This window comes from Nicotiana tomentosiformis, chromosome 11 (assembly GCF_000390325.3).
Source record: "Nicotiana tomentosiformis chromosome 11, ASM39032v3, whole genome shotgun sequence".
NCBI lineage: Eukaryota > Viridiplantae > Streptophyta > Magnoliopsida > Solanales > Solanaceae > Nicotiana > Nicotiana tomentosiformis.
The window spans coordinates 25,505,441-25,577,529 of NC_090822.1; the positions used below are offsets into that span (position 1 = coordinate 25,505,441).

The 72,089-nt window shown below is 34.3% G+C and overlaps 4 protein-coding genes across 5 annotated transcripts; 1 reads left to right on the forward strand and 3 right to left on the reverse strand.

Moving 5' to 3' along the window:
• Positions 1 to 12,010: 12,010 nt before the first annotated feature.
• Positions 12,011 to 15,615, reverse strand: LOC104104505 (receptor-like protein EIX2). Its single transcript, XM_009612611.4, has one exon. It carries the CDS (start codon positions 15,520 to 15,522, stop codon positions 12,424 to 12,426), a length of 3,099 nt encoding a protein of 1,032 aa, XP_009610906.1. The 5' UTR covers positions 15,523 to 15,615; the 3' UTR covers positions 12,011 to 12,423.
• Positions 15,616 to 16,800: 1,185 nt separating this feature from the next.
• Positions 16,801 to 21,883, reverse strand: LOC104104504 (receptor-like protein EIX1). Its single transcript, XM_070188513.1, has one exon. The coding sequence runs from the start codon at positions 19,953 to 19,955 to the stop codon at positions 16,914 to 16,916; it is 3,042 nt and encodes a 1,013-aa protein (XP_070044614.1). The 5' UTR covers positions 19,956 to 21,883; the 3' UTR covers positions 16,801 to 16,913.
• A 4,476-nt stretch (positions 21,884 to 26,359) lies between these two features.
• On the forward strand, positions 26,360 to 40,683 carry LOC104100498 (tRNA-specific adenosine deaminase TAD2-like). Its single transcript, XM_070188284.1, has 8 exons — positions 26,360 to 26,453; positions 26,857 to 26,910; positions 28,018 to 28,055; positions 35,111 to 35,177; positions 36,144 to 36,303; positions 36,384 to 36,480; positions 39,090 to 39,193; positions 40,401 to 40,683. Exons 2-8 carry the CDS (start codon positions 26,857 to 26,859, stop codon positions 40,436 to 40,438), a joined length of 558 nt encoding a protein of 185 aa, XP_070044385.1. The 5' UTR covers positions 26,360 to 26,453; the 3' UTR covers positions 40,439 to 40,683.
• A 12,437-nt stretch (positions 40,684 to 53,120) lies between these two features.
• Positions 53,121 to 58,320, reverse strand: LOC104100492 (protein LONGIFOLIA 1). 2 transcript variants are annotated; one of them, XM_009607730.4, is made up of 5 exons: positions 58,049 to 58,320; positions 56,238 to 56,410; positions 54,625 to 56,145; positions 54,336 to 54,525; positions 53,121 to 53,972 (listed from the first exon to the last, which is right to left on the reverse strand). In XM_009607730.4, the coding sequence occupies exons 2-5, from the start codon at positions 56,355 to 56,357 to the stop codon at positions 53,392 to 53,394; spliced, it is 2,412 nt and encodes an 803-aa protein (XP_009606025.1). In that variant the 5' UTR covers positions 56,358 to 56,410; positions 58,049 to 58,320; the 3' UTR covers positions 53,121 to 53,391. The 2 variants fall into 2 exon arrangements, with proteins under 2 accessions (XP_009606025.1, XP_009606024.1); XM_009607729.4 differs by having other exon boundaries at positions 53,121 to 53,981; positions 58,049 to 58,319.
• Positions 58,321 to 72,089: the final 13,769 nt, after the last annotated feature.

A 72,089-nucleotide genomic window follows, 5' to 3' on the forward strand; every position in this document is an offset into this window, starting at 1 on the left:
CGTACATGTAATGTAAGTGACCCGCCTTAGCCTCGTCACTACTTCGTCGAGGTTAGGCTCAGCACTTACCAGTACATGGGGTCGGTTGTACTGATACTACACTCTGCACTTCTTGTGCAGATTTTGGAGTTGGTCCCAGCGGCGTACCATAGACTTGCTCGGATTTCAGCTATCAGAGGAGACTTGAGGTATAACTGCATGGCGTTCGCAGTTCTGAAGTCCCCGTCTACTTTACTTTAGCTGTGTGTTTGTTTTCAGACAACTTTATTTTATTCAGACCTTTATTTATATTTATTCTAGAAGCTCGTGCACTTGTGACACCAATTCTAGGATGGTATTTAGTCAGCATTGTTTTGATGGATTATTTCACTATATTTCAAACTTTGCTTCCGTATTTGTTTCCTTGTTATTAATAAATTTAAAATTATTTTTAAAATAGTTAATATTATTCTAACGTTGGCTTGCCTAACAAGTGAAATGTTAGGCGCCATCACGGTCCGAAGGTGGAAATTTCGGGTCGTGACAGGTTCACCGTTAACGGGCCACACCAGTGTACCCCTTTCATCTTATAAGTTTATTTTGTTAAATCTAAATTGGAATATGTTAGGTAAAAAAATTTACAGATTTAAGTAGAATTAAAGAAAACATTCAAGACAAATGTTTCCACTTGATATTACACAAAATGATTGCTCACTGAAATTTTAAAATTATACAATTTTATTTGAAAGAAAAATCGTATTTAAATTGTTTAACTTTAGAATTAATCAAATTGAGTTTCGGTAGAGATAGATCGTAGATTCACGTCAAATATATTTATAGCATAAATATTCTTATTCTATGATACAGTTTAAATGGTTATAATATATTATATACGCAGCTTATTCTAGAAGTTCTCTACTCATGCTAATAAAATAAGTATTTCGTTTCTACTCAAATAAAAAGGGAACATCTTTTTTCCCGTTAGTGTGTACATCAAGAATATTAATTTTTTTTTTTAATATGAACGCAATATTTACATTAATATAGATATGATTACTTAAACTATATTATTTTTCGCATATAAATTCGAAAGAAATATTTTATTATTTAGATATTTTTGCTATCGTAAAGATAAATCACATTTTTAGCTTATATTAACCGAGTGAAAAACTCATTAGTTTTTATCCTTATAGTACCTAAATTTCAACTTATGAACAAGAAGCTGGACGAAAAAGTCAGGGACAACTTATGTATCTAACTTTGTTAAAATACTCACAATTAAATGTAATAACAATCATATATAAAAATTAAATTATTTGATGATTGATTTCTTCAAATTGTATTATATGATAATTGATATTTTCGCTTGGAATTTACTGTATTAAAACTTATACTAGATGTTAACTTACATTACAATCAGGTGAGATATTATTTTTTCAAGCAACCAAATTATTTTAGAGAAAAAGAAATATTGTATCATTTAGTAAACCTTTTACTATGATTAGTTTGAAAAGTTCATCTCTAGAAACTCTTTATATAATAGCTATGTCAAATGTATAGTAAAGCATTTGAAAAAATACTTTGTGAATAGTTTGGTTCGCTCCTTTCTTCAAATGTTAGAAGTTTTACTTAGATAATGTGGCTTGCACATGTTTGTATATTTAATCTAGCTAAAGTGGGATGACAAATAGTATGATCTGCATTATACAATGACAAACAATATATGCTGCATTATTTCCCCCACTCCAAAATAAATATATGTCAGCTTTTCATATTTGATCCAAAATAATGTCATTTTAATAAATTAAAAACATATTTTTTTTTATAATCTTGCTCTAATAAATGATACTATATACAATATTTATAAGATTTTTCCATGTTTATTTGCATTTATAAGACAAATAATGGATAATTTCAGTCAAAAGATATTTTTATAATTACTAAGGGACGTTTGGTTACCGAAATAATGATACAAAATTCCGGTGTAAAGATTATATTTTTCTCATATTTAGTTGTTAGTATTAACTAATAGCGGAATAAAATTTTATACCAAAATCTTGGTATTAGCATAACTTGGATTTAACACAAATTGAAATTTGGATTATAAATAGTATAATACAAATTATTGGGCTCGCGCTAGCGCGGGGCCAATGGCATCTAGTGTGTATATATATATATAATTATAAAAGCATAAATAAAATATTGGATTATAAAAATAACCCTTTAATATTAAGCATAATAACTCACAATAAAAGGACATAATCGAAATTCTAGACATTAGCCTTGTAATCCTATTAGTTTTAGGACATAATACTACACGTTAGGAATCCTACATGATTACCTTTAGGAATCCTATTAGTATAATTATTTTCGGGTATAGATAGTAGCATTTGTAATTTTATTACTTTTAGGATATACTTCTTAAAAAATTTCTATTACCAATTTAATTTGAAAACGTGTTATATTATCCAAATCTATTTAGAAAGAGGAGAGCATATATTATTATAAAAGTACGAATATAATATTGATAGACTAAAATATTAAACAGAAGAACTCATAGGGAAAGGACATAGCTGTAATAACTTATTTTTTTGGATTACAATAACTTTTATGTTAATTTTTTTAATATTTAAGATTTTAAAATTAATACAATCTTGTCTATTGAATTCTTGTTAAAAATATGTAGGAAAGTTTATTATTCTTATTAATCCTCCATATTGGTAATACATTACCACTTTATAATATTCAATACCAAAAAAAAATTAATGCTAAACGGACTGCATAAAGCGTTGAAATTGAGAAACAATCCCCACGATAATATATTATTATATTATATGTGAACTGCTTTCCTACTCAAATAAATTTTTTTATTATTAATTTTTCATGTAATATAGAAAAATATATCAAGTTATTAAAGAACAACTAAGAAATGTTTTAAGAATATAAATGTGTGAGAAAAGAAAGAAAGATGTTGGTAAGAGCCAACACACTAATGATTTTGCAAACATAAAGATCTAAAAGTGAAATGTCATCGATCTTTTTACTCTTTGAAAATAAAATTTATGGTGGATAAAATTATAATCATGGTTAAATATTCAAACATTAGATGAACTAATATTAAGAATCTAAATCAATAGAAAATAAATTATATTTTATGTTAAAACCAAATAATTAAATCTTTTAATTAAATATTTAGCAAGAGAATCCAATTAAATTATTTTTTAAATTCATCATATGAGTAAAATTATTTTTCAAATTGAAAAAAAAAAAAAATATTATGAAGACATACAAGTGTTTGAGGAAGCACAATCAAAGCTAAATCCTAAACAAGAATAAGTTTTCAAGACTATATTATAAAAAAATCGATCCTGGTATAGCGGGATTATCCTTTGTAGATGCCTCCGGCGGAATCGAAATAATATTCCTATGTAATGCATTACTTGCAAATGTCATATCAAGAGGCATGATATTGTTAGCAATAAGAACAAGTGGTGTACCAGCAACGATTTTATTATGAGGTCGTACAACTCACTTTAAATTTGATATACCTCTTCAAATAACTGAAATAACCATCACAAATATATCAAATCAGATCAATAGTACTAAATTTATAAGGAAAACAAAAGTGATAATATGGGATGAAACGCTTTTGGCTAAGCATCAGACGATTGAAACAATCGCATAGAGTTTAAGAGATATATTGGATATCGATGAACCGTTTGGTAGAAAAGTAATAGTTTGGGAGGTGATTTCTGTCAAGTACGATCAGTAGTTCCAAAAATGACCAAAGCAGGAACTGTAAAAGCTAGCTTGCTAAAATTATACTTATGACCTCAAATGAAAAATATTCAAATGACAAGAAATGTAAAAGTAAGAAAAGATCCAACATTCAGTGATTTTTTGCTTCGTGTCGGAAACGAAGAAAAGTATCCAATAAAAGATGATTTGGTTCTTCTAGAACACTTGGTTATCAACCCCAATGGTAATAATAGTACATTTAATAAGGAAAATATTCTCATCATTAGATTAAAATATAATTTGTGCAAATTACATGATAGAAATTAAAGAGCTATTTTAGCTAGCAGAAATGAATATGTTGATCAACTAAATAAAAGGTTGATTGCTAAGTTTTATGGTAAAAATAAAATATTTTTCAGTTTTGACTCAACAGAAGATGATACCAACAATAACCACCAAGAAGAATACTTAAGTACTTTAATACCAATTGGCCTTATGCCGTACATGTTTGTTGTCAAGTTCATTATTTCGTACGTATGTTAGTGTCACCATATATATAATAAACTAAGTTAAAATTGATCTTCCATTGCATATAAGTTTATGCTCATCATGCTACTGAAAATTTAGATTCGTTGAATAGCTTATGTAATAGTACACATATGGTATATAGAAGTTTTGACAATAACGTCATACATGCAGAACTTATGATACTGGTCAATTTGCTTCAAAGTATGTGTTTATCCCAGAATTCAACTTTCGTCTTCCGAAACTAAAGAATATCCTTTTAAATTTGTGTGAAAATAATTTCAGTATGTTTATGTTTTGTAGTTATAATAAATAAAGTGTAATGACCCAACCGGTCGTTTTAACTTTTAAAACCCCGTTATCCTAAATAAAACTTCCCGTATGTGCTTTAAATGATTTATGACTTGTGGGATGGTTGGTTTGGGATTTGGAAGTGTTTGGGTTGAAATCGGAACAATTGGTTCCTTAAGTTGGCTTTAAAAGGCCAAGTTTGACTTTGGTCAATATTATGAGCATGTTTTGACAGTTTTGGTAGGTCCGTATCGTGATTTGGGACTTGGGCGTATGCCCAGAATCAAATTCTGAGGTCCCTAGTCCGAGATATGGAATTTTCGATGAAAAATTAAAATGTTTAAATTCAAATAGTGACCGGATGTCTAATTATGTGGAAACGACCCCGAAATATAATTTTTATGATTCCAACAGCTCCGTATGGTGATTTTGGACTTAGGAGCATGTTCGGAATTTTATTTGGAAGTTCCTAATTAAATTAGGCTTGAAATGGCTAAAAATAAGAATTTAAGTTTGGAAGTTTGACCGAGGAGTTGACTTTTTGATACCGGAATCGGAATCCAGTTCCAAAAATTTTCATAGCTCCGTTACGTCATTTATGACTTGTGTGTAAAATTTGAGGTCAATCAGAGTTGATTTGATAGGTTTCGACATCGAATGTAGAAGTTGAAAACTCTTAGTTTCATTAAGCTTGAATTGGGGTATGATTCATGGTTTTAGTGTTGTTTGATGTGATTTAGAGGTTTGACTAAGTTCGTATGATATTTTAGGACTTGTTGGTATATTTGGTTGAGGTCCCGAGGGCCTCGGGTTAGTTTCGGATGGTTAACGGATCAAAATAAATTAGACTTAAAAGCTGCTGCAGTGTTTCCTCTTCTGTTGGATATTCTGAGCTGATATCGAGCCCGGGTATCGAGCCCAGGGTTGACGAGACTCAGACTCAAGCTTGAGATCGAAGCCACGATCGAAGGTCCAGCTCGAGGACATGAATCGAAGGTAAGGCTCGAGGGCAGGATCGAGACCCATGCTCGATGCCCTGATCGAAGGCACATGCTCGATTCCCTGATCGAAGGCCCAACCTCGATGCCCTGATCGAAGGCCCATGCCCGATGCCTTGATCGAAGGCCCATGCTCGATGCCCTGATCGAAGGCACATGCTCGATGCCTTGATCGAAGGCCCAACCTCGATGCCCTGATCGAAGGCCCATGCTCGATGCCCTGATCGAAGGCACATGCTCGATGCCCTGATCGAAGGCACATGTTCGATGCCCTGATCGAGGTCCAGGCTCGAGCCTGTGATCAAAGCCGCGATCAAGGCCCAGTTCGAGGACCAGTTTCGAAGGCTGCTGGGCAGTTTTATAAAAAGAGGGCATTCGTCCCATTTGTCATTTTTGACGAACTTGAGCTTGAGCAGAGGCAACTTTTGGCAGATTTTCAAGGGAAAAACATTGGGGTAAGTGATTCTAACTCGGATTTGGTCTACATATACAAAGTATATCATTGTTTTCACCATACATTAGTGTTTTGAGATTTAAATGTGGAAAATTTTTAGAAATCTCATAGAAACGAATTTTTGAGATTTCGGTATCGATTCGGAGTCGGATTTGAGTGAAACTGGTATCGTTGGACTCGTAATTGAATGGGTTATCGGATTTCATAACTTTCGCCGGATTTCTAGATGTGGGCCCCACGGACGAAGTTTTAATAAATTTCGGAATTTTTATTAAAAATGTAGTATTTTCTTATAGAATTGATTCCTATAATTTTTAGTGATTGTATCGAATTATTTTGGCTAGATTCGAGCCTGACAGAGTTGGATAATCGTGAAAAGGCCTTATAGTGGATTAAATTGGAGCAAGACGAGGTAAGTCTCTTGTCTAATCTTATGAGGGAAAAATTACCCCATAGGGATTAAATTGAATAATTATTGATAATTGCGGGGGCTACGTACGCACGAGGTGACGAGAGTCCGTGCGTAGCTACTATTAATGCTAAAGTCCGGGTAGTTTAGGACTCAAAGCATGAACTACTTGTGTAAATTCCTTATTTAATTAATATTATTTGATATATATATATATATATATATATATATATATATATATATATATATATATATATATATTGTGAATTGTTAGATCACAATATTAAAGGATGGAAAAAGTTATATGTTTGATTTTCTGTTTAAAATTAATTAATTATTAAAAGAAACTATTCTTCCTTCCGAATTTATCTCATAATAAATATATTCTCCTTCCGGAGGTACATAAGAAAATGTCCTCCTTTCTTGTGGAGCGGGCCGAAAGCCTCGGCAGGATAGACGCATCTATGGATCGCGCATGTCCCTCGGCAGTATACACGACACTCTGGATCGGCTCGTACGTCATCGGCAGAAATCATGCTTAATAATAATAATAATTACATGATACTTGGACAGTTTATTAAGCTTGTAAAGCTATTTGATAAATTGAAAATTTATTGAAATTGAATTGCAGTTTGTAAAGCTATTTGATAAGTTGGATTTATTATTTGAATTGAAGGAATTTAATTAATATATTGAGAATTATTGAAATTGAAGGAATTTAGTTACTTCTGCTGGTTCAATCAAATTATTGTTAACTCTGTGAATCACGTTGATATAAATATTTTTATTTTCATGATTATTTAATATTATTGACCCATAGTGAGTGTCATAGTCGGCCATCTCGTCTCTACCTCTTCGAGATTAGGCTTGATACTTACTGGGTACACGTTGTTTTCGTACTTATACTGCACTTGCTGCACATTTTATTGTGCAGGTATATATATGTATAGCGGCCTTATGGGCGCAGAGGTGTGGTTAATAATTGTGGGGATATAGGTGAGTTGCATTCTATATTACGATCCGCAGCTGGCAGAGTCTCCTTCAGAGTTATTATATTTTTCTGTCTATTTTGTATTCTAGACAGATGCTGTATTTTATTTTAATTCCCTAGTAAATGCCCATGCACTTGTGACACCGGGTTTTGGGATGATTATGGGTTGCACTATATTGAAAATTTTTAAAAATATTAGTACGTATTTTGTAAATGTCATCTTCTGCTATTTAATTGAGGGGAACAACTATGACTTCAAAAATCTTAAAATGATAATTTATTTAGTATTTATTGTTGGCTTGTTTGACAGCGATGTCCGGCGCCATCACGACCTATAAGTGAAATTGGGTCGTGAGATAAAGCATAAGGACAAACATCCTAAATATTGAACTATATTTACCACAATAGTAATCAAAGCATTAGAAGGAAACATATATAAAAAATATTGTCTATAAAGAAGTGTTCGGTAAGATACCATCACATTAGATACCTTTAAACTACAATACTTAATTATCTACTTAATATGACTAAAATTGATCATTTATTTAATTAAATTTTATTATTTCTTCATATAAATAAATATTTAAACCATCATGTGTCATTTATTAACGTGCAATGCACGTTTATATATATATATATATATATATATATATATATATATATATATATATATATATATATATATATATTCTTGCATGCATGCATCTATTTCCTACACAAGTTTCAAGAATGTGCTAGGAATTGTATGCATGTGTCTTGCTAGGAAATTTAATGCTCGACTATCCAAGGAGTAAGTTGTTTTTAAACCCAATTAAAAGATTAAAAAAAAGACTCTTCAGGAATAAATTATACTACTACAGATTTTATTAAATATCTGACATAAGAAACAAGTGGCCCCACCTTGAGAAGGAAAAAAATTAAAAGAGAAGTGATTTATTACATCTGATTTTCTCCCACTTTGACTAGTAAGCATAAGCAAGTTGTACCGGAGATTGAGTCAAAGAAGACGGGCTAGTTGATTTTTAGAGGTTTTGACTAATATTGTCATTTATCTTTGATGGTAGGTCTATTTTGGTCCCTCAAATATAACATTGAGCATATTTAGTCCCTTAAGTATGCTAAAGTGGAGCACCTTTAGTCTCACAGACACAATATATTCAAAAACTAACGGTGTTACCCAACTCTGATTCATAAAGCAAATCTTCTGCTCTAAAGCAAAATGTTTCCTCTCATTTTATTGGATAACGCAAATTATCACTTTAATTCCTCATTTTTAGATAATGCCTTCTAAAATTTTGATCTTGAATATATCTCATTCTCTACCAGTTTTCAATGAGAAAATGACACTGTATAACGGCTGTTAAAATAATAGCCGAAAAATGTATAAAATTTGTAAATTGTTTTGTGTATATATATACATTTAAAATTTTCGGTTGATTTTTCCAAAAAAAAAAGTTAAAATTTGAAAACAATAGAGCTGCCAGGATCACTTCTAGGCATATTATTGAAGCAAACGAATAACCAGGTTGTATTATCATTTTTAGCCCGTGTCAAAAATTATTTACATCTAGTAGCGGAATAAGTATATAAAGTTGGTATATTTTTTGTATATTAACATACAAATATATATATATATATATATATATATATATTTTTTTTATATATTTTTTCGGCTATTATTTTAACAGCGGTTATACAGTGTTATTTTCTCATTGAAAACTGGCAGAGAATGGGATATATTCAAGATCAAAATTTTAGAAGATATTATCTAAAAATGAGGAATTAAATTGATAATTTGCATTATCCAATAAAATTAGAGGAAACATTTTGCTTTAGAGTAGAAGATTTGCTTTATGAATCAGAGTTGGGTAACACCGTTAGTTTTTGAATATATTATGTCAGTGAGACTAAATGTGCTCCACTTTAGCATACTTAAGGGACTAAATATGCTCAGAGTTATATTTGAGGGATCAAAATAGACCTACTCTCAAAGATAAGGGACAATATTGGTCAAAACCTTTGTCAGTGAGACTAAAGATGCTCCATTTTAGCATACTTAAGGGACTAAATATGCTCAGGGTTATATTTGAGGGACCAAAATAGACTTGCCCTCGAAGATAAGGGACAATATTGGTCAAAACCTCTTGATTTTTATACCAAAAATACTAAATAAATCTATATCTATCTATATTATTATAAAAGTACAAATATTTTATGCTAAATATTGAACGACTAAAATATCCCTAAATTGTTGATCGACTTTTATGCTATTAAATATTTATGTAATTTAGGGATATAATTATAAATAACTCAAGAGTAGAATTCTTTTCGATTTGAATTACACACACGTCGATCCTAAGAAGTTGTTATTTGGTAGGACTCTTGGATTTAATTTTTTGAACTGCTACTGCTTACTTTTTGGACAGACTTTTATGCTTTCTTTATATTATTCTTATTCTTAATATAAATTTGCAAGCTATTTTAGAAGAAATGAATATAACAAGAGTTCTACTGAAATACTACTTCTGATGAAATAGATTTCTTATTGGAAATTAGTTTGGCTGTGATTTGGATCTTTTGTTGTAAGTTTTCTTTAGTTTATCTTAGGTTTTCTTGTATTTATTATATTTTTACTGTTTTACAAAACAGATAATGATCTGATAAATAAATTAACAAATAATCAAAAAATATATACTAAAGTAAAATAAGATATTAATCCTATCAAGTCAAATTTAACCGACTAATTTTATATCATTCGAGAGCTGAATTATTTTATATAAATAGTTTGATGTTAGATAAAATTGTAATATTTAAAGCATCAAGTCAACTTCCAGCACCAAGCTCATGTGGAAAGGCAACTTCTAGAATCTCACACATTTTTTAAAATTAAATAAAAATTTACTTATTTATATTCTTCCCTTATTTGAATTGCATAGACTCTTAAATGATAGAACTTTCAATTTTTATTATCGAATATTATGAGTCCCAAATTATTTGAGGTTAAGAATTGTGTCTCCAGCTTCAGTGCGTTGAGGCAATGTTAGAGAATGACTTTTAAATATGTTTATGGTTTCCTAATAAAGAACATGAATTAGAGTATTTATCATAAATGCAATAACTTTTATATTAATTTTTTAAATGTTTAGGACTTTACACTCCGCTAAATTATTTATTAAATTCTTTCTATTTTGGGAAATTTTAATATTTAATATTTTAAAATAAACTAAAAGTGTAATTACTTTATATGAATTACTTTCTTAATTGAAAATAAACATAATTGTAATTCTTTCCATGCTACTGCTAATATTCAAACATGGGATACCTAAACATTAAATTTGAGTCAACGAAAAATAAATAGTCCCTTAAAATGTTGAGGTCAAATAATTAAGTATTTAAATTAAATTATTAATGAAAGAATCCAATTCAATCATTTTCAAAATTGATCATATAAGTAAAATTATCTATACTATATTAAAAGCACGAAGACTCTTAGCGAAAGATCATTCGCCTTTTTTACCCTTCAAAAATAAATTTTACATTGGATAAAATTTTAATTTAATAATTTTTCTAATATTTAGGACTTAGAAATAAACTACAATTATGGTTATGAATTCATTCTTTATTTGAAATATGTAAAATATTCTACCATTTAAGACTCTAAAATCAAATTAAATTTTAACTCTTATAAACAATTCCTTATTTAAACTAGGTTTGTTATTTTTGTCTTTTCCCCTAGATTTTTTCCCCACGAAAGTCCTAGCTAATTTATACTTTTTGACGGATTCTTGATCAAGAGCATCTCCAAAGGAAGCAAAATAGGTGTTGATAAGTTAGGAAAATAATGTTACTGCGAGTTTGCTAAAGCCTTTAATTTGCTCATGCAAAGCATATTCTAAGACTGATAACAGTATTATATTGATTTAAAATTGAAGTCCTTATAAAAAATTTAAGGTACGTCCAGCTATTTTTATTTCAAAATTAAACTCTTTTATTTTCTATATATCTTGCATATTATGAAAACAAAAGATTTTTGTTTAGTTTGACGACATGTTTATAGTTAGTAGCGTGTTTTTTTAGTGCCATTTGTTATTCAATTTAGCTGATTTATTTCAATAAATATTTATTCGGAATGGATTGTATCTTTGTGAAATTTAGTGTGACATGTACCAAATTAGTAAATTCGTTTAATGAGTGAAGGTATTACTAAATTTAGTTTGAGTATTGCATGCAGCTAATCATATTTCATATTACAATTGGAGTGAAATTTGTCGAACCAAAGCGGGTTGCACAGAGCATATTGTTAAGGAGATTTTTAACAAGTTAATTGTCACGACCCAATTTAGGATCATGACCGGCACTTAGGAGCAAGTGCCCCCAAGTAAGTCTCATCGGTATTTTACAGAAAATCGGACAGAATTTCCCCTGTTTTTGGACTATTCCAAAAATTTCCCTGTCTCAAATCAACAACCAACATCCTAATATCAATTCAAACAACAATAACTTTATCAATTAACCAAAACAAATAAGGATTCTAGTAAATGGAGCAGCAACAACAAAACACTGAGAAGACATGTACAACTCATTCATCGTAGAAAAAGGCTGTATATACAAATTAGAGACAAGAATCAAGAAATACACTACTAGCATGTTTTATTGATAAAATAATCTTCTTTACATTTGTCTTGTGATGATTGCAGTTTGTCGTGAATGGGAAGCTCGTCAAACCAATATGATTGGTGGAATATGGTAGTGTAGTTGGTCACAATTTTGCCAAAATGCCTATGATTAGAGTGAAAGTGAAAATGCTATCTATGCTATTCTAAACATGTTCCTCATATGTCTACCACTTCTACAGTTCAGCACTACTCAATTTCTAATACTTCAGCATTCTTTCTTCAGAAATGGAACTTCTGTATTGTTCGCTTATTGCTTGTATAGAGATTTACACATAGGCACCACAACAAGAGAATAAGAACTCTTAATGGAGGAAATCAAGTTACCTCTTGAAAGTAACAAGTACATAGAAACTTTACAGTTATCAGGCCCTTAGCTTTCCCTTCAGTCTTGAACAACAGACTCTTGATGTCATATCGAGCCAACTCTTCGTGTCCATTAAGAATGTGAAGTAGGCATTCCTCCAAGAACGGTTGACAATTAAAGAGCCCAAGATTCCCCAAAATGCAACAAAGAAACCCAACACCATGGATATATAAAACTCTAGAGATGGAAAATCCTCGCCATCATCATCATGTTCTTGGGGATTCATGTTACTGCTATGATCGATACGTGGACTAGGAGGTGCATATCCGGGACATTCTTGGAGAGGAGGGCCGCAGAGTTGAGCATTACCACTATATGATGAACTCTCAAAACTTTGCAGTTGAGTGCTTGATGGAATTCTTCCTGATAAGTGGTTGTTTGACAAGTCCAACACACTAAGAAAAGTCAAATTAGCAAGGCCCTTAGGGATCATACCAGAAAGCTGGTTTCTTGAAATGTCAAGTGACTCCAACATCTTCATTTGGCCTATTCCTTCAGTGATACTTCCATTCAGATCATTTCTTGAAAGGTTCAAAGATTTCAATCCTCTCATTTCAGCTATCTCTTTAGGAATACCTCCGACCAATTTATTACTTGAAAGATCAATAGTCTTCAGATATAATAAAGGATTCTTGTACTCAGCCTCCTGGTTTTTCCATTGAACCAATAAATTTCCTATGTACAAGTATGAACGAGGAATATAGTCATACTGGACTGAAAAATTCATTGACTCACCAGAACCATTTTCTTGATGCAATAAAGTAAAATTGTTGAAGCATTGTGGAATTTTCCCAGATAATCCATTTGCTGAAAGGTCCAGTATCTGAAGAAATTGAAGCTGACAGATAATTGATGGTATGCCGCCATAGAATTTGTTGAACCGTAGGCTTAGAATGCGCAAGTTGAGTAGATCAGTACCTATCCATGCTGGGATTCTTCCTGTCAACTTATTCCCTCCAAGATCCAAGATTTGCAATAATTGACATTGTGAGAAAGAAGGCAACATCCCGCTAAAACTGTTCTGGCGTATGTATAATGCCTTCAAACTTTCCAAGGAACTTAATGACTGTGGAAGTTTTCCAGAGAAATTATTATAGGCTAGATTAAGAACAACTAGATTACTCATATTCATCCAACAATCAGGAAGTTCTCCTGAAAATTGGTTGTGTGATAAGTCAAGGGAAGTGGCAGCTCCTGTTGTACTTTTACAAATGGAAGAAGTGGATCCGGAAAACTTATTTTTATGTAGGTAAAATATTCGCACATTGGTAGGAACTTGTGGCAAAGGTCCTGAAAAGTTGTTAGAACTTAAATCTATAACCATGTAGTCTTGTTTATTCACTATCAACTCAGAAACTCTGCCACTGATATGGTTGTTAGAGAGATTCAGAATCTTTAAATTGAGAGGAAGATCAGAGAACCAACTTGGTAGCGCATCTGATAGATTTGCAAGAGAGATATCAAGAACAGTATAGTTGTTTTGACTTTGAAGCCACTTGGGGAAAGAAGGTCCCAAATTGCAAGATGGAAGGTTTATAACTTGAAGCTGAAAAGGAGGAAGCCAATCGAAGCTCGTCTTCAAAGCCAACGAGTTGAACGATAAGTCCAAATCCACTAAACTGGAGAGGTTTGAAAGGTGAGACTCAGTGATTGTACCCTTCAGGACATTGTAAGAGGCATCAAAACTTTCCAAGTTTGATAGTTGTCCCATACTTTCTGGTAATCCTTCCAGTCTATTGGACGAGACGTCCAAAATTCTAAGCTGTGATAGTTTTCCAATACCTTGTGGTATCCTCCCTTGAAATTGATTAGATCCAAGATGCAACTCTCTCAATGATGGAAACAATGCTAAATCTGGTAATGGCCCTCTCATTTGGTTATCAGACAAGTCTAGATACTCAAGACTCGAAACTTGTCCAAATCTTTCCATGAAAAAACCATTCAGCACATTGTTCTGCAGGTATAATCTCTTTAAGGCTGAAAATCTTGTGACATTAACCAATGAACCAAACATTGAGTTGTCGTTCAACCCCAAAACCTCAAGTGTTTTCCTACTGCCTGATAACCTAAGAAACAACTCAGGAAGCCATTGGTATGTCCGAGTGTTAGACATGTCCAGATAACGTAAACGTGTCAAATTCCCAAAAGAACTGGGAACCCCAACACCTTTAAGATTAAATTGATCAGCAAGATTGAGATGCTCAAGATACATCAAGCTCCCAAAGCGATCATCAATTGGACTGTCCAGCTGATTATTGGAGAGGTCTATGCTAGCTAAGCTTGTGCTAAAATTGAATAACCAGCTATATTCAGCTGAAGAAGAAAACTCATTACAACATAAATGAAGAACAGAAAGAGAGATCAAAGAAGAATTGGCTAAATCAGCTGGAGATGGAACGAATTTAGATAGACCACAAACACTCAAGTCGAGTTCTTTCAGTGAAGGTACCTTTGTTATCTCTTGAAACCAATTGCTTGCTTGGAAGTCGTTACCACCTAGACGCAAGAACTCTAGGGAGGAGAGATGAGAAAGCCACCCAAGGTCCTTTACTATTAGCTGATTATTGTTCCCAAGATCAAGAATCCTCAAAGAAGTTAGATTCTTTAACTGTGTAGGAACTACACCAGAAAAATCTGAAGATGAGAGGTTCAGATACTCTAGTCTCTTAAGAGAGGATATAAATCTTGGTATTTCACTTCTGTCAAATCCATTTACACTGAGGTCCAAGTAATTCAGATGCTGCAACTCAAGTAGAGAAGGACTAAGTTTACCTGTCAATATTGGAGCAAAACAAGCATGGCCTGGACATGAAACCTCACTGTGAAGATCAAGAACAGTTACATGACCACTTCTTTTGTCACATTCAATACCCTTCCATTTGCAGCATTCTTTTTTATCTTCTTCATCACCCCATGTTGATAATCGATCAAAATCATCAACAAGGCCTCTTTTGAACTCAAGAAGAGCATCTCTCTCCTTTTCTATACACATGGTTTTGTTAACTTCTCTTGAAGTTAATCCAAAAGCTGTCTGTAAGAGCAGTAAAGACCAAGTAACAAGGAAATGATCTAATCTTGGATATTTCCTTATATCCATTGTTTTTTACTTGAAGCTATGAGCATGAAACAACAAAGTTCTTTATATTTCTGAAAGTCTTAGCCTATTCAACTAACATTAATGGTTCTTGTATGCATCTATTTTCCTAGTCAATGACAACTTTCAAAGTCATTTGTCTACACTTGTATTTGACTAATTAGGAAACACAATGCTTGACTATCCAAGATTTTAGGTTCTTTTCAGACCCAACTTAAAGATATAAGATAAAGACGTGCTAGCAATAAATTTTACAGATTTTAATAATACAACCAACTTAAGTTTGACATCAAAGACAAGTGACCCCACTTTGGGAAGAAAAAGATTTAACAAAAATTATTCTTTACATCCAATTTTCTTGCACTTTGACTAGTAGCACAAACAAGTTCATGGAGTCAAAGAAGACGGAGTATTTGACTTTTTTACCAAAATACTAAGTAAAGCAAAATGGCAGAACGGCTCAACTTTGGTTCTCTGAAAAGTTGAAAGGTTATCAAAATTTTCACCTTTTGAAACTTACACTTACACACTAAGTTGTTCGGGCACGGATGCGGGCGTCCGATACGGATATGGAGATGTAAATTCTAAAATACGGGGATATGGATTCTAGTACGGATACAGGTGCGCAGAGATCCGGCTCAAATAATTCAAAAAATTAAAATATAAAAATATCTCTAAATTATGAGAAATTTTGTGGAACACCTACTAATAGCTTGTAAAGTGTGAATTTGTTTTTTATTCTCAAGTTGTAAATAAGTAAAAGATCAATTTCCAAGATAAGGTATGTTATTTTCTTCGAATCAAATTGTATATCGTCTCGAATATTTTTGTCCGTGGTGGTCAAAGTACCCAAAAACGTTTGACAAGATCCGGTACAGATCCTATACTCACACCAATACTAGTATTGTGTCGACACGGGTGCGGCACCTAAACTGCCATGTCGGAGCAACATAGCTTATACATTAAGACGAGTAATCTAGTAGTATTACTAGAATTTTTTAACACAAAATGTGTGCATTCAACTGTCTCATTCTCTCATTCCTAAATTCTATTAACTTTATTCTTGCTGCTTTGGAGGAAGTACTAAGTTCTTGGTTTTTCATGTGTTTGCTGCAGTGGTAAATTCTTCTTGTTACTGGAGATGACTCCAATTATTTACTTATGCTTGAAAGCTTAAGCTAGCTTAGAAAATATGCCTTTGGGATCTATATATCATAGAGTGGTTTTACTAGAAAGAAGCTGCTCTTAATTGCAAGCCATCCATAGAATATTCAAATATAGCAATAACATTAAAAGCAAAGCAACTTTCAAGAAAAAAGATGAAAGGTTGTCTCTTGACTATGAGTAGAATACAAACTCAGTCATCAGGCCCTTAGCTAAAGATGGAGCAACTTCTAATGTACATTTAACCACTTGAAATATGCTGTCCTCCAAGAATTGTTGAAGAACAAAGAGCCTAAAACTCCCCAAAATGCAATAATAAAACCCAACGCCATCGATATATAAAACTCTTTAGATAATAACTCATCGTCATTTTCTTGAGAAGTACTAGCATTGCTGTCATAACCAACTTGAGGATTAGGAGGGGCAAATGTAGGACACTCTGGAAGAGGACGGCCACATAGCTGAATATTCCCACCATAAGTTGAGGAATCAAAACCTTGCAATTGAGTGCTCAACGGTATTCTCCCTGACAAGTTGTTATTTGACAAGTCCAACACACTAAGAAACGTCAAATTAGCAAGGCCTATAGGGATTTTCCCTGAAAGCTGGTTTCTTGACAAGTCAAGTACCTCTAACATCTTCATTGTACCAATTCCTTCAATGATATTTCCTGTCAAATTGTTTCTTGATAGGTTCAACGATAGCAATGCATTCATTCGGCTAAAATCTTTAGGGATCTCACCAACTAGTTCATTGCTAGAAATATCGATGGTTTTTAGTAGCCACAAGGTACTCTGGTACTCTGACTCTTTGTTTTTCCACTGGACTAATGCATTGCCATGGTACAATACACCAACTCGAGGAACATAAGGATCAAAGTCATAGCTCACACTTGAACCATCTTGCAAAAGTTGCAGTGAGGTGAAATTGCTGAAACATTGTGGAATTGTTCCAGATAAATGGTTGCCAGAAAGGTCCAGTATTTGAATAGATTGAAGCTGACATATACTTGGAGGAATGCTCCCAGAGAATTTGTTGAATCGAAGGCTCAGAATGCCCAAATAAGGTAACTTAGTCCCTATCCATTCTGGGATTTTTCCGCTCAATGTATTTCTTCCCAAATCCAAGACTTTCAAACCTTGGCAATTCTTCAAAGAGGCAGGGAACTCTCCACTTAAATTATTCTTACGCACATATAGAGAGCTCAAGGCCGTTGAAGAACACAAAGAGTATGGAATGCTTCCAGATATACGGTTATTGGCTACATTAAGGATCATTGGAACAGACATGAGGCTCCAACAATCAGGAATCTCTCCGGACAAGAGATTTTCTGACAAGTCAAGGATTGTGGCTGAACGAAGTTTACATATGGAGTTAAGTGATCCAGAAAACTGATTGTTGTTAATATGCAAATCATAAGCAAATTTAGGAAATATTGGTAAGGGCCCTGAAAAATTGTTATAACTGAAATCTAAGACAAAGGAACCAAGATTATTGGCTGACAAGTCTTGTATCTTTCCACTGATTTGGTTGTAAGAGAGATTCAAATATGATAACATGGGAGGCAACTTTGAAAACCAACTAGGCGTGGTGTCCGAGATACTATTAAGAGAGATATCCAGAATTGAGTAGCTATTTTGAGTTTCAAGCCATTTTGGAAAAAGAGGCCCAAGATTACAAGATGAAAGGCCGATAACTTGTAGTTGAAAACATGGAACCCAATCAAGGCTAACATTCCAAGTCAAGGGGTTGAAAGTCAAATTTAAACTTTTCAGGTTGCAAAGGTTGGAAAGATGGGATTCAGAGATTGTACCTTCTAACAAATTATAAGGAGCATCAAAACTTTCAAGGTTGAAAAGCTTCCCTAAACTTTCCGGTAAGCCTTGCAGTCTATTGAAAGAGACATCCAAGATTTTGAGCTTGTGAAGTTGCCCTAAACCTTGTGGCATCTTCCCATTAAAATGATTACCCCCCAGACGCAACTCTTTCAGAGATGGAAATAATGCCAAGTCTGGTAATGGCCCTGTCATTTGGTTATTAGACAAATCAAGATATTCAAGACTGGAAATTTGTCTAAAGCTTTCGTGGAAAATGCCATTCAGTAAATTGTTTTGTAGCCTCAATTCCCTCAAGGATGAAAATCTAGTAAGATTAATCAATGAACCAGTTAGTGCATTGTCCTCAAAAAACAAAAATTCAAGTGATCTATTACTCCCTGATAAGATATTAAGCAACTCAGAAAATGGTTGACTTAAGTTATTGGATCGTGCATCAAGAGAGCATAAATGACTTAAATTCTCAACAGACTTTGGTATCCCACCTTGAATACCACTTCCATATAGCCTAAGATGTTCCAAAGATTTCAAGTACCCAAAGGCACTAGCAATTTGACCTAAATCATTGCCCGAAAGATCTAGGCTAGTAAGACTAGTGAAGTTATATAACCAACTATTTATTGCAGGAGATGAATATCCATTATAGGAGATGTCAAGAACGGAAAGACCAGAGGAGGAAATATTTGCTGATACAAATGATGAAGGAATGATTATGGGGAGTTGACAGGAAGATAAATGCAATTCCCTCAAATTAGGGAGCCTGATTATCTCCTGTAACCAATTTGTAGCTTGCACATAGGATGCACTCAAATCTAAGTACTCCAAATACATTAGATGAGGAAGCCACTCAAGGTTCTTGCATGTTAAAGAATTGCCACCAAGATCAAGAGCCCTTAAGTAGGTAAGATTTTGGAGCTGAGTGGGAATTAGACCAGTGAAAGGATTGTAACTATATGAGAGATTTAAGTACTCTAGTCTTTTGAAGTATCCAATAAATCTTGGTATTTGGCCACCAAAATCATTGAAACTAAGGTCCAAGTACTTCAAATACTGCAACTTAACCAATGAAGAACTGATGTTACCTCTCAATGTGAGATCCTTAGTACCATCAGGATTGGATTCAATACTCCCACGAAGATTGAGGACGAGTATATGGCCAGTTGTGTTACTGCATTTCACACCCCTCCAAGAACAACATTCCTCATTATCTTCGCCATTTTCCCATGAAGAAAGCAGATTATTTTCGTCTATGAGACCTCGTTTGAACTCGAGAAGAGCTTCCCTCTCCTTCTTTATGCACAAAACTCTTGCACTTGGTGTTGATCCAAAAGCTAAGGTTTGATGCAGGATAGTTGATAGACAAATCAGAAGCAAATAAATTGGTTTGTAGTGTTCTTTGGTATCCATTTTTTTTTTTGCTTGTTTGTGAAAGAGCATATGCAAGTAGCAAATGAGGACTTGAATGTGAGGAAAAAGGAGTGTCCACTCCTTTATATATACATTTTGAAACAAAGTCAACTCTACCCTCAATTGTAAAATGTATTTATTAAGCAATTTTCAATAAATGTATTCAAGACTTGAGGACTAGCTGTAGAGTCAAGTAGAATAAAAAGAAATCAACTGTCTAAGAAACATGCTTTAGGAGCTGGAAAATAAAAGTAAGTAACCAATCATGCTATAGTGGAGTATTATTTTTGGATTTCAAGAAATTTCCAAGTCTTCCTTAGATTTTTTCCTAAAGTCAAAAATACAGATAGATAGAAGAGTACCCTTGTGGCTGTAGAGTAAACTCCAAGGTCAAAGATGTTGAAATTGTATACAGAGATATAGATACCTTCCTTTTTTCTTTAATTATTGATCTTTTTTTTTTCTTTTGTTTGCCCATCTAAAAGCAGGAAGAGAGTCCACTAGTTATAAAACTCTTAAAGATAAAAGATTTAATTTTCACTGGACCTCTTCATTTCATAATTTTCTGTAATCCGAATAAAACTTATCACACCAATTCAGAAAATAGTTGATAAAATGCAAGTGTGATTACAGTATTAAAACACTAATAAGGCTAATGACTGTACTTTCTCAATAGGAAAGTATAGAAGCTAACAACGACAAACAGGGGCGGACACACCCTTTCCCAAGCAGTGTCGTGACACTGCTTGTCATTATAGTTATTTATTCCTCTGTTCATTTCTTCAAATGCTGACACCGCTTATGAAAAATCTTGCATGCGCCACTGACAACAAATATCCATGTAAACATACAATATTATCATCTAATTTTAACATGAACAAAGATTCATAAAACTTATTTTGCTAAGTATTTTACCTAGATTTGTCATTCTTTATATGGAAGGGTAGGACGAGGTAGGGTAAAAACATGAAAGATGCTCAACGGGAGGGCCAGGCAGGTAAAACTTTTAGCTGGTTAAGGCTTTCCTTTCCCTGCCTCGGCCTGTCCCATTTACATCCCTAAGATGAGAATTTCAGGTGCTCTAGTCTCTTAAGGCTGCCAATGAAATGTTGGAATTTGACTTCTACCAAAATCATTCACACTAAGTTCCAAGTACTTCAATTGAAGTGCTGATACTCAAGTAATGAGGGACTGAGTTACTTGTCAATCTTGGAGCAAAACCAGCATTGGCTGAACAAGAAAACTTATTGTGAAGATAAAGACATATAACATTTACCAATTCTGCTGTTACATTTGATGCTAACTGACAAAGTCATAACGGAGTAATGCGAAACCTCGTTTAAAGTACTCGAGAAGGATCTAAATTTCTCTCTGCTCTACGGAATCATTTAAAGGGCAGCCCGCCCGTGTTCATGCAGTTTCTGGGAAAGGGCCGCACCCTCAAGGGATGTGATGTAGACAAACCTAACCTAATACAAGCTTGCTTTCACGGTTCGAACCCGTGACCTACAAGTCACATGGTTACAACGTTAACATTGCTTCAAGGCCCCCTTCTCTCAATAGAATCATTTACTCCATGAAAAAAAGATTTGAACCAAAGAAACAAATAATGAACACCTATCCATTAATTGGACAAAGATAAATTGGAAATAAAGAACAATGACAGTAACATAACAGCATCTTCCAACTTCCCCCATCTTCCCACCAATCCCTAGTAAACCCAAAAGTAGAAAAAATAAAAAGTTAAAGAAAACAAACAAGAAGGAGAAATCTGGCATATATATATATATATATATCATTTCTGAGAAGCTTCTAAAACATTAAACACCAACTTGAGTTCCTCCATCAGTTTTATCTCCTTCACAATTGTTCAGCCCTAGCAACAATGTTCTAGTACTAGGGCTGAACAACAGCTGAAGGAGATAAACAGGGATGCTGAAAACACTAGACTATCCTTTTCCTGAGCTAACCAGCCTAATATACTTTGCAAAGAACAGAAAATGAAAAGGTAAGATAGGAAGTTATAGAAAATGAAAGGTTTTTGAAAAATGACAGGTTGGCTGGTTGTGAGGCTCAAATTACAGCAGAGTCAAATACATATTTTTTTTTCTTCTATCCAAGCCTTGTGTATAGATCCAAGCATTGTGCATAGAGTTAACTCATATTTGTTGCTTGCATAAGGTGACAGGTATACTGTGCAATTAGTCGAGCTGCACGCAAGCTAGTTCGGACACCACCGTTATAAAAAAAAAAAAAAAGACAGGTTTTCATCTTCTTTATCTTTAAATGAGTAATGAATTTAGACACTATACTTTTTGTGTAATCGATAAAAAAGAATTAGCATTATGTAACTCATAAGTCCTCGTGTGTACCTAAAATAATAATGAGAGGAATTAATGCAATTAATTTTAGGGGAAATGCGGGTTGTTTAAGAGAAGTATTCCACTATATAGTTTCACTATCACTTTTTTCCTTCATTTATTTGGTAGGAGAAAATGAAAAGGTAGAAGTTTTAGAGAATGAAAAGTTCTTGGAAAATGAAAGGTCTTGGTGATGTAGGTCTCTTTATCTTTCATTTTCTTAAATGTTCTCCTTATTTAATTGAGTAATGTATTTAGAGACTTTTTAATTTTTTAAAAATAAGATAATAAAAAATAAGGACAAAAAGGCAAAAAAATCTTTTTAAAAAAAAAAGGACAAGTAGGTTTATGAGAGGTGCCACCTTACCTCTATATAGAGAGAGATGGTTAAAACAAATATATATATTAGTAACTTCAACTCGTTACAATGATACAATATATTTAATCAATTGTTGGACCAAATCACCCATAAAATTTTTAGTACAACAATAATAATCTTGTCGTGCATAGAGACAGTGTAATACACTTCTTGAAGAAAGTTGAAATCTCCCCAGTAAGCATCTACCTATATCTATATCTATATCTATTTATCTATCTATCTATATTATTATAAAAGCATGAATAAAATATCGGTTTACAAAAATAACCTTATAATATTAAGTATAATAACTCGCAATAAAAGGACATAACTGAAATTCTAGACATTTGTAATCCCATTAGTTTTAATACTACAATTTAGGAATCCTAAATGATTACCTTTAGGAATCTCATTACTACATGCTAGCGTGTAAACCAAATACCTTTAGGAACACGTTAGGTTTCCTATTAGTATAATTACTTTTGGGATAGAAACATATTTTTAGTCATGCAATCCTATTACTTTTAGGATATACTTCTTAAAAATATTTATTATTAATTTAATTTGAAAACATATTATAGTGTGCTATTACTAATTTAATTTGAGAATGTATTATATTGTCCAAATTTATTTAGAAAAAAGAGAGCCTATATTATTATAAAAGCACGAATACAATATTGACCAAAATAGTCCTAAAATATTGAATAGAAGAACTCGTAGGGAAATAATATAACTAAAATAACCTGCTTTCTTTTTTACTACAAGACCTTCTATGTTAATTTTTTAATATTTAATATTTTAAAATTAATAAATTATGTCTATTAAATTCTTATTAAACATATGTAGTAAGGTTTAATAAAATCAATTTCATAAGAATCCTCCATATTGGCAATACATTATCACTCCATAGTATCCAATACCAAGAGAAAATAAAAATAATATTAAATGGACTACAAAAAGTGTTAAAATTGAGAAAACATATCCCCATAATAAATTTTTATATTATATTTGAATTGTTTTCCTACTCAAATAATATATTTTTTAATTAATTTTTCGTGTAATGTTGAAAAATATACCCAATTATTAAACAACAACTAAGAAAATATTTAAAAATATAAAAGTGTGAGGAAGAGAAAGAAAAATGGTTGGTAAGAGTCAAATACTATTAATGATTCTACAAACATAAAGATATAAAAGTGGAATATCATATCGATCTTTTTACTCTTTGAAAAGAAAATTTATGGTGGATAAAATTATAATTAAGATTAAATCTTCAAAACAAGATATGAACTAATATTAAGAATCTGAATCAACATACAATCAAATATTTTTTGTGTTAAGACCAAATAATTAAATCTTTCAATTAATTATTAACAAGAGAATCCAATCCAATTATTTTTTAAATTCATCATACGAGTAAAATTATTTTTTAAGTTAAGAAAAATCTTAGGTTACATGAATTTATTCCATAAAAAGAGCGTGAGAAATTGAAAAAATTAGAACACAAAGTAAAAATGTTATTATAGTATTAAGAATCAAGCGGCCATACAAGTGTAGGTTGAAGCACTAACAAAGTTAAATCATGAATAAGAACAAGATTTCAAAACTATATTATAATGAGTCGACTCTTACAACGGGATTATCCTTTGTAGATGCCTCCAACTAAATAGAAATATTTTTTCTATGTCATGTATTATTTGCAAATGTCAAATCAAGAAGGCATGATACTGTTAGCAATAATAATAAATGGCGTACCAACAATGATATTATTATTAGGTCACTCACCTTAGATTTGATATACCTCTTCAAACAACCGAAATAACCATCACAAATATATCAAAGTAGAGCAATGATACTAAATTTATAAGGAAAACAAAATTGATAATATGGGATAAATCGCTTATGGCTAAATGTCAAATGATCGAAATAATTTACCGAAGTTCTGGAGATATATGTAATATAAATAAATCGTTTGGTGAAAAATTAATGGTTTGGAAGGTGATTTCTCACAAGTACTATCAATTGTTACAAAATCGATGAAAGCAGAGACTGTAAAAACTAGCTTGCCAAAATTATACTTATGGTCTCAAATGAAAAAAGATTCAACTGACAAGAATATATAAAGTAAAAATAGATTCATTATTCAGTAACTTCTCGCTTCGTGTTAGAAACGAAGAAGAGCGTCTAATAAAAAAAAATGGTTCTTCCGGAACACTTGGTTATCAATCCCCATAAATATGTTGATCGACTATATAAAAGGTTGATTGCGAAATTTCATGGTAAAAATAAATTATTTTTTAGTTTTGACTCAGCAGAATATGATACTAGCAATTACTACCCAGAAGAATACTTAAATACTCTAATACTAAATGCCCTTCTACCACACAGGTTTGTTGTCAAGTTTATTTTTTCTTATGTATGTTAGTGTCACCATATATGTAATAGACTATGTTAAAAATGATATTCCATTGCATATAGATTGATTTTGAAGAAAACTATGTCCGTCATGCTATTGAAAACTATGCCCATCATGCTAGGTAATAGCACATAGATGGTATATAGAAGTTTTGACAATAACGTCATACATGCAAAAAATATGATACTGGTCAATGTGCTTCTAAGTATATTTTTTCCTCGAATTTAACTTTCGTCTTCCGAAACTAAAGAATATCCTTTTAAATTTGTGTGAAAATAATTTTCGGTATGTTTATGTTTTTCAATTATAATAAATAAAGCACAAGGACAACAACAACAACAACGCAGTATAATCCCACAAGTGGGGTATGTAGAGGGTAGTGTGTACGCATACCTTACCCATGCCATGAGGGTAGAGAGACTGTTTCCGATAGACCCTCGACACAAGAAGATGACACGCGAAAATAGAATAATAACAACAACATAACCAGAAAGATAGTACCAGCGAGCCATGAGTAATAAAATATATATGGAAAAGCAATATCAATAATGAGATGCTCTTACAGAATGCATAACATAAGCATCCATGGTACTTGAATCTTCTTCTACCTTTGAGATAGAAGGGTTTCTTGTTGTGGGGCAATATATCCCGGTAGTTGTTGCAGATGGAGTAAAATAAAGCAAAAGGTCAAACATCCTAAATATTGGACTATATTTATCACAATATATTTTCTAGCACGAACAATTATATATTGCACTTTCAAGATGAATATCAATATCGACAACAAGCGTTTTGGTTATGGTAGAGCAACCAAAGCAGTAAAAGGAAGTGTACACAAAAAAACATCATCTACAAAGAAGTGTTTGGTAAGATACCATCAAATTAAATACTTTTAAACTATAATACTTAATTATCTAACTAACATGACTAAATTGATCATTTGTGTAAGTTCTGATGATGTTCTTTTATTTTGAATTCACGTATTATGTTAATGTAATAATATTTTTCGGTTTTCAAATGATTTAAATGGTTAAACCATCACGCGCCATTATTAACGTGCAACACGCGTTCATAGATACTAGTATAGAAGAATAATGACAATATTTTCGCGATTCAACTAAGCCACCTGAATCTAATATTTCGGTATGCTTCCAAATAAGAAATTACTTGCTTGTGTGTGTCATGGGCTTATTTGTTTTCCAAATAAAAAAACCTATTATATGCCAAGAATTTTTTTAAAGACTTAAATATGCAATAAAATCCATTATGTCAAAAAAATTTGAAATATAGGTCCAACAATCCGAACATATAAGTTTAAAAGTTTAGTATGTTATCTGTGTTACAATCTTAAAAATCGAATCCATCCTCTGTTACTGGGCCACAATTTTAGAAGGGTTTGTTTCAACTTGACACAATAAATAAGCCTATTAGATATATCAATAGTATGAATTCATAATGTGAGAAAATTCTTTGGTTTCTTCCTCTCTCTTTTTTTTTTTTTTCAAAACCCAAAATAAACATAACGAAAAAACCGCAAAGTGGTCGAGAAAAAAACCCGCAACGAGCGTCACCTCCCCAAGTGCATATCTTTTCTTTTGCAGAAATATTTTGACATTGTGATGTAGTTTACTTATTTTTGTGATTTACATGTAACATTCATAGTAGGACACCATCTGTTTGATAAAATGCCTATAAGGCTTGGAGATGTTGTGGGACGCGTTATTGTATCTGAAAAATCCTTGTCTGTTTGATTGACTCTTTTTTCTTGTTACTTATATCATGTCTTTTGCTTTGCAGATGGCAAGCTATGAGGAACATAAATTTGAATTTATGAAGCTCGCTTTAGAACAGGTACGGACCTATTATAATTATTGTTGATATGGTATATGTGTGTGTATATTTTGTTTTGATGATTCTCCAATAAATGTACAACTATAAGTTGAGGTCGGCCAGGAATTTATACAAGGGGATTCAGAAAAATCAATAAAATGTGAGACATAGGATTTGAACATGTAATCTAAAGCAACTTTTGACCCCGTTTGCCACTTCACTAGACTTTATTCCTTATATCAAGGGGATTCGACAACTAATATATAACCAAACAAAATTCATTTTGGCTCTACTTGCACAGTATAATTTTTAATGAAGGGGCCTTTCCTCCACATAGCTCCGCCACTAGTTGAAATGTGGAACTACTAGTTGATCTTAAAAGTGGAAACTGATAGTCAAGTTTGTTCCGTCCTAATAAGAATGATGAAAGACACACTTCTACTGAGGACAAAAAGAGAGAAGCTTTTTTGTTCATTTTGCTGTAGCCCGAATTTAATTTTAGCAACCATAATTTGATTAAAATTTAAATCTTTCTTTTTGTTTATTTATTTGTTTATGTTAATAGGGCAACCTGTCTTTCCTTTATTATCTTTGTTTCGGGTTGATTTAGGAGTATTATATTTTGTTTCCTGATCTTTTAGGATCTTATCGTTAGGTTCCTCTTTAATTATTAAGCTTCCAATCTTGGTCCCATAAAGTTAAGAGTTATTATTGTTAGTCTCCTTTACATATTCGCTCCCCAGCTCTTCAAATTATGAGGTCAGATTTATATTATTCTTGAGCGAGCTTATAAAGTCATTTGTAGTTGTTTTCTACTACTTTTTTTCCAGTTTGTTTCTCTAACACAATCTTTACCTCCACAAAAAGATGGGTATAAAATTGAGATAAAAGTCTTTTGGCTGGGGTCATGATGTAAAGTTAGCGGTAAAATGATCGGGTAGGACTTTGTAGTTCAAAACTCTGACTCGGTAATGCTTATCTGTGCAATCTGGGGACAGTGTGCTCTTTCTTCCTTCTTTTGTCACCATATATAGAACCTAGTTAGGACTTAGGATACTAGTCTTCTTTTATTTTTGCTTTTTTAGTTGCAATTCTACCCATATTCCTAATACTTTTTTCTTCTGTCAGGCAAAGGATGCATTGGCCAATCTTGAAGTTCCGGTGGGGTGAGATTCTTGTTGAAGTTATTTGTGTACTTCGGAAATAAGTGTTATTCCCGCCAATATTGTTGTATTTGTAAATAATAATTCTGCAAAATATAAGTTATCGTAATGAAACAGTAATTAATTCGAGCCCACTGAATTCACAGTGTTTCCTTAAGGAATTTAATCCCCTCCTAGTACCCAAGGTAATGGATTATTTCCTCCCAGAATAGAACGAATAACACACTGGTGTAGCGGTACTTCAAACCTCAGTGTTTCAGCGAACACAAAGTTCGGTAGCAAATCACACTTACAGTTGCGTTGTTTGAAGTTAAAAAATGCAGAACGAAGGAGTAGAAACTCAGAAATTCGTATGGAAATGCTGAGAGGAAGGAGTGCAATGTATAGCCAAATCTGTTGAGCGATTTCAGGATTTCAGTTTGTGTGTTGAGTGTTGAGTGTCTTTCTTCAACAGCTGCTGCACATATATATAGCAGCCAGTGTTGAAGAAGACCAGCAAGCATTAGCTTGTTTGTGGAGCAAGCACATTCATGGTGGGAAGAGCATTAGGCGGCTGCCAAATGGTCAATACACGGATTGAAAAATATCCGTTACAAATGCGGATAATCTTACGTTAATATTTACTATTAACAAATAAATTTGGTCCAAAAAATTAATCAATCGATCATTTGACCGAATCCGAATCCGAATCCGAAGCCGAAGCCGTAGCCGTAGCCGTAGCTGAAGCCGAGCCGAGCGAGCGACGACGACGACGGCGCGAGACTTGCTTTCTTCGTAACTCTTTAAGAGCTACAAGAAGAGCAATTATATATATACCCACCAAAAATCTTTTCCTCTTCCAATATGGGACAATGTCTCATTGTCAAGAGGGGAAAACTTAAAATTTTACTCAAAATTTCATTTTCCCTCCATTTCCCATTCACTCTCATTTTAAGACTATTTCATCTTAAAAATAAAACCTCAACAATCCCCCACATGAATGGGGAATGGCTATATCACGGAAGTATGCATGAAAAACTGTGTGATTTACAAGCAAGGATTAATTGCATCTGGATAAGTAGGTTTCCCTTTGAACTTTCCGTAGTAAACTTATGTCGGATATACTCGGTCAATCGGTAGATTTGATATCTTTGAACCGTCGATCTTTGGTGTATACCTAGACAACCATAAGTCACACAATCAACCCTTAACCGTCTTTGGTTCTCATTGTTGTGTTCGTTTCAGCCATGAACACCGCCTGGTTTCATAAGTGCGTAGAGAACTGGCCTTACAAAGTTCTCCTTGAAGCGGCTAACACTTCACACTTACATAGGTGATTCCTAAACGTGTCATCCTGTAGATACACTATTTGATATACCCCGTATCAAATTTAGAAATCATTAAAAAGCCTTAATGCTTTATCCTTGGTACTGAACATTGTCTCATCACGAGAACGGACTAAAATTTTATTTGACAATGTTGAACCGTCATTAATGACTTTGTTTGATCTCCTTGAACCTAGATCTTGGGATCTCCAGTCTTCTAGGTAGAGTTACCGCCACAATGACTTGTTCTCGGCCATAACCCCATTCCCCTTGATGATTTCTCAACTACCTCTCTAGTTAGGCCTTTTGTAAGTGGATCCGACACATTATCACTTGACTTTACATAGTCAATCGTGATAATTCCTCTAGAGAGTAATTGCCTAACGGTTTTATGTCTTCGTCGTATATGACGAGATTTATCGTTATACATAACGCTCCCAGCCCTTCCAATTGCCGCTTGACTATCACAATGTATGCATATTGGTGCCAACGGTTTGGGCCAAAATGGAATGTCTTCCAAGAAATTCCGGAGCCATTCAGCTTCTTCACCGGCTTTATCTAAGGCTATGAATTCAGCCTCCATTGTAGAGCGGGCAATACATGTTTGTTTGGACGACTTCCAAGATACCGCTCCTCCACCAATAGTGAATACATATCCACTCGTGGACTTAGAATCAGTTGAACCGGTGATCCAATTTGCATCACAGTATCCCTCAATCACCGCAGGGAATTTACTGTAGTGCAAGTCAAAGTTCTGGGTATGTTCTAAATATCCCAAAACTCGTTTCATTGCCATCCAATGAGATTGGCCTGGATTGCTCGTATATCGACTCAGTTTACTTATAGCACAAGCTATATCTGGTCGTGTACAATTCATGATATACATTAAGCATCCCAACACACGAGCATAATCCAATTGTGATATGCTTTGGCCTTTGTTCTTTGCTAATGCAAGATTCACGTCAATTGGAGTCTTTGCAACTTTAAAGCCCAAGTGCTTGAATTTTTCAAGTACTGTCTTAATATAATGAGATTGTGACAATGCCAGACCTTGAGGAGTCTTATGGATCTTAATTCCCAGAATTAAATCAGCAACTCCCAAGTCTTTCATATCAAACTTGCTATTGAGCATACGCTTAGTAGCATTTATGTTGGCAATGTCATTACTCATTATCAGCATATCATCCACATATAGGCAAACAATGACTATGTGATTTGGAACATTTTTAATGTACACACATTTATCACATTCATTTATCTTAAAACCATTTGACAACATTGTTTGGTCAAATTTCGCATGCCATTGTTTGGGTGCTTGTTTTAGTCCGTAAAGAGACTTAACAAGTCTACATACCTTCTTTTCTTTACCTGGAACCACAAACCCTTCAGGTTGTTCCATGTAAATTTCTTCCTCCAACTCTCCATTTAAGAAGGCCGTCTTAACATCCATTTGATGAATTTCAAGACCATACACTGCAGCTAATGCTACTAATATCCGTATGGACGTAATTCTTGTAACTGGAGAGTATGTATCAAAGTAGTCTAGACCTTCTCGTTGTCTATACCCTTTGACTACGAGCCTTGCCTTGAATTTATCAATAGTGCCATCATCTTTGATTTTTCTCTTAAAAATCCATTTAGAACCCAAAGGTTTATTTCCAGGAGGAAGATCAACCAATTCCCATGTATGGTTGTTCAATATGGATTCTATTTCACTATTGACTGCCTCTTTCCAAAACAATGATTCTGAAGAAGTCATAGCTTCTTTAAATGTTTGAGGCTCATTCTCCAATAAGAAAGTCACAAAATTTGGTCCAAATGAAGTAGACGTTCTTTGACGTTTACTACGTCTTGGATCCTCCTGATTACATGTACTTTCTTTTGTTTCTTCCCGAGGTCGTTTAGATCCTTCACCAAACGACTCACATTCCTTTTTATACGGATATATATTTTCAAAGAACTCAGCATTATCTGATTCTATAACCGTATTATTATGAATGTCGGGATTTTCTGATTTATGAACCAGAAATCGATATGCTTTACTATTTGTCGCATATCCTATGAAAACACAATCAACGGTTTTCGGTTCTATCTTTACCCTTTTGGGTTTAGGAACTTGCACTTTTGCCAAACACCCCCACACTTTAAAGTAATTCAAGTTGGGCTTCCTTCATTTCCATTTTTCATATGGAATGGATTGTGTTTTGCTACGGGGCACTCGATTTAATATTCGATTAGCCGTAAGAATGGCTTCCCCCACAAGTTTTGTGGCAAATCAGAACTTATCAACAACGCATTCATCATTTCCTTTAATGTGCGATTCTTTCTTTCCGCAATCTCATTAGATTGGGGCGTGTAAGGGGCTGTTGTTTGATGAATAATTCCATATTCTAAACATATTTCTTCAAAAGGAGATTCATATTCACCACCCCTATCACTTCTTATCATTTTTACTTTCTTGTTAAGTTGCGTTTCAACTTCATTTTTGTATTGCCTGAATGCGTCTATTGCTTCATCTTTACTATTCAGTAAGTAAACATAGCAATATCGAGTACCATCGTCAATAAAAGTTATGAAATACTTCTTTCCACCGCGAGATGGTATTGACTTCATGTCACAAATATCTGTGTGAATTAAGTCTAAAGGATTTGAATTCCTTTCAACTGACTTATAAGGATGTTTAACATACTTAGATTCCACACATGTTTGACATTTTGATTTTTCGCATTCAAACTTGGGCAGTACTTCCAAGTTAATCATTTTCCGCAAGGTTTTATAATTGACATGACCCAAACGTACATGCCATAAATCATTTGACTCAAGTAAGTAAGAAGAAGCTGAAATATTATTATTGTTTTCCACAACCATTACATTCAGATTGAAAAGGCCCTCGGTGAGGTAACCTTTTCCTACAAATATTTCATTCTTACTAATGACAACCTTATTGGACACAAAAACGCACTTAAAACCGTGCTTAACAAGAAGTCCAGTAGAGACTAAATTCTTTCTCATTTCGGGAACATGAAGGACATTGTTCAAAGTCATGACCTTGCCAGAAGTCATTTTCAGAAATATCTTCCCATATCCTTCAACTTTTGCTGTTGAAGCATTTCCCATATAAACTGTCTCTCCGGGTCCAGCAGGAGCATAAGTAGCAAAAGCTTCTCTAACTGCACAAACATGGCGAGTGGCTCCTGAATCAAACCACCACAGTTTAGGATTTCCCACCAAGTTACATTCAGAAAGCATGGCACACAAGTTATCAACATCATCATGGTTTACTACCATGTTTGCTTGACCCCTTTTCTTGTCTTTCTTCGGAGCACGACACTCCGTAGATTTGTGTCCGGTTTTCCCACAGTTGTAGCAGTTTCCACTGAACCGCTTCTTGCTTGGGTTGTATTTCGGACCAGAAGCCTTCTTCCTCTTTTTGTTAGCTTCAACAATATTTGCTCCCATTATTGTTGAATTTCCACGGCCTCTCCTTTCAGCAGCTTTATTGTCCTCTTCGATTCTCAACCGAACAATGAGATCTTCAAGGGACATTTCCTTTCGTTTGTGTTTCAAATAATTTTTGAAATCCTTCCACAACGGAGGTAACTTCTCAATCATTGCTGCTACTTGGAATGCTTCGTTGATTACAAGACCTTCAGCAAGTAGATCATGAATAATCACTTGCAATTCTTGGACTTGAGTAATAACAGACTTGCTATCTACCATTTTGTAGTCCAAAAATTTTGCGGCAACGAATTTCTTCATCCCGGCATCTTCAGTTTTATATTTCTTTTCAAGCGCATTCCACAATTCTTTTGACGTCTCCACGCTACTGTATACATTATACAGATTATCATCCAGTCCGCTAAGAATATAATTCTTGCATAAAAAATCAGAATGCTTCCACGCTTCAATCACGAGAAAGCGTTCATTCTCTGGAGTTTTATCCGGCAGATCAGGTTCATCTTCCTTGATGAACTTCTGTAGACATAACGTAGTTAAGTAGAAGAACATCTTCTGCTGCCAACGCTTGAAATCAATCCCGGAAAATTTTTCGGGTTTTTCTGCCGGTGCCAACGCCGGTGTTCGGCTTGTCGATGCGTTGGCAGTCACCGTCGGAACAACTTAGTTTTCGCTATCAGTCATCATTTTTTCTGTAAAAAAAATGACACAAACAAACGTTTAATACACGTTTTCAAACTGGAGTAAAAAATCACGTAGATTTTAATCTCCAACAAAACGCCACGAAGGCTTTACTCTCCAAAACGGGAGTACACAAAACCACAAAGGTTTTAGTTTGCAGAATAATAAGAATAACACAAATACAGAAATAAATATTAAATTCCTTAAGATTGTTATTCCCGCCAATATTGCTGTATTTGTAAATAATAATTCTGCAAAATATAAGTTATCGTAATGAAACAGTAATTAATTCGAGCCCACTGAATTCACAGTGTTTCCTTAAAGAATTTAATCCCTCCTAGTACCCAAGGTAATGGATTATTTCCTCCCAGGATAGAACGAATAACACACTGGTGTAGCGGTACTTCAAACCCCAGTGTTTCAGCGAACACAAAGTTCGGTAGCAAATCACACTTACAGTTGCGTTGTTTGAAGTTAAAAACAATGCAGAACGAAGGAGTAGAAACTCAGAAAATCGTATGGAAATGCTCAGAGGAAGGAGTGCAATGTATAGCCAAATCTGTTGAGCGATTTCAGGATTTCAGTTTGTGTGTTGAGTGTTGAGTGTCTTTCTTCAACAACTGCTGCACATATATATAGCAGCCAGTGTTGAAGAAGACCAATCGTCCACCCTCCATGGTGGAACAAGCATTAGCTTGTTTGTGGAGCAAGCACAATCATGGTGGGAAGAGCATTAGGCGGCTGCCAAATGGTCAATACACGGATTGGAAAATATCCGTTACAAATGCGGATAATCTTACGTTAATATTTACTATTAACAAATAAATTTGGTCCAAAAACTTAATCAATCGATCATTTGACCGAATCCGAATCCGAATCCGAAGCCGTAGCCGTAGCCGAAGCCGAGCCGAGCGAGCGACGACGGCTCGAGGCTTGCTTTCTTCTTAACTCTTTAAGAGCTACAAGAAGAACAATTATATATATACCCACCAAAAATCTTTTCCTCTTCCAATATGGGACAATGTCTCATTGTCAAGAGGGAAACTTAAAATTTTACTCAAAATTTCATTTTCCCTCCATTTCCCATTCACCCTCATTTTAAGACTATTTCATCTTAAAAAACAAAAAACCTCAACAATAAGTTCTTAGCGTAATCTAGTTTAGCTCTCGGGGGAGAGCATCCACAGAACCTTCTTTTTTACGTGTTGGTGCCTTGGTGGTATTTCATCCTCAATTAGGCCCATGTTGACATAAGAAACTATGCCTCCTTGAGTGTTACTTCGTTGATGATTGTGGATGCATATTAGAGTTTCCCATTTGTATAGTAGAGGAACATTTTTGCTAAGTCAAGTCAAGCCCGCTCTCATTGAAACCTCTGTCAGACCTTAATGAAGAGTTGAACAGTATGTAAGTTATGTAACAGTCATGTTACAAACACTATACCTGCAAGGCGTGGCAGGATTTGGCTGGAATAAAATTTATCTGGACTGTAGCTTCGCCTACCAAGTAGTACCTTGCATCATGAATCCCTTTTGATGCAGTTCCCTATGTCCTTGTCTTTTCTTTAGTTGTGCTTTGGTCAGTTCGCATATTTGATTATGTATTTCCTCAGTCCAGTTGCGTTATTGTTGAGGATGGGGAAGTCGTTGCCTCAGGAAGAAATCGAACGAATGAAACAAGAAATGTAAGTTTTCAGCTCTTATTTTTCTTTGTAAGATCTTATTAAGCATCTTCCATTTTGTTAGATTGTTAGGTGCTAACTTGATGTCAGTATCTATGCTATAGATAATTTATCTTGGACATTTCTATTCATTTGTATTTGAGAAATCTTTTATGCCTATGTTGTCCACATATTTGCTCTAATGAACTTCTCAAAGAAAAAGATGTGCTGTAATCAAGAGGTTGTGTTGCAGTTGTGATATCTCACTCTCCGTGGTACCGAGCAACTATACAAAATATTATATTTAGCCTCTAAAGCATTTCAATGTTTTCCCTAAAGCTCAGTCATGCTGTTTTCACCAGGAGTCTGGAGAAAAAATGATTTTCTGCAAACGCTCTTTTCTAAAAAAATGGATGATAAAGGGATAGCCTAGTAGAAAGTATCCTCCGCCACAATCAGGAGGTTGGTTGAGTCACCAAGTGGAAATTTGGAAAAAAATCATTGTTAGCCTGGGGTGTGAGGGGAGTTGAGGTTTACCATATGAAAAGAAAAAATCCTTTATATAAAAATTGGCTCCTACAAGAGATTTTTCTTGATAACATTCGTATTTTTTGCCTCGTATCATGTCACAGGTATTTTTTTACTTCATTGACGATGCACATATTTTTTACTATGGCACCCTAGAAAACTATAATTTAGCTAGCTTTGTACTGTTGTGTCTTGTATCTTGGTTTAGTTGATATTATTCTACTTTATATTTTTGTAACATTGATCAATGCATAGATCTTTTACTATCTCGCCCTAGAAGAATATATAGCCATTGCATTTTTTGAAATTGATTTCCATATTAGGCTATTGCAGTTGATACTTGCATGATTATTTGCTTGTTATGGTTACCATTGGCTTTTAGTAATTATTTAAGGCTGCCTGCATTCAGGTGCACTTATTTCCTGATCATGTAAACCTGTCTAAGCTTTTCTGTGAATCCAGGCTACAAGACATGCGGAGATGGTAGCAATTGATTTTCTAGTTGAACAGTGGCAGAAAAATGGACTTTCACCTCTTGAAGTTTCCGAAAGATTCTCAAAGTGCATTCTGTATGTTACCTGTGAGCCTTGTATAATGTGTGCAGCAGCCTTATCATATCTTGGTATGCATTTCATTATCTGTTCGTCTTGCTTTATATAACGTTAGCGCCTTTCTCGAGCATAACCTGTTCTTCTTTGCTAGGAATAAAAGAGGCATATTACGGATGTGCAAATGATAAATTTGGAGGTTGTGGATCTATACTATCACTGCATACCAGCTGCTCTGAGATTCTCACTAGGTTTGACCCAAGCTGATATTAATCACTGAATTTACTTCTTCATAATTCAGCTTTTCAAGAAAAAGCATCCAGACACAAATAGTAGCTTCTTTTGTTAGGTCAATTGTTTATGCCCTTGTTAGATACATTAGAATATCTGTGATCTAGAAAATCCCCACTCTTCTTTGGCCAGTTGGAGATCTAGTGGAACTAAGGTCAGAAGCAAGATCACGAGCTAATTCTACCTATGGGGTGCATGCTGATGTAAAACCTGTGGAGATGTTTGGCCTAATCCAGAGAGATATAGTTATGAGATTTCCTGCAAGTGGAAATGTTGGCCAGTTCTTGAACTTTGCTTTAAATAAATGGTTACTGTTAAATGAGAAAAACATTTAAATTTACAGTTGTCTATTTAAATCTTTAAAAAGAATTCTTTTCTTGTCATGTACCTGCCTTGTGTTATTATATTCTAATAGCCTCCCTGTTGAGTGTGCACATTTTTGCTTCAAGTAAGCCTGCTTAGAATTCTCAAACTCCTTTTCTTTTTCTCGTGTTTCCTTTTCTTTTTTGTTGGGAACATCTTTTAAGTTCTCAGATTTTTATGGCCAGACGTGTTTTTCACAATTAGTTAGGGGAGACAGGATTAGAAACGAGTTACTTAATCTTAGATATAGATGAGCATAATTAGTACTCTATATTTTAACTGCATGTGTTTCCTTAATCCTAGATCTGTCAAATTTGATCCTCACATGAATTTACCATTGCTCACTTCCATTGGCAAGGTTAGAGTACAGAAAGTCTTTTGTGGGTGACCAATATATACTAATTTGCTGTATGGCTTAAAGATCAGCCTAGTAACACAGTTAGATATGCTTATCCAAGAGCTATCCTTCACTTTCTGTTTTACCATCTTTGATCCTCAATTTTCATTTCTTCTGCCCCAACTTGGTGAAATTTTGCAAAGCGTTTGCTGGTTTGCCAGAAGGCAGGGCACCACTGTACTGGTGGTTTGATCCATAGATTGCAGCACCATGGCTATAGTGGGTAGCCAAAGGATAGAACAAGTCATGTGTGGTAGCTGGTTTATTGATTGATTCAACTATAGCTTTTGAACATAAGAGGCATGCCGTTTCTTTGTTCAAAAAAAAAAAAAAAAAGAAGAGGTATCCCCTTGGTGCCCGACGAACACAAATTCTGCTGCTTTTCAATATCAATAGAAGTTATTGGTCATAGTCAGTTTCTAGACAGTGTATGCTCTGGCATCATATACTTTTGTTTCCTCTTTAAAACCTCCTCAATGAAAGAAATTGATATTTTCATTAGGGGTATATGCTCTGCATTTCCGAGGCATAGTTGTTGGTATATACTCTGCATTTTCAATGTAAACACAAAAGAGATTGCTATGCTTTAGAGTTATAGCCTATTTGGCCAAGCTTCTAAAATCTTCTTATTTTGAAAAATGCTTTTCAAAAAAGTACTTTTGAAAAGAAGCAGTTTGTGTTCGGCTAATCAATTTGAAAAGGATTTTGGAGCAGCAATTTGTGTTTGCCCCAAAATGTGCTTTTGACTTGCAAATTAAATAAGGACATGAAAAAATTTACTTAATTGTTACGTAATATTTTTTATGTAGATACATAATTTTAAGTATTTATTATGAAAATACTAGGTGAATTCTTCCCATCTGTCCAAGCTTTGGTGGACAAGGTGTGCCTGTGCTGGTGGGAGGTAGCAGCTACCCCTTGGAATTAGTCGAGGTGTGCACAAGTTGGCTCGAACACCACGGTTATGAAAAACTATTTGGTAAATTAATTAGGGTTATTTTGGTATGTGAAATATTTTGCTAAGGGTATTTCCGCCAAGAGGAAAATCAAAATAGCTTCTGCTTCTGGTTAGAAGCACTTATTTTTCTCCAAAAAGCTTGGGCGAACACTTCAATTCTCTAAAACAAGCACCATCATTTTTTGACAAAAAAGAACTTTTGGCCTCGCAGAAGCTTGGTTAAACATCCTATTACTAATGTGTGTAAAAGAAGAATCTTGAAATTGCTCTTCTGGATGGAAAAAGAAAAAACATTCTGTGGATGTGCTTTAGAAGCTTTAGAAACTGCTATTATAAGTTTTGAGAATGAATATAGCAGAGAAAGGTTCTGGAGTTCCTTCAAGTGAAAATTCTAAATGCGTGATAGTTTGTATTATTACACTGATATGGCCTGATTTCAGACTTCACCATTTGCTGTTTTCTTCATCACTGATTCTTACACGTCGAAATATGCGGAATGCATCCGTGTTGTTTTCTTCTTCATCCATCACTAGTTACCTGTCGAAATATGCGGAATGCATCCATCTAAAGATGTATGTTTGCTATACCATTATAGAATGTGGATAACGTAGCCAACCGTTTTGGAAAACAAGGAACCTGCTCCTTCTGGGAGACCTGCTGCGTGATCGAGTATTTCGGTTTAAACAAAGGTTTTAGCCCTTTCTGCTGGGAGATCCCACCCTTCCTTCCCAGTTGTGGGTAGAGGAGGTCGGCGTGCTCCATTATCAGTTTATTTTTTGTTTCTTTGTTCACTTACAATTGCCAACCCCCCTGCTGGTCTTTGATATTTATTTTCTTTCATTTTCTTTCAGTGGATTTGCCTCGTCAAAAAAGGGTTTCAAATGCACTGCTGGAATAATGGCTTCTGAAGCAGTCTATCTTCTTCGAAGCTTCTATGAGCAAGGAAATCCGAATGGTATAGCTCTATCTCTATAACATTCTAATGCTAGTAAATGTTGTTTGACACTAGATACTACATACAGAAAGTGGATGATGACTGACAGACTCAAGCTGTTTCAGCCAGGGATTTATTTGCTTGCCTCGGTCATTGTGCTATAGGATGTGATGTTTTTGCAAGTAAATCAATAGATTTAGAAAATCTGATAGGAGTAAAACTGGAATGAAATTAGAGCTTAATTGGCATGTGGTAGCTTTGTAATGAGATTGCTTCATACTAATTCATCAAAGCTATCACAGATATTACTTTTCTAAGACGGGGAAGATATTTTGTCCCAATCTTGCACAGTAGAAGATTGGTCTAATTCTGGGCTGTCACCTGGCATATAAACAAAGTACAGTGTCTATACAAACAATGCTCCTTCAATTCCACGATTGCCGTGACTGTCAGTAGTCTACTAGTAATTTATAAGTGATGTTTTGCATACAATGGTAAAAGTTTCTTTCAGCTTTTAAAAGTTTATCGTTAGAGTAAGCGGTCTCCTTTTGCTTTCTTTAAAATTTGGGAGGGAGTTGGAAGAGGAGAGAATGTGCTCATGTCACCTTTTAATGTGTCTAAAATTGATGATAGGACATTCTTTGATCAATTGCATGTTTTTTGTATTTGTTTCCATTAAGTAGTATAATCAGATTTCTCAATAGCATGGAATTTACATGGAGAATACACATACAGAATACATGCTAAGACTCTTAAGGCCTTTTTTCATCAAGTTCAGCAATAAATACTCATCTCTCACTATTGTATGTTAATTTTTAATGTTTTGCTTCTTTTTATTTACTTGAGCTAACTACTTCCATCACCACTTAAAAGGAATTTTCCTTGTTAGTAATGTTCTCATCGTTTAAACCAACTTTTGCTTGGTTAGCATTAGTGCATTACACAGTGTATTTTTTTTTTGGGGGGGGGGGGGGGGGGGGTTGAATGCAGGTGATATGAGTTTATTGTATCATCACCGATCTCTTTTCGCATCCTCACAATTGATCTGTCTTTTAAAATTTAAATGCATTTTGCCAATTAAATCACCTAGTATTCTTGAATGCTTACCCATCTTCATAGCTTCTTTAAATATGAATTGCTACAATATTAATATCCTTTCCTCTCCGACATCATTCTTCTTTTGCCTCTACAAAAAGTTTGAGTAGTTTTCTTGTTTTATTGATTTCAGCTCCAAAGCCTCACAGACCTATAAAGCAGCGGGTATAGAGGTACAAGTATCAGTGTTTCATTCAACTTCTAGTGTGAGAGGTACAATCTGTAGGTTATCATCCATTTTTGGTACGATTGTATATAGCTCTTAGACAGCTGAATATATTTTTGTTTGAAGTGTATATCTGTTGATTACTCTTGTACTACTAATTAAGACGAAGGAGCCGTCTACGGTTCTTTCTGTGGCTGTACACACTTCAAGGTAAGTTAACTAATCTAAGCAGCTAGTCCTGTTCTAAATGCTTTACTGGATGTCATGCGTAGGCTTAGTTACTTTAATTGGAAGGTAGGTCACTTATAGCCAGTTGATGGCTATGTACTGCGATTTGAATGGATGTTTAAGAGATATACTTCCTCATTTCCATTTAATTTTCAAATGGCTAAAAAATCTTTTCCACCTTATCTTGAGCCGAGGGTCTATCGGAAATCACCTCTCTACCTCTCCAGGTAGGGGTAAGGTCTGCGTACACACTACCCTCCGTAGACCCCATTTGTGGATTATATTGGGTATGTTGTTATTTTCAAATGGCTAAAAAATGATATGAAGGGGTTAACCCATCTATTACGACCGAAGGGTATGGAGAGTTGGTTGGAAATATTCTACCTTTAACTTGAAGTCTCGTGTTTGAATCCTGGGAATGTAGAACCTTTTGGTAGAGAGAACTAAACTTTCTTTAGTGGGTTTAGTCCCAGTGAGCTTTAGATACCGGGCGGTTAAAACAAAAAGGAAACTCCTCTATCTTACCTTCCCATCTTTTACTTGTCAAACAAAGGCGATAACCCACAGTTCGCACTTCTCTTTTCATCTAAATAATTCAAAGCACATCTGTCAAAATAATGTCCCATTTTGAAACAATGGTTAAGCAGAAATGAATCAGGGTTTGTTCCAGGAAGAATCAACTAGGAACATCATTTCCCGTTTCTCTCCTTCTTCCAGGTTTATTAGTTATAATAAGTTGGGGCAAATTAATTGTAATAGGAACAATTACTCCCTCTTTTCCAATTTATGTGTCATACTTCCCTTATTAATTTGTCCCAAAAAGAATGTCGTACTTCCTTATTAGAAACAGTTTAACTTTAAACTTCTCACTTTACTCTTAATGAAATAATTTACAGCCACACAAATATATAATGTTTGTTTTAGACCACAAGTTTTAAAAATCTTTCTTTCTTTCTTAAACTCCATACCGAGTCAAACACTGCCACATAAATTCGTACGGAGGGAGTAGCAATTAAGCCCAAAAATAAAATATCAATATCTTTTAAAAATAAATAAATAAAATATATAATTGAATAGATAAATGATAGGATGACTGATCTATCAGTATCTTTTGTTCTAGGATCTTTATAACCTTTTTCTGTCAATAGACACTTGTCAAAACAATCTTTAAAACCTTATGAAATTCATATATGCAAATATTGATGGAGTACTATTCTTGGGAAAGGTTAACTGGTATCTCAAAAGTGTTATACTAACTGCAACAAGGTGGAGTTTATATTTGAAGAATGATCTTCGCTCTATGTAATTTGTTGTACTGTGAATCCTGCTTTTGTTTTAACCTAATATCTTAATGTAATGTTCGGTCTGAGAAGAGCCGGGCTTAGCTAATTTAGGGTCGAGGCTTAGTTAATTGATTGTTTGTGTAACTCCATTATGCTCAGAGGCAGTGGCTGAGATACACTTTAATAAGTGGTGGCATATGACACCGAAAACATTTTCATCTTATATACAAATAATATATTTTTAATACATACAACCACACACATTACGTCAACATAGCTTGAAAATAATCTATATCTATATTATTATAAAAGCATGAATACAATGTCGGTTTATAAAAATAACCTTATAATATTAAGCATAATAACTCATAATAAAAGGACATAATCAGAATTCTAGATATTTGCCTTATAATCCTATTAGTTTTAGGACATAATACTACACGTTAGGAATCCTATTAGTATAATTATTTTCGGGCTTTCTTATTCATATAAAATTGAATAAGTAAATATCTTTAGTCATGTAATCATATTACTTTTAATATAATTTCATTTGTGGATAAAATTGTAACATTGAAAACTTTTACTAATTAATACTAATTCTCATGGGGTTCATATACAAAGCAAGATTCCTACCCATTGTTATGTTCCATAGTCATATACTATAAATTTCACATGGGCTAGAATAGATAATTTTCACCGCCGCCTCATACTACCTATGTAAAGGAGTGCATTGTCTCATTCATTGGAGCAAGCACGAATTTGATAAAATTAAAAAAGACTTCCAAAAAATTGATACTTGCAATTTAACTGGGATCGATTACATGAGAATTTAATGTAAGAAGTGCAAAGTATGAACTTGAAAGTTATGATGATAAGTTGGTAGCTAATAAAGGTGATACATTTTAAAGTTTGAATTTTTTGTGCCTTATAAACATTAAAAAAAAATATTAAAAAAGAGGTAATTAAAATTAAACAAGTAAATATCTTTAGTCATGTAATCATATTACTTTTAGGATATACTTCTTAAAAATTTCTATTACTAATTTAATTTGAAACTAATTTAATTTGAGAATGTATTATATTGTCCAAATTTATTTAGAAAAAGGAGAGTCTATATTATTATAAAATTATAAATACAATATTAATATACCAAAATAGTCCTAAAATATTAAACGGGAGAACTCATAGGGAAAAGACATAACTGCAATTACCTAATTTTTGGACTACAATACCTTATGTGTTAAACTTTAATATTTAAAATTTTAAAATTAATAAAATTTTATCTCTTAAATTCTGATTAAAAATATGTAAGAAGGTTTAATAAAATCAATTTTATAAGAATCCTCCGTATTGGCAATACATTATCACTCCATAATGTCCAATACCAAGAAAAATAAAAGTAATATTAAATGGACTGCATAGAGAGTTGAAATTGAGAAAGAAAACCCACGATAATATATTTTTATATTATATTTGAACTATTTTCCTACTCAAATAAAAAATAATTATCAATTTTTCGTGTAATATTAAAAACTACCCAATTATTAAACAACAACTAAGAAAATATTTAAGAATATAAATGTGTTGGTAAGAGTCAAAACCACTAATGATTCTACAGATATAAAGATCTAAAAATGAAATGTCATATCAATCTTTTACTCTTTGAAAATAAAATTTATGGTGGATAAAATTATAATTAAGATTAAATATTCAAAACAAGAGATGAACTAATATTAATATCTGAATCAACATAGAATAATTATAATTTTATGTTAAAATCAAATAATTAATTTTTTTATTAATTATTTAGCAAGAGAATCCAATTCAATTATTTTTTAAATTCATCATATGAGCAAAATTCATATTCAAGTTAAAAAAAATCTTAGGGTACATAAATTTATTCCATAAAAAGAGTGTTAGAACACAAAGTAAAAATGTTAGTATATTATTAAGAATCAAAATGATATACACGTGTCTGAGGAAACACAATCAAAACTAAATCCTAAACAAGAACAAGCTTTCAAGACTATATTATAAAGAGTCGCTCTGATATAACGGGATTATATATTCTTGTAGATGCCTCCGGCTGAATCGAAATAATATTTCTATATCATGCATTATTTGCAAATATCATATCAAGAAGCATGACAATGTTAGCAATAATAGCAAGTGGTGTACCAACAACGATTTTATTGTGAGGCCACCCACTTTAGATTTGATATATTTCTTCAAACAACTTAAATAACCATCACAAATATATCAAAGCAGAGCAATGATGCTAATTTTATAAGGAAATCAAAGTTGATAATATGGAATGAAGCACTTATGGCTAAGTGTCAAACGATCGAAATAATTGCCTGGAGTTCTAGAGATATATTGGATATTAATGAACCGTATGGTGAAAATTAATGATTTTGGAAGTAATTTATGTCAAGTACTACCAATAGTTCCAAAATCGACAAAAGTAGAGACCGTAAAAGTTAGCTTGCCAAAGTTATACTTCTAGCCTCAAATAAAAAGATTCAACTAACAAGAAATTTCAGTATTCAGTGTCTTCTTGCTTCGTGTCGGAAACAAAGAAGAGAATCCAATAAAAGATGATTTGATTCTTCCTGAACACTTGGTTATCAATCTCAATGGCAATAGCAGTGCATTTAATTAGAGAAATATTTCTATCATTGTATTAAAACACAATTTGTACAAATCGCATGATAGAATTAAAAAGATATCTTAGCTAGCAGAAATGAATATGTTGGTCAACTAAATAAAATGTTGATTGAAAATTTTTAGAGTAAAAACAAAATGCTTTTCTGTTTTTGACTCAGCAAAAAATGATACCTATAATTACTACCAAGAAGAATACTTAAATACTAGATGGCCTTCTACCATACATGTTTGTTGTCAAGTTTATTATTTCTTACCTATGTTAGTGTCACAGTATATATAATAGACTAATTTAAAATTGATCTTCCATTGTATATAAGTTGATTTTAAAGAAAAATATGCATGTCATGCCACTGAAAAACTTACATACGCCGAATAGCTTATGTAATAGCACACAAATAGTATATAGAAGTTTTGACAATAACGTCATACATGCAAAAATTACAATACTGGTCAATGTGCTTCTAAGTATATTCTTTTTCTTGAATTCAACTTTCGTCTTTCGAAACTAAAGAATATCCTTTTAAATTTGTGTGAGAATAATTTTAAGTATGTTTATGTTTTGCAAATATAATAAATAAAGCACAAAGACAAACATCTTAAATATTTGACTATATTTACCGCAATATGTTTTCTTGTACGAACAACTGTTTATTACACTTTCAAGAGGGATATCAAGATCGACAACAAGAGTTATGAATAAGGCAGAGCAACCAAAGCATTAGGAGGAGACATACATAAAAAAAATATTGTCCACAAAGAAATGTTCGTTAAGATACCATCATATTAAATACTTTTAAACTATAATATATAATTATCTAACTAACATGACAAAATTGATCATTTGTGTAAGTTTTGATAATGTTATTTAATTTTAAATTCATGTATTATGCTAACGTAATAGTAATATTTTTCGGCATTTAGATGATTGTTATATTATTATACATAAAATTTATCTCATTAATTAAATTTCATTATTCCTTCATATAAATAAATGTTTAAATCATCACCTGCTATTATTAACGTGCAACGCACGTTCATAGATATTAGTACAAAGTAAATGTTAATTTGGGACAGGAAGTAAAGCCTTAAAGTACCACAGTTCCAAGATCCAAATCATTTAAAAGCCAAATTGTGACAACAAACCAATACTTCTGTCTGTGTCACTGCTCATAGGTAGTTCTTCATATTCATATAGACAGTGAAGGTTGACATTTTGCCTATCACCCTCATCTTATTCCATTGTCACAAGTCACAACCTCCTCCTATTCCCTTTCGCCAGAGAAAGGGGCATTTTATAGGAGCAGGGAAATGGTTCTCTGCTAAAGATAATCTTCTAACTTTATTCTTTCAATATCTTGCGGAATCTACACACGGCTGACTTGAACATGTTAAGTAAAAAAGAACGATAGTAGGTATAAGTATATATATGATTAGAAACTAGTTATAAGCATGATGAGATATTACTGTGTCCTAATGTTGTGTTGAGTTAATATCAGGTATTTTCCTTAATGTTTCGTCTTAAAAGTTTGACCTTAATGCTCAACTTAGCTTGGAATTAGAGGGTGATATAGGAACTTAAATCAGCAAATACGGTGCACCACTACATTGTTTTTTGTGACAAAAATGGGTGCATGCTTGTCAGACGTACATCTTTTTATTGAAAATATCAGCTATTTTGCAAATCAAACTGAAGGAAATGGGGTGGTAAATCTGAATTTTTTGATTAACCCCTTTTAAGATCTCACATGATATGTACACAATGTGGAGGTAATTTTTCTCAGCTTGTGGTAGTTGAATAAATTGGTCTAGTAGGCTGGGTCTATAGGGTAAACAGTATATCTTAAGGCTAACATCTTTATTGGAAACTGTTGGGAATTCAATGTGACTTTAAATACCTTAACTCCATAAAGATGTCTTTATCGTAGCAAATAAAAATTCTCCATTACTTATTCAACTTCTCGCCGACCCCAACTTGTTTGGGATTAAGGCATAGTTGTTGTTTTTGTTACTTATTGAACTTCTCGCGACCCCAACTTGCCTGGGATTAAGGCGTAGTTGTTGTTGTTTTGTTACTTATTCAACTTCTGATTTCTGGATCCTCTTTTTTTTCTTGTACAGTGACATTTTATCTTTATTTAAAGCTTCTTAATCGCATACTGTAGGTGATTTAGTTTGACAAAATATAACCAAACACCTCATTTCTGTTAACTTTATCCATTAACATTGACGAAATTAATCCTTAAAAGTTGGGGTCGGCTATATGAATTCTCAGTGCTTCATTTAAGCTCAACTTTTTTTCGTTGATAATTGAATGATCCTTAAAAGGGTGTGTGTGTACTAAATTCGTATCAACTGTCAAAAAATTAAATATAGTAGTGGAAGCAGTTATAATCTTAAATTCCGATGGTGGGGGGAAACTATCCTTTTCAGTCATTTTCTCTTTATTTCCTTTATGCTGGTGGGTAGCAAACAAAGTCTTCATAGTTATACCCAAGCTCTGGCCAACAAGTGTCTGGTCCTATAATAAATTTTCCCTTTGCGCTGAGGTCCCAAATTAAAGGACTATTTTCAGGGTGGAATGTGGATAGCTAATATCCATACAAAGACAAGATTTGATAGAACTCTGTCAATGATTTCTGCTTATAATGTTCATGGAATGCTTAAGATGAATAAGAAAATTGTTCAGAATGTAAATTAAAAATTGGCATGTGCCATGGCAGAGTACCTCTTCATCTCCATTCATTAGTGCAGACTATAGATAAATTTTGTGCCCTTTTGGGATGGCATTGGACCCTCTAGTTTTTGGTTCTGTTTCCTTCTAGTGTTTTTTTCCCCATATATTAGAGATTTTGTACATATGTAGGGTATTCAAGGTACATCTTTTGATTGCTAAATTGACATCTTGACAATTATGGTGGCTTGCGCGTGCTTTTTGAGTCAGTATGATCGACAATAAGCGGTGGGCACACAGTAAATATAGAGGGTGTATATATTGAAATTTTGCATTATCTTGTGAAGGTAAAGAGGTTGTTTCCTGGAAATATGCACCGTATAGGATTGGAATCCGGTTATTCGATGTCTATTTGAACTCCCTAGACCTACTGATTTGAAATTCTGAATTCGTCTGCGCATAAAGGGTCAATCTACCTAATGGAAAATGGATCCCCAAATTACTTTCTCCTGCCTATAAGTCATAGGGAGGAATCCATATTCCATGAAAGAAAAATTCAAAATAGAAAACTCAAATTTTGATGGTGGATGACTTAAACGACCATAGCAATATTTATTTGAGAAGTATTACGCTTGAATATCACATTAGGAGTATATGTTTTCATGTTGGAAATATTTAATTTTTTTCTCAAACCCCTTTCCTTATTGTATTTCTGTTCTATCTTTTCAGTGGGACCAAGAAAGGGAGCATTACAATTGATATGTGGGCCTATTTATTTAGTTAGGTGGGCCAGAGAGCCCAGAACAGTGAGCAGGAGTAAAAGAGCCTTATGTCACATGGAAAAGGACAGTAATGGGCGCTAAAAGAAGCCCAGTTCTTCTCACCTTTTGTGGCAGGAATTATGTAAAGCTTGTTGAAGGGAGCCTTGTCGTAAGTGATAAAGTTGTTGTCATGTGATCAGGAAGTTAGGGGTTCAAACCGTGAAAACAGCTCTTGCAGAAATATAGGGTAAAACTACGTACAATAGACTCTTGTGGTTCGACCCTTACCTGAACCCAGAGATAGATCCAGGATTTTAGGTTTATGGGTTTTTACAAAAATTTCAAGCTAATATACAATACTAACTGGATTAACGGACTGGGTTCCAAGCTAAATATTTTTATACGTTTAATGAATTTTTCAATACAAATACAGGTTCTAGACAAAAGTTATTGGGTTCATGGGAACCCGTAGCTATTGAACTGAATCCGTCCCTGCCCGGCCCCCGTGCATAACGGGAGCTTAGTACACCGGACTGCTCTTTCTTTCTCCACTATGGAAGCTTGTAATGTTATAGTCGAGAGGTGTGGTGGGATGATTTGAGATTCACCCTCTTTAATTAGAAGTTTTGAGTTGATGTGTTGATAATAAAAACCTCTTGATAGAGAATGATTTCTCTCTCACAGTAGCCTATCCGACGCGAATCTAAATTAGTTGGAGGCTGGTGTTTTTGAGTAGCAGATGCCTAAAAAATTGATTAAATTATATTGATAGTTTAAAAGTTTTTTACATAACTTAGTGGGCGTTTGGACATAAGAATTGTAAAATTCCGGAAAAAGGTAAAAAAAATTTTCAAGTAAAAATGGTATTTGAAAACTAGAGTTGTGTTTGGACATGAATATAATTTTGGGTTGTTTTTGAAGTTTTGTGAATGATTAGAATGGAAATTTTGAAAAAATAACTTTTTGGAGTTTTTTAAATTTTCGAAAAATTTCAAAATCTATTTTCATGTGAAAACTTGAAAATTTATGGCCAAACATTGATTTAAAAAAAAAAAAGCGAAATTATGTCCAAACGGGCTCTTAGATCGTTTACGGTTATTATCAACTTGTTAGCTAGGAAAATAAGTAAATTACCAGTAAAATTCTCCGGTATATGTATGATGCATCATTTCATTATTTTTTTCCCGTATTTTTATTTTTCTGAAGGTAGATTAACTAAGAAATTTTAAGCTCCTTTATGGATTTTTACGAAATAAATTGGTATCAGGTTGTGAGGGTTATGTTAAGCAATGAATTTCCTGACAAATAATTTGTTCAACTTTTTACTTTTTGGTGTATAATAAAGAAACTTGCTGTGTTAAATAATGAATTTCCTGACAAATAGTTCAAGTTTTTTTTGCTTTATTAAAGATTAACCCATAAACGAAAAAAGGATCCCTGAGTACTGTTACTGAAAAGTAGAAAGAGCTTTTAACTCTTTTTTCACTTTAATAGGCGGATTCAGGATTTAAATCCTATGGGTTCAATTTTAAGATTTTTAACATTGAACCCATTATATTTTTAAAGTTATGGGTTCATATCTACTATTTTTGTAATTTTAATGAATTCTTACATACAAATTTTTACTCCGCGTCGAAAGTTATGGGTTCAGTTGAACCCGTAGCTTATACGCTACATCCGCCTCTGAGTCTCTTGGATCCCAATACGTGATCATAAGAAAAGTAATCCAGCTTTTTTTGGTTTAGGTTAGAATTTAGAAGCCTAACGAAAAAAAAAAAAGAATTTGGAAGCCTGGATTAAAAGACAAGGTTGCAATATTTAATTGGGTTTGGGGTAGTAAAAACATTATATTGTTGGGAGGAGCCAAGTTAAATGGGTTTAATTGAATATCTTTAGCAATTTTTTTTTTTTAAATATATACATATAAGCTTTTAAATGCCCTTTACATAAGAAAAAATTTAATGTAATGTAAAGGAGATTCAAAAATTATTTTTGATCATAAATCCGAATTCTTGGCGTGATATTCTTGCATTTTATTGATTTCTCTTGTACCCAAACGCCAAATAAATGTGTGAGAGTCAGGAACAACTAGCAGCATGTTTGGATGGGTGTTACCTGTTGTATTGTATCGTATTGTTAATTTAAATATAATATGTGTTTTGATTGTTACTTAAATTTTATTGTATTGTATCGTTAAATTTGCCGTTACGTAACGACGAAAAGTGTCATTTTATGGAACGATCGATTTGGTGTGGTCGCGTCGTTACCTTAAATTTTTCTCTCATTTTGCCTTTATTATTATTAAATAATCTTATTTTATCCTTTGTCCTACCTTTTTAATATGATAAATATTACCCCGTACCATACTTTTCTTTATAATATTGCAAGTTTATTCTTTATATTGTTGGAACATGACATCATGAAACGACAGCAAACAATACAATTTATCCAAACATTGTATACATCAAAACGATAAAGTACTATTCAATACAATACAAAACTATATCATACATTATGAAATACTACATAACAACCATCCAAACAAGTTGTAAGGTAGATCAATTATTATAAACAAAACAAGAAAAATAGACAGAGGCGGAGCCAGAGTTTGAAGCTTGTGGATTTAGGATTCTAGTTCGTTTATGTTATTGGGTTCTAAATTAATAATTTAAACATATTTAATAATCCTTTTAAAACAAATATTTGGTTTAGACCAAAGTTTCTAAGTTCGGTATAACCCGTAAGTCCTATGCTAGCTCCGCTCCTTAAAATAGAATTGGAACAAGTTTTCTTTTTTTTTTAAAATTTCCTAAACAACTTTATACATCCAGAAAATGAGACCTGTGAGTCGCCATGTGAGGTTCAAAATCTATGAGTTATATGGCAGTTGAATCCAAAATAGTACTCCCAGTTACCTCATTCCAACTATTTCCCTCACACCCTAAAGATTTTGTAATGTAATTCATCACATGCTAACTCTTTCAACTTTCATTTCTTTTTCACTTACACTTTTTTGGTTAAAGTTTACTTCTATATAGGGTTTAGTAGTTCCATTTCTTTTTATTGTGCAAAAACTTGCAATTGTCTTTGCTTGTTCTGTTACTGCAATAATTACGTCTCAATTATATGCAAGTCTAAATTCACTTGTTACGTTCTTTAAATTAAAAAAGGTAGTCCGATGCATAAAGCATCTTGTATTCGCGCATGATCCTAAAAGGGTCACACCCCATGAAGGTGTGAAGCTTGCAGCATATCTTGATACAAGTATCAGTGGCTAATTCACTCGTTCCGTTCTCTAAATTAAAATATTTTTTGTCAATTTAAAACAAAAGGACCTAATGAATAAATGAAACATTACATTTCTAGAAAAATTAATGAATAAGTGGCCGGCATGCGTCTACAACAGCAATTTTATTACTTAATCATAATTAATATTTATGCATGTTTACCTTAATTTTCACTCTAGTATGATATAACAAAATAATTTGATGTAAATGCTGAGTGTGGATTAATTTTTTAACATAATAAACCCCAGCCCTTGCTTACCTTCTGGTTTTAGAGGTGCTAGGGATTGAGGAAGGATAAAGGAGGAACATGGGGTTTCTACTTTAGCAGAAAAAAAGTGAAGTGAAATTTCCTTAAAATTGAAAAAGGAGATTCCTAAATTGGTAGATTCCACAAAGTTAGAAGCACTGTTGTGGTCAAAACTGTACATTTGGAATCTGACAGAATTATCATGGGAAAAGATTGGAGGATCAGAAGTTTTAAATTATATTAAAAAATGTACACTCCTATTATTATTACTGACCTCATAAGTTTCAGAGCCTCTACGCAAGCACCTGTAAAAACGTTTTACAAAGATCATTCAATTTCAGTAGACAAAATTTAGTAACAAGATTGTTTTTTGGACTTTTAGGCTCGTTTGGTACGAAAAATAAGGAATAATTAATTTCGGAATAAAATTTGAGATGGATTTCTTTCATATTTAATTGGGATAAAAGCGCGAGAGATTAGTTATCTCGAAATTATAGTGTTCTTTTTATCTCTATGGGAGGGTGGGATAACAATTCGGGAATAATTAAAGAGAGGTAGATTGTAGTTTAGACATAGTCTAGTGATTACAACAACGACGACGACGACGATCCAGTAAAATCCCACAAGAGAAATAATATAGACTTATTATTTCTACCTATAATGTAGTATATGAGTTATTACAATTAAATTATCTTTTAAAGATTGATTTATTTTTCATATAAATGCTTTTACTTGATATGACTTGCTTTAAAGGTGTCAAATACCTCATACTTAAGACTTGCATTATGTTTACTTCCAAGTTCCAACTACTTGGCAATTGGCATAGTTGGAGAAAAAGTAAAAACTATGTCCTTCTCCCTTTCCATCCAACTCTGACATATTAAAAAACTTAGATGGAACAGTATCCAACTTTTGATTGTTTTGATTTTCATTTCACCTTCTCTTTTATTTCCTTATTAAATGAGGGAAATAGCTCTAACCTCATCATATTTATTCAGTGCTCCAACCCCTCTTCATTTTACCTGAATTTTTTGATTTTGTAGTCCATTACAAATATTATTATTTTAGTTATGTGACCATTAATTTTGATTTTCACTTCATACTAAACCAAAAGTCTCGAATTTGAGACCTGAGTATGAAATCGTCTTTGTTAGGGACCACTCGCGCTCCAATACGGGTAACGAACACCAAATGAGCAACCAAAATAAAAAGTATTGTGACCTTTGGGGGTAAAAAATGGACAGACATTGTAGCATAGTTCAACAAATGTTTTTTCATCCCCAAAGTAGAGGAATTGAAGTACTACTGTTTTTCAAGGTATAGAGATACACTAAACAACCCTTTTTGCTTTTCTAAAGTTGCTAGGGTGCAAGTGTTTTTTGCCAGCCAATCAAAAAAGGAAATCAGAAAATGATGACAACTCAACACAAAATCATGTTATCAACCCTTAAACATTAGTAAAATCACCAAATATGCACCACTTTCCCCAAAGGGTCAAAATTTAATTTACTTCAGTAATTCAGTCACATGATAAGCAAAAAAATCTGCCAACTAGCTCAAACTTATGCATTTCACAGAAAGAAAGAAAGAAAGAAAGATCTCCAAACTCCAGTCCAGTCTCTAACAACACTTTCCCCATTTTTACATCTTGGAAAGTGACCATTCCATTACAACAGCTTAGTAATTACCTAGGTAGTCAAGAATCAATAGGAACCAAAACCTAAAACGTGGAAAAACAAATTTAAAAGAAAGGAAAAAGCAAGCAATAAGGAGCCTTCTCAATGTAGTTATCCTGCCAACTTTTGTTTACTGGCTTAGAAAACTAACTTCCTACACAGGGCTGTTAAGAGGGTCGTTTTGCAGCCGAACTCAGCAAGGTCTTGGATCGTTTCGACTATTAAATCCTTGAATATCTGCCTTTCCATGTCCAAGACCGCCTCGGACACCTCCACCAGACAGTCTCCCCAACCATTGACTGTGTCTTGAGCCAGGTCTTTCTTGAGAACTTCACAAATGATCTCGACCAAGTTGTTACCACTTTCACGTTCTTGGATTTTTTGGAACTCAGTCCAAACATTCTCCACTGATGGCTTTGCGATAGATGAACCTGACCAGGAGAATGCTTTCCAAGGGGGGAGTTGCCTGTTTCTATCAAGAATTTCAGTGATAGTGTCAAAGATCAGCTTTCTTTCGAGTATGGAGACTTTGGAAGTGTCCTTTCCTTTGAGATATTGCTGCTTCTCCAATAATAAAAATATATCAGATTCCTCAGGCAGATATTGGGAAGCTCTAAGGATGTCTGAAATGTAACTAAGAAGAGAGTCATCCGTTGAATCTTCATACTTTGATCGGACAGGTGAAAGTGCCGAGATCCATATTTCTTCCTCCGATTCCCCTGAAACATCTGATTTAGTTTTTAAGTAACATTAGCAATAACCCAAGAAGAAATATGGCAAGCTTGTCTAATATATTTAACTTCCTATGAATCACCAGTAGTGCTCAATAAATACCTTCCATATGCAGAGAAGGCATCCTAACCATTCTTAACCTCAATATTATGGTAATGCGTGTTACTTTTATCAACTTGGTAATTTCCTCATTAATGCTCTTTTGTGGAAATACAAGTTTAAACTAATGTAAAAATGTATTTGAGGAAAGATTTAAAATGAATAACCAGATGACTGATTAGAAGACAAGAACCAGAGGGATCAGGGTTATGTTATGTAAAACAAGATTTGAAGAAACCATAACTGTTTACCTTTGAAATCGATGTTCCTTTTCATGATAGGAGAAGGGGAAGGTGAGTCGTCCCTGTAGAACGACGAGTCAAGAACTGACACCGGACTCGGTTGTGATTCAGGGGCATTCATCTCTGCTATGCTATTAAGCAGCTTATCGCACCTTTCCAAAAGGCTCCTTCCTTCATTGTAATCCTCCAAATTAGATCTCTATAATGCCATTTCAAAAAACAACAATTAGAATCAAGTCCTTAGTGATTACTGTATTTTCTCTTAAGATTAATTCAGTTACTTAATTTGTTACTATACCTCCGCATCAGTTTGTAAAGATGAGCTAACAGTGCTTTCAGAAATGGACGATGACTCGTCCTCTGTAACAAAGGTTGTGATCTTCTCTTTCTGCTTAATCTCTGCCATTTCTCTCTTGTTTCTAGGTGATCCCTTTGTGACATTTTGCTCCAAACTGCCTCTCCTCGAGCTAAGCTTTGGTGATTGTACTGGAGAACCTCTTCGATTCTCAATTGGCTCTCCTGCTCTTCTACGAGTCTCAACATTCAAGTTCTTTGGTTTGGCCACAGAGTTGGAAAGCCTCACACTGTTTTCTCTTTGGGTTGGCGAGCCGGAATCTCTAGCTCTTAGTGGACTCCGAGCATTTCGTTCAGAAGCAGGTCGTTCCCGATATGGGCTCACCGATGGAAGACTTTCACTGGAGAGATTAGGTCTCCGACCAATGACATTTCGGCTTCTCATATTTGATGGGGGTGTAACATTTGCCATTCTTCTCTGGCTTGGTGAAACTGATCTTGAAGGCCTCATGAGGACTATTGGGGACTCATCAGATGAGTAAGTTGGGTCGTATACAAAATTCCGGTGGCCAATCTGCTCCGATGGTCTTTTGGTATGTAGGAGCCCTTTGAGTTGCAAAGCCTCAAGGATTTGCTTCAAGGTCTCAAGATCTTTAGAAGGCTCATCAATTCCTCTCATCTTCAATCTCTTGTCTATCTCACAATAGAGTGAGACTGTTTGCTTTGGCTCTGGAAAAATGTCTGCTGTATCAAAGAAACACTTTCTGTGTTGAGGTGACTTCCACGGTGATGAATTTAAACGTCTGTTCGAAGCCTTTGGTCTTTCAATCTTCTCGTTCTTCAGAGGATATCCCATCCGGTCCATGGGTCTGGCATTTGACATTGAGCTTCTACGTTCATTCGCTGCATTGTCTTTCATTGCATTGTTTGATATGTTAGATCGAGGATGGTTTAGCTCTTTCAAATCCACATGGTTTCTGTCCACAAAACGACCATTAAACAAGTCTCTTGAGACTCTGGATTCTGATGCAGATCTTCGCAGCTCTGCTTGCGGCAGAGCTTCTGGGCTTGAGTGGGGTAATGGTTCAAGTCCCATTAGCCGAGCAATGACACTCGGGCAAGGACGCTGATTGTCGTCACCATCAGCTCCGTCCTCTGTGTTCTCACCTCTGTTTGCTGATAGAGTTGAAGACTTTGTTCGTAGCTCCCTCGGCCGAAGACTTCCTTTAGCATCAATAACAGCTCTGCTGTCCAGTGAGAGCCTCGGAGCTTCTTTGCAAAACTTCCACGAAGACCTCGTCCCATCTTTCACTTCAAATATAGGAAGAGGGAGTGGTGATTTTGGCGGTGTCTCTACCAGGACAGAAACAGCTGGCTCGACAGGGCTGACCTCTGCTGGTGGCTGCTTGGATCGGTCTGGACTTGGTGTTTCTCCAGGTCTTGCAAGCTGTGGTTTCCCTAGCTCCTTTGAAACTGCCGGTGATGCGACAAACTTATCATCGGGCTCTGACGCATCATCAACAACCTGAAAATTCAAAGAAGCACTCTCAAGTCATCCACCATTATAAGCAATGCCGACATCCAAACACAAAAATGAATAATCTAAGAAACTTCTACCGCGAAATGTGGCAAGCGTTTGGTGGCATAAAGTCTCTTCCCAGCTAAAATGTGATTGCGGTCAAAGATCTGAAGAAATCCAGCCATACAACCCATTCTCCTATCATCCACACCGTCCATGTTGCACACACCAGCAAAAAGCGTTGGATCTACTACTTTATTTATAATAGCTCCTGTTGAATATTAATGGTTAGTCCATTTACAGAGAAACAGCGTCACTTAAATAACCAATTATTATGAGAACTGCAGAACTGCCTCCATTAAGATGAAGGAGACACCTCTATGTAATTTGAGTTAGCCCATAGATCATAGGACTGAAGAAAAAAAAAATCAAGATGGTCTCTTTTTTTTCACTACAATGGCAAACAACAACAACGACCCGGTGAAATCCCACTAGCGGGGTCTGGGAAGGGTAGTGTGTACGCAGACCTAACCCTACCCGAGAGGGAGTAGAGAGGCTGTTTCCGAAAGACCCTCGACTCAAGAAGACGAAAAGAGACGATATCAGTATCACCAATAGAAACCATAGAAAAAATAACATCATGGAAATGAGAAAGTAAATGCAATGGCATTGAACTCTATTTATCTTAATACTGCTCAAGAATCAGAATAAAGAGCAAAGAGAAGAAGAGCATTTTTCTTTAGATTCTTCTTATAGGATATTAGAGGCGGAGCCAGAATTTCAAATTTATGGGTTCGGGATACTAATCGTTTTAAGTTACTTGGTTCTAAATTAATAATCTATACATATTTAATGATTTTTAAAGACAAATACCAGGTTCGAACCCAAGCTACTACTCCTCGGACGCTCTAGCTCCCCTTAGGAAATATTACCCATTCAACTATCCGAGTATGAACAGTCATTCCGTTCAACTTGGTGCACTATATATATACATATATATACACACACACACACACACACACACACACACACACACACACACACACACACACACACACCAGATTCAAAAGAAAGTAGCAAATGCAGCTAAAACTTAATGGGATCTGCAATTTAGTGAAAAACCAAAAAAGAAAAAGTCAAACCAATTAGCTTTCCAGATTTGTGTTTGCACTTCTAAATGATAACAAGAACCAAAACTCTAGCAAACACTTGATTAAAAAAAAACTCCTACGATTTCTCAACTTCAAGAACATTTTCATTTTCAAGATTTTATAAATGCACAATGCCATTCAATAGAAGCAATGTACACACTCTCACATTTCTTAAAAAGGAAAAAGAAAAGAGATCCTTTAATTGGTTTTGTGTCTCCTTCAATTTGGAAACTCATTCAAGGAAGTAACGGTAATCAAAAAACACACATTTATAGAAACCCAATGAGTTAAAAATCACACCTTTACAGAAATTTCTCCACATTGTATTGTGCATTTTTTTCACAAATCCAATCACAAAATGGAGATGAATGCTAAAAAATGTAGAAGAAGAAAATCATGCCTAAATCACTCAAGAAAAAAAAGGTCAATGAAAATCACACATTTAAACAAACCCAATGAGGTAAAAATCATACCTTTAGCACAATTTTTTGCTCATTTTATTGTAATAAATTTTTTTTAACTAATTCATTCACAATATGGAGATTAATGCTGGAAAAAAAAGAGGAACCCAATAGTGAAAAGAAGAAGAAATCAACAAAAGAACACACATTTAAACAAACCCAATGAGGTAAAAATCACACCTTTACACAAAATTTTAGCTAATTTTCTTGTGAACTTTTGACCAATTCAATCACAAAATGGAGATTAATGTCGAAAAAGAAAGGAGCCCAATTGGGAAAAGAGTAAGAAAATCATGCCTGGAGCTTGAACACAAAGAGTTATACAGATCTGAAGCTGAAACTGCTGTGTAAAGACACTAGACTATTCAAGAAAAGAAAGTGGCCATTCATGGTTATAATGATTATATAAATTTGGCTATTTTCTTGCTAAGGAAAAGGTTATTTTGGCAAATGTGAGTTTAGCTATGGAAGTTCCAATTTTATTTCCACCGAACCATTGAAGAAGAAACAAGGAGTAAAGGGGCGAGAGAGGAGCCGGGTGAGTGGGGGGGGAGAGAGATTAGAGAAGAGTGTGTGGGGGAGTGAGTGATATATTGGTTAGAAATCAGCTCAGAAAGCCAGGTGGGGGTGGGGTGGTGTGGGAGTGGGGGTGTTTCGGGGGAGGCGGGGGATCATTGTTTTGTGTTTGCCAACTTTCAAGAACTTAGACCGTCAAAAGGGCAATTAAGAATTAATTATATTAAATTATAGAAGAAAGAAAGAAAGAAGTAAAATGTAGAAGGAAGAAAGAAAGAAAGAAAGAAAGAAGTAAAATGAAACAACAGATGCCAAAAAAACAAGTAGTCTACTTTTTTTCTATATGAATATGAGTTTCTAATTCACTAATCTGATTATTTAAGATTTAACTGTAGTTTGATTCTCGAAAAGCGAAATATGACAAGTAAAAGTGAGCGGAGTAAGTACTTGTCATGTCAACCCACTAAAGTTTTGTCAGGAATTCAAGACTTGAATTTAGGATTGTTTAACCAAAGAATTAGATTCTCAGTCAAAGCCTATTCTTAGAAGTACTCGGGTTACTGATAATTAAGAAATTCAATATTCTCTCAAAAATAAGAAAGAAAATTAGAGTTAGAAATAACAAAGTAATCAATAGAAAGCACAAAAAAGTAATTATATTCCAATGTTCATCACAATTTGTCTTTACAAGTGAAATTCCCTTCCCTTATATAGGAATTTACAAATATAACGTTTCTTCCCTTTTATGACCGAATCATTATGAGCATTAATGATATTAATGAAACTCTATAATTGGTAACCGTAACTGTTCATGAAGATTCTGTAACGGTTCTGATTCTTCTTCCACATTAATTAGAGGTTCATGAATCTTCTCTCTTTACTGTCTTGATTCATCCTGCCTGTGTCTCTTCACTGAGTAATTTAGGCTCGAGCAACCGTACCCTTTCGTCTCGTGAGTGATTTGTTCGTACGTGTTGTAAATTGTGAATCTTTTAATGCGACACTCCAGTTGTCATCTTCTTAGTGATCAACGTATCTTGCCCTGTCATCCTCATATAATTTCACGTGTAACATTTATTTTTTACCAATACAGGGATCTTTATCTAGTTAAGAACGGAGAGATCACATTCGTTCACTACAATGCGATGAAATGTTTTTGAATAAATGTTTTTGAATAAATGCGATATATGCACCACAATTAGAAGTCTCGAGGTCGATATTCAAAATTTACTATCTTGATTAATTTGAATTTGCATGTCACGGAGAACTTACTAAAGCGAAAAGTGTTTTCTATTCCTTGTAGCGTTCTACTTTAAGATATGCAAATAAAGGTGGAGAGATCATATTCATCCGATTAAACTCAATAGTGGTTTGGTACAAATATAATCACAACTACCAAAAAATATTGATGGATAAATAAAATTCTCTTCGTTCTTGACACGAGGTCTTTGACGAATCCTAATTAATCGAACTAGTATTTTTCGAATATCAAATATATAAAGCACAAAAAAAAAAACAAATATTGTCACTTTGTAAATGAAAAGATATGTTCAGGACCAAACTTTTATATTCTATCCACTTTCATTCTCTCGAATAAATATTCTTTTTCTTTTTGTTTTCCAACTTTTCGCATACAGCACCATGTGATTGTGGCATCAAAACAACCTAATCGAGAGCAGATGCAGTGAGGACCCTTAAGAAAAAGAGAAAAAAAAAAGGTATTCATTCCTAATATATATAACACTATAAATAGTTTTAACACTATAATTATCAGCATATTTTAGCATGTTATTAACTTATTATCGATAACTTATTTTATTTTTTATGAACAATTATATGTAATTATTATTTAGGTGATAATGATAGTGTAAAAAAATGTATACCCATGGGTATATAAAAATAGTGAATTAGTTGGTTAGTATATTGTAGATATGCAGTATATACATTGCATCACATATGAACTGATAATATTAATGGCTCTTTTACAGAAAGGATTGTATGTGAATCACGAGGGTTGGAGAAAGAAATTTATTGTACTAAAAGAAAGTCAAGCTAAGGCACAGGTTATAGTTTTTATTTGTTTCTTATACAAGACGTTTATATTTAATGTTAATACATCTTTTTGTTCAGGTTAACATTTAAATTTTCCCTTTTTTTCTCTAGTGAAATATGGCATGACACATTAAGTGAAATAACATGTGAGTTCAGAAGTTGGGACACAATAATAACAAGTGCACCTGTATAAATAAAGCTTTTAAACTATTGTTATACCTTTAGGGGTCATTTGGTTGGGTGTATAATTAAGAATACTAAATACTAAATAAGGTGTATTAGTAATATTAGGATTAATTATATTAAAATTATTTCTTATCGACTGTTTGGTTTGATATATTAAAAATAACATGCATTGCATAATGCTAAAAAAGTTATTTGTTTACCGACATACCCTCTGAAAAACGTTGAAAAGGAATTAAAAAAAAGTTTTGAAAATACAGTTCTGTCGTTATACATGCTTATTCATGTATTAAAGATCATGGTATTGTTTATGCCATAATTTGTTATGTATAAAAATAATACCGAATAAGGTGTATAATTAATACAAGTATTAGTTATACATAAATTAAAAAATACTAGCAAACAAGGAATTAATAATACCAAATCTAATACATATATTATTTTTCCTAATATATCCTACCAAATAATCTCTGAAAATAAATTATCCCAGAATTATTATCTCAAAATTAGTTATATCACGATTTTATCTCGAGATTAATTATTTCTTATCTCTAATACCAAACGAGCCTTAAGAGCTACTTTTACTAATGAATAAACCAAAAAAATTATTTTTATTAAAATAAACTTATATATTTCTTGCCAATGTCACTATTGTGTGGGATTAAAAATGACAAAAGATATCATGGTTTAGAATTCATCCGACTATCCACTATAATCATTTATGCTTTTTTAAAACTATAAGTGGATTTTCTATTATGGTCAATATCTATAAATTAACTTTGCATCCATATGGACCCCATTTGTCCCACCTAAAATGAAAGATACTAAAAACTATAGATAGGTCACTTTCTTTTGCATGTAGTTGAACTTTTATATTCCTGTGCTTTCTTTTTTTAGATTTATATTTTTATTTAACTCAATCTTTTTTTTTTCAGGAAAAAATAATAGAGATATAAAGAGAGTACATATAATTTCCTCTCTGCTATATTCGTATTTTTTATACTTTACATAATTTTGTTATTAAATGAATTTCTCAAAACAGAACGATGAATCATTATTACTGATTCGCTAACCTAGAAAACTCTAAAATAAAGAAAATAATTTATTGATTTTTTTTTGCACTGGGATGTATTCCAAAAGAAGATTATTGAACAACATCTGAGAAAAAAGCAAATTAATTAGAAAAAGAACGACCAATATCTAAGAACAAATAGAACTGTGCGTAATAAAGTGGATTCTGTCTTTTGTTTGCTGTTTTGCTTTATCTTAAGATGGCTAGCACATTTAGTGCGTATGTATATAATATAGTTCCTTTTTAACGATTAATGGAAAAATATACTTATTATAAAGAATACACTCCTTATAATATGAATTTAGTGATTCAATAATTAAAGCCCATCGATTTTCCAAAAGCTTAGTTAACTAGTTGCCAGTGATTGCGTGATTTTGACGAAATAACCCGAATTTAATGTGCCTTTTGGTTACGATATTACTACGTATTGCTCTTGATAAGTTACGTAGCTTGCAACAATTTTTTGAGGTTTCTAAATAAACAAATAAAATAAAGAAAATGTTTGCAATATTTTTGTGAATTTTCTTGATATTTGTCTCCGTTGAGATTGAGTATTGATTGTCCCAAGTAACGGTAAAGTTACTTTTTTAAGCAAAAAAATGATTAGATTAACATGGGTTTCTCATAACTTTGCTTGCCAAATCAACAAATGCATGCTACTGCAATTATATCATAACGGTGTAATCTTGGTCTTAACAATTTTCGTGCATTTCAAGAATTCTTTTTTGTGAAATACATGAAGGAAAATTACAATTGTAGTTTGCTCTGGCCACACATAATAGCAATGAGAAACATTTGCAATTATTATCACAATTTCAGTCTAACTTTAAACTTCAAAGTTAATTCATGAGATGAAGATTGCTCCCGAGTGCGTGCCTTCTTTTCTTGTCCTAACTTAACTCAACTACAAGTGACATTGGCTCAAAATGAGGAAAGGCTGTCTCTGTCCATCACAGACCTGCCTAACAGCTTAAGTAGGTTCAATTCCAAAGTTAACTCGTGCAATGAAGAATTATAAATCGCTTATAAGTTAAGTTAGATTTATTTTTGCTCTAGTTGTTATTGTTATTTCGTGTTTGGCATTTATTGTGTAGCTAATTTAAAAAACTTTTATAACCTTGTTATTATTATAATGGTGCTTTTTAGATATCTATGATCTCGTGATTTTTACCTTCGATTCGAAGGAATTTTCAGTATTTGGTGCTTTTTATCCTCTCTATTTTTGATTTGCCTCTTTTCGACATAACAATGATGGTAGGGCCAAGGAAGCAAATATGTGCAAGATGGCATATTAAATGAGAGCAATTATAACATGGGAAGGCAAGATGAGATTTTTTCTATTTGTGAAGAAAATGCATTTGTCCTTTTTTGCAACTCATAAACGGGAGACTATTTATGATGAAGATTCAGATTTCGAGCATCAACAAGTTTGTGGATATATAAGACAATGGGTTGACGACAATGTTCGCTACCATATTATAAATGAGACACACGCTAGATTCTTGTGGGGAAAGTTGAAGACACTTTATGCTTTAAAAACTGAAAACAACAAGTTGTTCCTACTAAATTGATGAACTTTAAATACAAGGAGGGAAGTCATATTCTTGATCATATAAAATAATTTCTAGGGTGTTATTGATCATCATCTGAAAAGGGAGATAATTTTGATAGTGAGATACAGGACTTTGGCTTCTTAATACTCTACCAGATTCCTAAGAAACTCTTCGTGTTCTTTTGACAAATTTAGCTTCAGGTAGTAAGGTGGCCATAAAATATGCCAAGAATGGTGTGTTGAATGAGAAAGTAAGGAGAAAATTTCAAGATTTATCCTCACATGCAAAAGTTTTAGTTATAAAAGATCGGATGAGAGATAAAATAAGAAGTCCGAAGAATAGAGGCAAAAGTAGAAGCAAGTCAAGATCCAAATACTACAATCATTGTTGGAAGAAATGGCATACCAGAAGATTCTAGTACAAGTTGAAGTAAGACATTAGAGAAGAAAGAAAGTTAAAAATAATGAGAGTTGAGATGACCTTTTTTTGCTTATGATAAAAATGTCATCAATTTTGTATCCCATGAGACGAGTTGGATAATAGATTCTAGAGCTACCGCACATGTCATGCCAAGAAAAGACTTTTGTTCATCATATACTTTTGTTGACTCTTGAGTGTTAAAGATGAAAAATATTAGTAAAGGTAAGGTGGAGCTTTTTGGATCTTTGAGATCCCATGAAAACCTTCGATTTGAAAGAATTTCGAAGTTAAAATTTAGTGTTCTTTATCTCTATTCTAAGGTTTGCCTCTTTTCGGCATAACAATGGTAGTAGGGCCTTATTTATCCGGCAAATATAGGCAATATGATATGTTTAAATTGGAGCAATTATAATATATAAAAAATCAAGATGAAAGATTAATATTTGTGAAGAAAATATATTTACCCGTATTTGCAGCTCATAAACCGAAGACTTTGATGAAGATTGAAATTTCGAGCACCAACAAGTTTTTGGATATATAAGACAATAGGTCGAAGATAATGTTTGCAATCATATTGTAAATGAGAGACATGCTAGATCCTTGTGGGAGAAGTTGGAGATACTTTATGCTTTAAAAACTATGAATAACAAGTTGTTCCTGCCAAAACAATTGATGAACTTTAAATACAAGGAGAGCAAGCCTATTCTTGATCATATAAATATGGAATGAGAAATAATTTTGATGATGAGATTCATGGACTTGGCTTCTTAATACTCTACTAGATTTCTGGGAAACTCTTCATGCCTTTTTTGATAAATTCAGCTCCTGATGGTCGGAATATGCCAAAAGTGGTGTGCCAATAAGGAAGTAAGGAGAAAATTTATAAGTTAAATTCATGTAAATATAATTGCGCCATGTACCTAAGACAATGTGCATCCTTGAGCTTAACCAATGATTTGACGCATGCTGATAATGGTGGTAGTGTTTACGCGAAGACATGATAATAAAGAGTTTATGGGTTAAGAGCAAAGGAAGTTGAAAAGAGACTAAAGCAGGAGAAAATTAAAGAGCAAATAAGGTAATGAACTTATGAGTACTTTGAAAGTGAAAGAAGTGAAATGATGAGTATAAATAAAGATATAGACGGCAGAAATTATGGCCATGATTACCTGGAGAACCGGCAAAAATATTATTGAATCGTGGGGCAACATGTGTTTTGGGTATTAAGTGCGAGGAGACGTGTATCTTATCAAGCTTCATAGACTGTTCAGAGGGCTTCAAAAGAATTTTCCGCCAAGAAAGGAATCTTTACCAACTTTCCGGTGACACAAAGATATGTCACCAGATAGCAAGGGGACTATATGTATAGGGTAAAATTTATTTCTATTAAATGATCGAATAATTGTGTGACACGTGAAACTGGATACGGACGGAAGATGAGTCGAGTAAGAACCGAGACTGGAGACAACAACTGCAGTTGGTGTCGGATAGATCCCGAAGGGAGCGTAATCAACGTGGACAAAATGAATGTTTGTTAGTAGATGGTATTTAATGAAGAATATTCCTTAATATTAAATAGGCATTCGTTGCAGAGCATTTTGGCATTCATGGCCTGTCGTTACACCTCATCAATGGCCTCCTTTATTGTTATTAAAGAGGGGTTTGATCCTAGGATTTAGTTCCCTAGGTATAGCTATAAATAGTGGCTTCAACAACCATTGCAGGACACGAAATCTCTGAAAAAACTTATGCTATATTTTATTCTCAAGCTAAATAATATAACTTTACATTATGTCTAATGTTGCTCTTATCGCTATCCTCAGAAGTATTTCTCCCGGAGCCAGGCTTGCCATTACCTTTGATTTCAACGCTAAGTCTTATTTTTAATTTAATTTATTTATTATTTTGGATCAAATCAGTTCGTTTGTCTATAAACCACATAACGAATTCAATTGTACCGTTTTACGGGTAAATAGTTTGGCGCCCACCGTGGGGCTTATATATCTGCGTAATTGAGTTGATCCTTGCGTCTATTACTAACTTGTTTGATTCTTTGTTTTTTAGCAAAAATTTAAAAAAAATGACAGCTAACGATGTCAACATCGCGCACAACGTTGCGGCACACGAAAATTAGCCTCAACATGAGGATTCAGTCAGTGACATCCACAACGAGAGGGATGTAGCAACCCCGGTCCATGGCAGACAATATCTCCAACATGTGCGGGAGACAACTCATGATGACGCTGAGGACGAGCATGTTGCGAAAACAATAAGGATCTTGAGAGAGCAACTAAAGGCCATCATGGGCCATCTCTCAAGGCAGGACCAAGTCATGACAGAACTAAAGTAGGCATTATCAGGCGCTTCCAACAACATGAACGGAAGAGGCCCCACTTCTCCTGGCGCTCCTGCAAATCAAATGGCTCAAAGAGTTGATAATAACACCCCGAAGGGTGAGGTCGGCTTCGACAGAGTCGGAGGGATCGGTAGCGGATCCGATAACGACAACGGTAATGATCCCTTCAAAATCGAACTCATGAGATTCATGAAGGAAATGAACAAGCGGATAGATCATAACACAAAGGCGTTTCACGCTCGAATAGATCAAATTCCGGGCATACCAACAGTTTTGAATGGAGCGGATTCAAAAAATTACACTCAGTTACCATTCAAGCCGAGCACAATACCAGAATTGATTTCGAAATGATTCAAGATGCCAAACATACCAAAGTACGATGGAACATTACATCCCTAGGAGGACATCACAACCTATACAATGGTTATGAAAGGAAACAACTTGGCCTAGCATGAGATTGAGTCAGTTTTGGTATTCACTCCTACCCGAGCACTCGATAGATTTATTGGAAATGCTCGTAGATTCTTTTATTAAGGCCTATGCCGGCGCTAGGAAGGTCCAAGCTCGAAAGGCTGACATATTTCGAATCGCACAAGGAGAGTCCGAATTATTGCGGGAGTTCTTGATTAGATTTCAGAAAGAAAGAATGTTGCTATCAGTCGTACCAGACGAGTGGGCAGTGGAGGCATTCACTAAGGGTCTGAACCCGAAGAGCTCTGACGCCTCCCGAATAATGAAGGAAAGCGTGCTCGATTTCCAAGCAACCATATGGGTGGATGTCCATAACCGTTCTGAATCGAAGATAAGGATAGGAGATGATCAGCTCGGCCTCCCGACATCAACCAAGGGACGGGACCGAGACAAGAATCGGGATAAGTTCAAGGATTACTTTGATGTAGACCGGCGATCTTCCAAAGTACGATTCTTACCTTACGAGAGAGCCAATGGACACGGTGGTAAAAGGTTCCGATCCTCGGATATGTTCTTTCTTGATAGAAGAACTGACCGTAGTCGGAACAACAGATCGTTACAGGAAAAAGAGCTACCGTGGGCCCAGGATTTCTCATATCCCAGGCTATCAGATTATAATTTCAACATTATCATAGTGGAGCTGGTGTCGGCAATAAGAAACATCAAGGAAGCACAATTTCTGAGACTAATAAGATTCGATCTCATTCAGAGGGATCCCAGCTTATGGTGCGAATATCATGGATCTCATGATCACAGAACTGGGGACTGCCGACATCTACGCGATGAGGTGGATACATTGTTGAAGAACGACCATCTCAAGGAGTTCTTGAGCGTTCGAGCCAAGAACAATTACAGCTGCAGCTGAGATCACACAGAACCCTCGAAGGTAGGGGAAGACCCTCCTCGGCTAACTATCAATATAATTTTTGGGGGGAATAAAATCAACGATGTAACTTTCTCCGTGGCCAAGAAAACAAAGGTATCAGTGAAGCAAAGTAAGAGACTCTGGGAAGTCGCCGAAGACGATATCACTTTCATGGAGGAAGACGTCGATGGACTTTTTTTGCCGCACAACAATGCCCTGGGAATTTCTCTTAATGTTCTAGATTTCAAGATTAAACATGTTTTGGTTGACCTAGGAAGTTCAACCAACATCATTCAATGGAGAGTGATGGAGCAAGCCGAATCAACTGGAAGTATCATTCCGGCAACAAAACTCCTCGTCGGGTTCAATTTAGCGAGTGTGACAACCCGAGGAGAGATCATGCTGCCCACGAATGCCGAAAAAGTCATAAAGACCACCTTATTTGAGGTGGTGGATGGCAACATGGGATACAACATAATCCTGGATAGACCATGGTTACATGAGATGAAGGTTGTACCATCAATATATCACTAACTACCAAAATTCTCGACCCTAGAGGGAATCAAGCAAATAAGAGGAGACCAACTAGCAGTGAGAGAATTGAATGCAATACTGGTTTCTAGCAGTAAAGGGAAGGAACTTAACAAATAGCAACTACGGAAATCGACGCCTGCTCCCAAGCCAAGCGGGGATGATAAAAGAGAGGAATCATCGAAATCCCACAAGGTACCGCGATACTTTCAAGTACCAGAAGAGACAGACGCGACCTAGTTCATAGTAGAAGAACTCGAACAAGTGGCTTTGTTCGAGGAATTCTTGGAGAGAAAATTTCACTTGGCGACAGGACTCAACCCCGAGCTCATGTCAGGATTTATTGATTTCCTTAAAATTAAGTCCATTGTTTCACATAGTCGCATGCAGGTATCACACTAGAGGGCTATGCACAAGCTAAGCCTGGACTCAAGCATCCCATCGGTAAGACAGAAGAAGCGCTCAATATCCGAGGTCAGAAACAAGTTTGTTAAAAAAGAGATAACTCGGCTACTTGACATCGGTTCAAACCGGGAGGTAAAGTATCCTGACTGGCTAGCTAATATAGTTGTAGTTCAAAAAAATAATAACAAGTTTTGAATGTGCGTAGATTATAAAGACTTGAATAAGGCGTGCCCAAAAGATTCATTCCCACTTCCAAATATCGATCAAATGATTGATGCAATGGTCGGGAACGAGTTAATGAGTTTCCTCGATGCCTATTCTGGGCACAATTAGATTAAGATGAACCCGAAGGACCGGAAAAAAACTTCGTTCATAACGAACTTTGGCATATATTATTATAATGTAATGCCCTTCGGGCTTAAAAACGTCGGAGCCACTTATCAGAGGCTCGTGAATAAGATGTTCTAGAAGCAAATATGCAAAAAAATGGAAGTATACATAGATGATATGTTGGTCAATTCTTTGAATGTAGACGACCATTTAAAATACCTCCAGGAAACCTTTGATATCCTAAGGAAGCACAACATGAAACTCAACCCCAAAAACTCTGTGTTCGGGGTTAGCTCCGGTAACTTCTTGGTTTTTTTGGTGTCACAAAGGGGGATCGAGGTAAATCCCCATAAGATCAAAGCCATCGACGACATCCTAGACTAGCTGACAGGTGTGAAAGAAGACTGGATAAAAAAGAGTTTATGGGTTAAAAGCAAAGGAAGTTGGAAAGAGAAGAAAGCTAGAGAAAATTAAAGAGAAAATAAGGTAATGAACTTATGAGGGCTTTGGAAGTGAAAGAAGTAAAATGATGAGTATGCGTAAAGATATAGACGACAGAAATCATGGTCATGTTTACCTCGAGAACCATCGAAAATATTGCTGAATCGTGGGGCAACACGTGTTTGGGGTATTAAATGGGAGGAGATGTGCGTCTTATCAAGCGTCAGAGACTATTTAGGGGGGTTCAGAAGAATTTTCTGCCAAGAAATAAATCTTCACCAACTTTCCGGTGACACAAATATGTGTCACCGGAAAGTAGGGGGATTATCTATACAGGGAAAAGTTGTTTTATATTAAAAGATCAAATAATTGTGGGACACGTGGAACTAGAGACGGACGGAAGATGAGTCTAGTAAAAATATAGACCAGGGGCAACAACTACAGTTGGTGTCGGATAGATGCCGAAGGGAGTGTAATCAACGTGGGCAAAATGAATGTATGTCACGAGATGACATTTGATGAATAATATTCCTTAATATTAAATAGATAACCATTGCAGAGAATTTTGGCATTCATTGCCTGCCATTACACCTTCATCAATGGCCCCCTTTATTATCATTAAAGAGGGGCTTGGTCATAGGATCTTGTTCTTTAGGTATAACTATAAATAGTCGCTTCAACGACCATTGTAGAGCACGAGTTGTTATCTTTTATTCTCAATCTAAATAATACAACTTAACTTTCTGTCTAATATTGTTCTTATCGCTTGCTATTTTATTTGATTTCAATGCTAAGTCTTAGTTTTAATTTAATTTATTTATTATTTTGGAGCAAATCGGTTCGCTTGTCTATAAAATACGCAACAAATTAAACTGTATTGTTTTACGGGTAAACAGATAGTACTTGATATTTGGTGAGGGGGAGATAGACTAATAAATTACTAGCCTTTTTTTAAATTTCTTACTCGATGTTTGATAGTGCTTTGGAGTTCGACTAATTCAGATTTGCATAAAAAATATTCACATTGGGGATAAAACGCTTCTTGTCAAAATCGATTTCATACTGATGACTCAAAAGTCAAACTCGAGATCTTTAGTTAAAATGGAGAAATAGTTACCATTACGCAACAATCTTTGTGGCAAATTACTAGCCTTTATGTTTCATTGATGTCATTTATTATATAGACTTACTAATTCTCATGCTAACTAAATCTAATACACCAATCTCATGTAAATACAACCCGGAACCATTTATAAGCTTCAGGTTGATGTTAGTTGAGTTATGTTCTGATTTATCTTTTCTAGTACATTGTAATAGTGTGGAACTTGCCTACACACATTTTGATATTTATGTTTACTCTAAAATTGGGTAACAATTGAATTTGTATGTGATGTTAAGGATATGTAATTTAATCTAATACGAACAATTAAGAATATCAAATAAATGAGTTATGAATGAAACAAACGTTCAAACCAGTTGCAATACTATGATCAAGCCGGAATTTAGATTGAATAGTGACCTCATCCTCGATTGGACCCTCGGTTCGATCCCAGTCGTGAATGAAGAACAGGATAAGTGAACAAGAACTTTAATAGTAGCTAAAAATATAGAAAATAATCTTGTATTAATTTGATTTGCATGTTACAATGTGTCTTACAAAAGAAAAACTTTCCCTTTATAGTAGGGGAGTTTCATCCTTAGTATAAGTCTAAAAACATGTATTAATTTTATTTGCATGTTACAATGTGTCTTACAAAAGAAAAACTTCCCCTTTATATAGTAGGGGAGTTTCATCCTTAGTATAAGTCTAAAAAAGGTAAAAATCTTGCATTCCTAGTAATTACTAATCCATAATCCACATTGAGAGAGATCCGCATCGTGAAATCCGGTTGGGTGCGAATATCATGGCCCTCTATTCATAATCATTCACCGTGTTTACCGAAGTCTTAGAAGTCATTCTTGGCTCGGGGCACGTCGCTTTACCGTGCCCGAGGTCAAGCACACCGTTTATTCTCCCTGGATCTCGATACGAAGGGTCTTTATCCGCGACTACAATCTCGTGCTTCTGTGCCCTTCCTCTATTTTCTCACCGGGAAATAGGGGTAGACGTTACCCCTGATTTTACCCACACACAGATAGTCTCCTCATTTTTCGGGGAGTAGGTTTACCGAAACAATGGGAAGCGATAGATAAACCCGGTTTCTTCCTTCGTACGTTACAACCGAGATGATAGGTAAATCGAAACGTCCCATTAGTCGCGTCGTTCTGACTTCAGACACGTGTCAGTCACCAGTTGTCTGTCCTCGAATGTGAAACGTTGCACACTAATTGTTTTCCCATATAAAGGTTTTGACCCTTTTTCACTTTTTCCACTTTCCGATTCCAGAATTTACCCTCGAACTCTCTAACTGCTTTTAAATCCTCCAAATCTTCATACATTTCCTTGAACCTTGATATCTCCATCTTCAATCCTCATACATGTTCTTTGGATCTCTAACTCAGACCTTCATACCATCTTCAAATTTTCATATTTTTCTTCAGACCTTCATATTTTTCTTCAAATATTCATGTTTCCTAGATTACGATGGCAAAAACCTCCAAGTCGGTGCCTCAGGAGGCTGCTCCATCATCTTTCAAAGCAAGAGCGCCCCATGAAGAGATTAGTACATGAGGGCTGTTCTATTGGGAACGACCTCCTCGTCGAGAAGTCCTCTAGTCAACAGGACCGAGGTGAAGGAGCGTGAAGATACATATGCTCTGTTACTGAGGAAACACTACCCACAATCTGAGTGGACTGTAACTAGGAAGGTAAGGAAGTAGTTGTCCTCGGGCCCAATGACGACATCACTACCCACGTGGAGGGGTACTTATGTGTTTACACTTACCCCTTCATGCTTGCCCCGATGGACCCCATAGTCCTTGCCTTCTGCAAAAGGTACGAGGTATGCCTTGGGAAATTTTGTGAACAATACTGAAGCCCCTCGGTTCACCCTCGACCACCTCATTCGCTTATACAGTCCCGAATCTTTCGAGGAGGACTGATCAAGCTCGTTCAACCATAGAGCAAGGCTCTATTCTCGAGCATCGACGAGGATCGAGACCGAGGTTGGCAAAGGAGGTTCGTTCGGGTGAGCACCGAAGAC

Coding starts and splice junctions, on each gene's coding strand:
- LOC104104505 (XM_009612611.4), bottom strand. CDS start 15,522: ATGGATATAAGGAAATATCCAAGATTAGATCATTTCCTTGTTACTTGG.
- LOC104104504 (XM_070188513.1), bottom strand. CDS start 19,955: ATGCTCTTTCACAAACAAGCAAAAAAAAAAATGGATACCAAAGAACAC.
- LOC104100498 (XM_070188284.1), top strand. CDS start 26,857: ATGGCAAGCTATGAGGAACATAAATTTGAATTTATGAAGCTCGCTTTA. Junction 28,056..35,110: donor AATCTTGAAGTTCCGGTGGG/GTGAGATTCTTG, acceptor TCCTCAGTCCAG/TTGCGTTATTGTTGAGGATG. Junction 36,304..36,383: donor AGCAGCCTTATCATATCTTG/GTATGCATTTCA, acceptor CTTCTTTGCTAG/GAATAAAAGAGGCATATTAC.
- LOC104100492 (XM_009607729.4), bottom strand. CDS start 56,357: ATGGACGGTGTGGATGATAGGAGAATGGGTTGTATGGCTGGATTTCTT. Junction 54,526..54,624: donor CTTTACAAACTGATGCGGAG/GTATAGTAACAA, acceptor ATGGCATTATAG/AGATCTAATTTGGAGGATTA. Junction 53,982..54,335: donor AAGGAACATCGATTTCAAAG/GTAAACAGTTAT, acceptor AAACTAAATCAG/ATGTTTCAGGGGAATCGGAG.